General features: G+C 53.8%; 7 protein-coding genes, 1 long non-coding RNA gene and 1 other non-coding gene across 10 annotated transcripts; 4 read left to right on the top strand and 5 right to left on the bottom strand.

Annotated features, from left to right (window-relative positions):
* The first annotated feature begins 3,961 nt into the window (after positions 1-3,961).
* On the top strand, positions 3,962-8,685 carry NOXO1 (NADPH oxidase organizer 1). The gene is made up of 8 exons (XM_074886025.1): positions 3,962-4,130; positions 4,589-4,669; positions 4,782-4,857; positions 5,321-5,501; positions 5,766-5,959; positions 6,247-6,360; positions 6,626-6,743; positions 6,985-8,685. The coding sequence occupies exons 1-8, from the start codon at positions 4,065-4,067 to the stop codon at positions 7,637-7,639; spliced, it is 1,485 nt and encodes a 494-aa protein (XP_074742126.1). The 5' UTR covers positions 3,962-4,064; the 3' UTR covers positions 7,640-8,685.
* Positions 8,686-9,075: 390 nt separating this feature from the next.
* On the bottom strand, positions 9,076-19,739 carry TBL3 (transducin beta like 3). Its single transcript, XM_074886024.1, has 22 exons — positions 19,645-19,739; positions 19,437-19,488; positions 19,255-19,347; positions 18,941-18,988; positions 18,518-18,659; positions 17,908-17,992; positions 17,275-17,442; positions 16,871-16,946; positions 16,359-16,455; positions 15,794-15,990; positions 15,268-15,409; positions 14,743-14,801; positions 14,137-14,240; positions 13,084-13,234; positions 12,709-12,939; positions 11,873-11,943; positions 11,305-11,461; positions 10,848-10,906; positions 10,245-10,348; positions 9,940-10,011; positions 9,451-9,609; positions 9,076-9,310 (listed from the first exon to the last, which is right to left on the bottom strand). Exons 1-22 carry the CDS (start codon positions 19,686-19,688, stop codon positions 9,198-9,200), a joined length of 2,424 nt encoding a protein of 807 aa, XP_074742125.1. The 5' UTR covers positions 19,689-19,739; the 3' UTR covers positions 9,076-9,197.
* Positions 19,740-20,058: 319 nt separating this feature from the next.
* On the bottom strand, positions 20,059-20,933 carry LOC141950574 (uncharacterized). Its single transcript, XR_012631084.1, has 2 exons — positions 20,657-20,933; positions 20,059-20,263 (listed from the first exon to the last, which is right to left on the bottom strand). It is a non-coding gene; the product is annotated as an uncharacterized LOC141950574 (long non-coding RNA).
* LOC141951021 (small nucleolar RNA ACA64) lies at positions 20,342-20,466 on the bottom strand. Its single transcript, XR_012631243.1, has one exon. It is a non-coding gene; the product is annotated as a small nucleolar RNA ACA64 (small nucleolar RNA).
* Positions 20,934-21,038: 105 nt separating the features above from the next.
* Positions 21,039-24,020, top strand: RPS2 (ribosomal protein S2). Its single transcript, XM_074885583.1, has 7 exons — positions 21,039-21,226; positions 21,422-21,511; positions 21,937-22,044; positions 22,575-22,748; positions 22,832-22,991; positions 23,452-23,543; positions 23,897-24,020. The coding sequence occupies exons 1-7, from the start codon at positions 21,071-21,073 to the stop codon at positions 23,975-23,977; spliced, it is 861 nt and encodes a 286-aa protein (XP_074741684.1). The 5' UTR covers positions 21,039-21,070; the 3' UTR covers positions 23,978-24,020.
* A 455-nt stretch (positions 24,021-24,475) lies between these two features.
* NDUFB10 (NADH:ubiquinone oxidoreductase subunit B10) lies at positions 24,476-26,125 on the bottom strand. The gene is made up of 4 exons (XM_074885584.1): positions 25,909-26,125; positions 25,319-25,457; positions 24,811-24,950; positions 24,476-24,692 (listed from the first exon to the last, which is right to left on the bottom strand). Exons 1-4 carry the CDS (start codon positions 26,054-26,056, stop codon positions 24,586-24,588), a joined length of 534 nt encoding a protein of 177 aa, XP_074741685.1. The 5' UTR covers positions 26,057-26,125; the 3' UTR covers positions 24,476-24,585.
* Positions 26,126-26,585: 460 nt separating this feature from the next.
* RPL3L (ribosomal protein L3 like) lies at positions 26,586-35,157 on the top strand. The gene is made up of 10 exons (XM_074885582.1): positions 26,586-26,688; positions 27,551-27,743; positions 28,349-28,517; positions 29,391-29,526; positions 30,586-30,772; positions 31,324-31,484; positions 31,775-31,876; positions 32,596-32,691; positions 33,191-33,310; positions 35,041-35,157. Exons 1-10 carry the CDS (start codon positions 26,686-26,688, stop codon positions 35,095-35,097), a joined length of 1,224 nt encoding a protein of 407 aa, XP_074741683.1. The 5' UTR covers positions 26,586-26,685; the 3' UTR covers positions 35,098-35,157.
* A 516-nt stretch (positions 35,158-35,673) lies between these two features.
* LOC141950867 (testis-expressed protein 2-like) lies at positions 35,674-45,398 on the bottom strand. 2 transcript variants are annotated; one of them, XM_074886268.1, is made up of 13 exons: positions 45,264-45,398; positions 42,336-42,494; positions 40,037-40,956; positions 39,705-39,905; positions 39,312-39,615; positions 38,843-39,057; positions 38,476-38,622; positions 38,272-38,371; positions 37,978-38,110; positions 37,731-37,868; positions 37,294-37,506; positions 37,034-37,154; positions 35,674-36,291 (listed from the first exon to the last, which is right to left on the bottom strand). In XM_074886268.1, the coding sequence occupies exons 3-13, from the start codon at positions 40,937-40,939 to the stop codon at positions 36,166-36,168; spliced, it is 2,601 nt and encodes an 866-aa protein (XP_074742369.1). In that variant the 5' UTR covers positions 40,940-40,956; positions 42,336-42,494; positions 45,264-45,398; the 3' UTR covers positions 35,674-36,165. The 2 variants fall into 2 exon arrangements, 1 of the variants encoding a protein (XP_074742369.1); XR_012631195.1 differs by lacking the exon at positions 35,674-36,291 and having other exon boundaries at positions 37,978-38,066.
* Positions 45,399-45,958: 560 nt separating this feature from the next.
* Positions 45,959-48,622, top strand: MSRB1 (methionine sulfoxide reductase B1). The gene is made up of 4 exons (XM_074886389.1): positions 45,959-46,059; positions 46,621-46,763; positions 46,876-46,990; positions 47,447-48,622. Exons 1-4 carry the CDS (start codon positions 46,005-46,007, stop codon positions 47,476-47,478), a joined length of 345 nt encoding a protein of 114 aa, XP_074742490.1. The 5' UTR covers positions 45,959-46,004; the 3' UTR covers positions 47,479-48,622.
* Positions 48,623-52,482: the final 3,860 nt, after the last annotated feature.

Genomic DNA, 52,482 nt, shown 5'->3' on the forward strand with positions numbered 1-52,482 from the left:
GGAAATGAAATACCTTCTTCTGGATTAGATATTGCAAAATCTCTCATCCCAGCCTGTGTGAAAGTTCAATTGCTTCCTTTGTTTATGAGGTGAAGGATATTTTTGTGAACTGCAGTGTCTGATTTTTTTTTTTTTAAATAAGAGTCTGTTTATTTATTGGAAGTCTAAAACCTCTTTGAACTCTTAAAATCAGCTTTTAGCAGCTGGGCTTTTCATTAAAGGTGCTGATAGGTCATGTGTTATCGCAGGTGACCTTCAAGAACAGTAAAGGGCAGGTTTTGATCCTGAAGGTGATGGTGGGAAAAGATGAAGTTCTACCGGCGTCATTCCAGGCAAGGGCCCCCCTTGGCTGTGCCCGCGGCTCCTTTCCATATCTCTTTCTTGCAGCCATAGTATCTCAAGGTTGGTTTGAGGACTTTTTCTCTCTTTGCCTTTCCCTGGTGAATTTGCAAGAGGTCAGTGAGTCTGACCTCTAGCAATTCCTCGTGTTTTGGGCATAGAAGTGCCTGATTTAGAGTCCCACACATCTGCACCTGTGAGATGTACAGGTCACTAACCAGCCTGGACCTGGCTTCTGTACTTGGTAAAGGACGTTCATAGCATGGTTCCTCCTCTTTTTCATATGTGTGTGACAAGGCCATTGCTTGTTAGACTTGGCAAATGGCTGTGGTGGAGCTGGTGAAGCGCTGCCCTTGGCTGCCCCCGAGCACCCCCGCACTCAAATTCTACTTCCAGCTCTCATTGGACACAGTGAAGGATTGGTTCAGGCACTTTTCCCGCTTGCTCTACTCTGGTTAAACACACTGGATTAAGTTATTCCTCATCTGTACTGAAATGAAAACCAGACCCTCAGTGTTTATTTGTCACAGAGATTTTACACTCGCTGGAGGGAAGCTGGTCTTGTAATGGCAGTAGCGGCAGGGGCAGCCTGGGTGGCCAGGGGGACTCCCTGAAGCCACTGGATGACCTACCCTGTCCCTCAGACCCTGGGCTCTTTGGGGTGGGACTCTGGTGTGACTCCCCGTGACTATACCTCAGTCACTGTCTGTGACACAAACAGTATTTCATGTACCAGAGCAGCTGCTTCAGGGTGGCACTGATGTTCCTCGAGTGGTGGGAGGCAGAGCTCCACCTTTGCCAGGCGTGCTTGGAGCAGGCTGCAAAACAACTGCAGTTATTATGGAGGAAAACTTGTGTTTCTTCAGTCTTGTCAAAGCTGGACAGTCCGCTCCTATATATTACTTGCTAATTTATGATCTCTTTTGTACCTTGTAAAACGACCAAAGAAAAAAGTAACTGCTGTCCTCAAAAACTATATAAATGCTGATGATGAAATAGCAGCACCCAGCAATACTTCCCCAGTTTTACTTTTTCCGGGCAGACCACTCCTACCCTTCAGTTAATAATTACACATAAGGAGGTACCAATTTACAGCAGGACAACATGGAAATAGGAGAAGATGCAAAGTAAACTTGACAATGTCAGGAAGAGGGTGTTTTGATTTGGGTTTGTATAAGTGTTTGGTTTGGTTTTTTGTGAAGGTGGTGCAGTAACACTGCCAAGGAGCGCTTGTGCTGACCAGAGGCCATCTGGCACGGCCCTTCCTCCGGTTTCACAGATAGTGTCACTTCAGACTAGCATGACGTGACTCATTAACTCAATCTCTTGAGCAGTTTCTTGACATCAAACTTGTCAACAACATGGCAATGATACTGCAGAGCCCTGAACTGAGCTCTCTGGGATGACACCAGAAGCCTTGTTATCTCTGAGTAGTGCCTGGCTGTTCTCCCCACCTCTGCTCTGCATTGCAGTGACATTTGCTTCTGAAATACGCTTTCTCAGTAACTGATTATTGAGGTTTGAGTAGTTTTGCTCATACTTCGCTTTATCTGAGATCCCTGTCCCCAGCCAATCTTCCCCAGAACACGGACTCTCCAAACTGCACGATTGGCCCTTCACCCTCAGGTGACTTCCAAACCTCCACGTCATTTCACCTTCCTGTTGTAACATTTGATCATATGTTTTCCACGTCCCCCTTCTGCCTGAATTCCTTGAAAATGGTGAAATCTGGCAAAGCTTTTGGAGCTAGCGATTGCCAAAACCAAGGCTGTTTCCTACTCTCCTTGTCTTCACTGACACCTGACGAGCGACGCGCTGTCTGAACCTCTCCTGGCCGTCTCCTGTGTGTACAGACATTGCAGCTCCTCAAAGATCTTCATTGTCTTTGGCTTCTCCCATTCAGGGTAAATATGTTTAACCCTTTACGCTCTCAGAAATACATCGTGTTTCATGTTTGCTCTGAGACAGGAAACCAATCAAATGTGCTTTATCGAGAGTCTTGGTTCCAGCTGTTTCTGAGCGCCACGTAAGAGCCGTGTAACGGCGAGCTCGGCCCCGGCTGGGCAGCCGAGGAGAAGCCTGTGAGTGTGGGGATGATGACAGGGACTCAGAGAAGGGTTTTGCCACCTTGGAGACTGGCAGCTTCTAGATAAGCACAGTCATAAACGGAATAAACTCACTGGATGAATTGATTTTTTTTCTCTCTGTAAAAACCTCACCTTTTGAGCCAGGTAGATTTAACAGCACATGCCTGTGCTGGACCCTTTGTGATCTGTGGGATGGAGGGTCTGATTCCAGGGCTGTTGAGGGCAGTGAGCTGCTTTGCATCATCTTTCCTCAGGGCAGCTCCTGTCTGGCTTCACGAGCCAGGCAACGCCCTGGAGATGCCATTGAAGGGGTTTTCCCACCAAATCTGCGCACAGGACTGAAGTGCTGTCTGTATAACTTTCCCTTCCCAACAGAGGACAGATATCCAGCAGCAAAAGATCGAACAAAAACACCTCCTTTGTTCCCAGAAAGTGCCATCCTGCTGTGCAGGAGCAGCCTCACGTGCTCATGAAACTCAAACCAAGGCCCTGCTCACCGTATTTTCTGGCCATCCAGAAGGAATCTTGTTCGGCCTCCTATTCAGATTCTGGGGGGGGATTTGGGGAGATGAAAAGTCACCTGCAGCTGTTGCTGAGGGTTTTGAGACACCAGGTGTGACTGGAAAATGAAAGGGAAGGCAGTGCTGAACCTCTCAATTTGGGCTCCAATAATGATAATGATTCAATTTAGACTTCATCAAAGAAGAGGGGGAGGGAGGCTGGAGGAGGCGGTTTGATCACAGGGATGCCCTTCAGCCAAGTCATACCCTGAGGCATGCTGAAAGCAGTGGTTCAGTGAAAGGACGGGCTGGAATTACGGGTCCTGCAGTGCCTCCGGGCAGGGGGAGCTGGGCTACGGGAAGAGCTACCGGTCACCCTGGTGGGGTGTGGACACCTGGCTTGGTGCAGGACAGAGCACCCAGCACTTGCAACTGAGTCTCCATCATGTATTTACACTTGAGCAGCTTTGGGACTTTTTCAGTTACACCCCGTGAGATGGGTTAATCCTTTGTTCCAACAACATTGGCATCAGTGTCTCCCACTAATTTCTGAGAGCGTGCAAATATTGATAGAGCTACCAGAAACACATTTAAAGTGAAGCATCTTAGCAGGTGGGAAAAAGCAGTAAAGAGAATTGTACCAGCTAGCACACACACCAAGTGGTGCCTGATTTGTGCTTTACACCGAGCCACGTTAATCAGTTTTTGGGCCTGGTGTGAGCACAGCCCAAGCTCAAGCAACTCTGACAAGCACATGTGCTAAAGCCATAACGACATTGCGTCTGTCCCTGGAAATGCACTTCAGATCACAGGAGGTGTTGCTGCCCAGGTGGCCTCCCGGACACCCAGGGCTGCGTTATTCTAGGAAGGATGTGATAAGATAAGCTGCTTCTCCTCCCCGGGTCTCCAAACTACGCCCCTGCCATCTGCCCCTGGGTGTATTTGTATGCTAAAAGCAGGGGGGCAGGTAAAAGGCACGAGGTAGTTTGCAAAATTACGGAATTTCTGCCAGCGTCCCTGGGCGGAGGAGGAAGAGCGGAACGCCTGTGCCCTGCCTTCCACGCCAGCGTATTTAACCGGGGAGTCGTGCCCGGAGCTGCATCTCTGCCCCGGGAAGGGAGGAGCAGGCTGGTGGAAGATGAGCTGCAGCAGGTACCCGGTGGATGTGAAGGCTGTTGGCTTGATGCAATGCAGAAAGCAGAAGGTACCTGAATGGTTTTTTTGTTGGATTTTTTTTTTTTTCTCTTTAAATATTTACAAATCGGGAAACTAGAGGGCTTTTTGAGTTATTCTTACAGGGGTATGTTTGCTCATTTCTCTGCAGTGTTGGGATTAGAGCCTTGTGATCTAGGAGGGGGGTCTTGGACTTGTTTTTTAATGGGCTTAATATCATAAGAAAACAGTTATCTTGGATTCTGCTGTCTTTCTGTTCACAGTGTCATAAAAATCTTCCGTTTTTAATGATTACCCATTTGGGGCCCTAAAATTAAGGAAATATTTTTATAGGTCTAATATTTAATTTCATTTTTTTAATGTGACAGTTTTGCAGCCTGAAGCCAGAATTAAACCACAGATCCTGGAAAATGCTGATTGTTGAAAGCATCCAATACTAAACATTGTAATTAAAAAAAAATGCACTTCTTTTCTCTTTTATTTTTTCAGAACTACATGATATTTGTGTCTTGGTCAGATCAGAACAACATTCTCATCTACCGGACATTTGAAGACTTTAAGAGATTCCATGTAAGTGAGTATCCCCCTGAAAACATGATTCCTGTCCTGGGGTGGGGGAAGGAGCCCAGCTGCATGCCGGGGCTGCGAAGCACCACTGTTCTCTCCTCCTCCTCGCTTTTAGAAAGAGCTGAAGAGAAAATTCCCCATCGAGGGTGGCTCGCTCAGGAGATCTGACCGGACAATACCCAGGTTTAAAGGTAAAGAGAACAAATCTCTGACAGCCCAACAAACACGACAGCACTGTCAGGGACATTCATAACTGATGACAGACTTCAGTCCTTCCTCTGGAACAGACTAACAGCTCACTGCTGCTCATGGCCCGGTACTGCCGGGTTACATCAATGCGCTCGGGTCTCTTACTGACTTAAAATAACCCAGAAAGACTTTTTTAATAGAGAATTGCACTTGGTAAATTTATATTACACTTTAAATATTGGCCAAGAGCTCCTTGCAACATTTCAGTGTGAACAAAGATAAATTTTAGGTATTAAAAACTTGTATCAGGCACTATTAAATATGATAAGGAAGCAGAGGCAGCTGCTGTCTCGCTGGGGATGGGTGGCAGGTGAGGGCACCCTCCTGTTCAGGCTAAAGATGCTGCTCTCAGGGCATCCAGATCTGTTGTTGTCTTACACCAACTTCGCTCTTGTTATTTTAAAGATGCAAATGTGAAGCAGAGAAAGAGGGGGAAGCTGAACAGGTGCCTGGAGATACTGAAACTGCTGGAAACTTACTCCCAGGAGCTGCTGAAAATGGATGCTAAAATCTCCCAGGGTGAAGACGTGATTCAGTTTTTCAAGGCACAGACCCAAGACCTAGATCCCTCCTTTCCCGAAAACAGGTATGAAATCACATTTGTATTTTTTGTTTGTATGCATCTTCATGAAACAGAAATGTGACAGAATATGGGTAGAAGAGAAACAGCAGTTACATACCGGGGTGGCAGAGCAGGGAAGTTCTACTGAATGCTTTAATGCACGTTTATGCTGTTTCTGATGCCTAAGCTTTTCTTAGCCTACTGCATAGATGATTTTACCAAAATTAATACTAAACTCAACCTTCCACGGGAGTTTTCAGTAAACCAATATTAAACTTTACTTTTCAGTGTTGTGATAATGCCATCAGAAATTGGAGGGGAAAAGAAAAACCAGGCACAGCAGCAGCTCTCCTCTATTACACATCCCCAGGCGTCCCAGAGCTACAGGTGCATCGAGACCTTTGAAACCAAAGACACAAAGAACAAGACTTTCAAAGTGGCTAAGAAGGAAATTATTGAAGTGTTAATCAAGGACATGACTGGTATGTTTGATAGGGATTTTTTGGTTTCAGAGCGGGATGGTGTCAGGTTGATTCACGGCTTGGCAAATGCCAAGTCGGGAGCATCCCGGCTGCGGGTGGGTGTTTGTGTCTGCGCTGTGCTCACCCAGATTGACACGGGAGGAAGGAAAAAAGTATCAGCACGGCTCTGGGCAGGCTCTGCAGAATGTCCCTCCTGTTTCTTGTGGCAGAGCAGCCCCTCCCCAGGGATTATGGTTGTCTGTCTACTTGCAGGCTGTTAAAAACATTTTTTTGGCTGTTTGCTGCAGGATGGTGGCTAGTGGAAAATGCAGACAAGCAGATAGCCTGGTTCCCAGCCTCATATCTGGAAGAGATTGATGTCCACAAGGACATCCAGAGTGCCTTGAGCTCAGACAAGGAGGGTAAGTCTGCTTCTGGCTCCCTGAGACACCAGGTTCCTCCTTCAGGAAAAAAAAAAAGTTCTGCAAAACCCCTGCCACTTCGACCACGGTTTGGAGTCCCTGCCTGGAGCTCTGACCTTTCTGATCAGCTGTGGATCTCCTGGCAGATCCGTCACTCACAGGGGGGACACTTGCCCTGCAGCTCTCACTTGTCCCCAGGGCTGCAGAGCTGCTCTGTCCCATTTTATCCTCAAGGCAAAACCCGACGTGCCCCTTCTCTCCACAGGCAGCCTGTACTTTGTGGCGCAGGCCTACAAGTCGCAGAAGGCAGATGAGCTCTCGCTGAACAACGGCGTCGTCGTGGAGGTGGTCAGGAAATCCGACGACGGCTGGTGGCTGATCCGGTGAGGCGGCTTTTCCGAGGGGGCCAGTTCCCTGCTGCGGGTGCTTCCTGCCTGCTCAGTGCAGAGGGGTTCCCCTAAATTGACTGCCCTCACCTAGAGAGGGTTTTCCCCTTCCTCGTGTCCCGTGTACAGCACTGGGCTGAGTCCCTCCCTGCTTCCCCCAGGCGCTATGCTCCTTCCCCCATGCTCCAAGCTGGGAGAAGGGCTCGTTTCAGCGCCGCTTTCCCTCCGTCCCCCTCAGATACAACGGCCGGACTGGCTACATGCCCTCCATGTGCCTCCAGCCCTACAAGAACCCTCACCACAAGCTCCAGACCATCATAAGCTGCGGGCTCAACGTCTCCACCCCGAACCTCTGCTCCTCCCTGGTGGCTCCCCAGCCCCGGGCTGAGGCCGCAGCACAGCGCAGGGCACAGGTTTGCTCCTCCCTCGACCAGACTGAGGAGGACGTGAGCTCCTCGAGAAGCAGATCAAGGTCTCTGCCCAGGGCCAGCTCCACCCCGGACCTGGAGTCAGACAGCTTGTCCCTCAGCTCTGGGAGCAGCAGCGAGCGGGACGGCCGTCTCAGCTGGAAGCCCGATTTGTCAAGATCTCTGCCGGAAGTCGAGCAGGCCAGGAGCTCTCCCCTGGGCCATGCTGCGGCCACGCACAGCGTCAAGTCTCCCCGCCTCACCCACGAAGACAGGAATGATTCCGGCTTTGTGGAATCATCTACGGCTGATTTAAGTTACTCCCTCACTGAACCCGACTTGGCCGCTTGTGCCCCCAAGGTGCCCGTGCGTCCCTCGGCCCACGAGATCCTCCAGAAGTGCAGCACCGTCACGAAGCGAGCCGTGCAGCAGTCTTCCTCCCGGCCAGCACTCCAGGCTCTTCTTCCTCTCCCCAGCACGCACTAGTGCCCTCGGGGTGGGGAGGGGCACGGACCCAGCCCCAGGCCAGGCACCCTCCTCCCAGGAGCTGAGGGCTTGGGGCTGTTGCTTTCCAAGGACACGGTTAGATCCCAATGGATCCCACGTGCAAACGTGTCTTCTGTGGGCAACACCGACCCGTGCTGCGGCTTGCAGCCAGGAGGGGCTTTAGTGGAGTTAGTGGGAGAGGAGTTAGGGGTTTAACTTATCAGGGGAGTCACAGCAGCTCCTGGGTCAGTCAGAGGTCACTTCAGATTCAGTTAATTCTCCCTCAGGCAGGTGTTTATCCTGCAGTGCAGTATGTGAAAATTTCACAATCGTTCTTTGCATTATTCCCGAGGGGCTGCAGCTGCCCTCCATGGTGGAGAGAAACCGGGTCAGAGCAGGGGAGAGTCACCCCTGAAATGCAGAGCTACGATTGCTGGGATGGGATGGTGCAGCTGTGTGGATGTCATTTATCCAAACCCCCTATTTTATATATTTTTTTTTAAACTCTTTGATTTTTGGTGTGTATTTGGGGTTTTTTTGTTTGTTTGTTTTTTTGGTTTTTTTGTTTTTTTTTTAAAGGTTAGATCAACTTGGGTAGTGGAGAACCAGCCTTCAAATACAGGAATTGGCTGCATCTGCTGAACAAAAAACGTGTTGGCTGGAAACCTCAACTCTAACCGGTCCCTGCAGTGACGTCTGTGCAGGCACAAAAGCAAAACCAGTTGCAGTCCAGCTTCCCTCCCAACTGGGAAAGGGGGCCAGAGCCCATTTTTATGAACAAAACATTCTCCTTTCAAGGGGGTTTGATAGTTACTGAAACTCGCAGCAATTCTCATCCTAAACTCGTTTGCTAGAATTGAGTTAGAAAAATAGTTATAGGAAAACTTAAAGATGTATCTTATATAGATCGCTGCCTTTTAGTTATTCTCCCAGGTATCTGTTCATTTTTTTTTTTGAAACAAGCGATTTAACCAACTTGCATTTATGTTGTTCTAAGTTTTATACATCTCTGTCTCTAAAATAAAATACACATAAATACCTACAAAGACTGCTTGTTTTTCCACACTTCAAAAATTTGCTAGCTGGAGAATTAAAACTGCACTTATCTTCCTTCCCAGGTGCTAACACTGAGGGCAGGCACAGGGGAGAGACCTGCCTTGGCCCAGGCTGAGTTTTGCCCAAACAAATAAAATATTCAATGGCATCGATACACCCTGCCCGACTGGGCTGGGGGATACAACACAACATCGCCAGTTGTCTCTCTCAAACCCTGTAAAATCTTTAAATCCCCAGGTTCTGCCTTTTCTCCAAACTAAGTGCTGTTTAAGTGTCTGGGCCTGAAAATTCAGGGGGTGAAAATATAAAGGAAAACCACAGCTTGGCCAAAGAAATGACCCCTTCCTCTCATTAAGCCCCAAGGAGACTGAATGCTGGACTTGTTTTAGAAATTTAAACTTTAAAAATTTATTATAAAACAGGGGAATAGTCCAGTTGCCATACCTGGCGGGAAAGCAGTTCAGGCTCTCCCCTCTGGAAAGAGCAACGGGCAGGAGGAGGGTCACAGCGTCAGGTCTTCCTGCTGGGAGGCATCAGCCAGCCTCATGTTCTGCCACATGAAATCAATGAACATGGAGGCCTGGAGCAAGCGGCTCAGCCTCTGAAAATGCCGCTCTGCAAGGGGAGAAAGGCGACGGTTCACACTACGGGAGGGAAAGCTCAGAACCGGGCGCAAAAATCTCTCTTTTTAGACCAAGGCAAGCAGGGAATATTCAGGCCTCAGGCTCAGAGCCTGTCCCTGCAGCCTGACTCACCAGTGTAGGGCAGCAGCGACTCCACCGCGGATTTAATGCCCGAGTACTGCAGGAGGCTGTCCGGGGCTTCGTGCTTCAGCAGGGTTTCGATGACAGCCTGGGCCTCGTGGCAGTTCCGTGTGTTCGTATTCCACGTCACCAGGAACGTCAACACCGCCTCTACGGAGCGAGGAGAGGTGAACACGCCGCGTGGGATGGGCCGAGGCAACAAACATCTCTGCCCTACAGAGCGGCCCCGCTCCCGCCGGCCGTGCCCGAGGGGCCCAGAGGGGCAGAACAATGACGTGCTGAACAGTTTCCTGCACGGCCAGGCCCGGCCAAGCCACTCAGAGCTCAGAGCAGCTGCCAGCGTGCGCACGAGTAGCGCAGTGACAAAGCCTGGGGAGCTCAGCGGTAAACACTGCGTTAGGGACATTCCTCTCCATTTCAGTTGAGGAAACAAACCCCTGACCTGAACGGTTTTAGCACTTAAACCATGTTGCAACAAACCTTTCTGATCCTTCCGGAGCCGAGCAATGTTCTCTTCCAAGTGCTTTCTCCCGTCGGTTTCCTTGAGGATGGCTGCAGAAAGAGAAATGGAGAGTCTGTGTAGGAGTCCAGCCCCGCACTCGCGGGCTGAGCAGGGAGACCACCCTCTATTGGGGGTGACTGCACTGAGGAAAACAGGAGCCGTAAGAGAAAGGGAAAAGCGAGACTTTCAGACAATAATCTTTGTTATCTCTGTCTGCCTGGAGGAGATGTTCTGGAAAGCAGAAAGGGCAGAAAAACGCCTTCAGAGCACAGCACGGACTCACCTTTGACCACCATCAACACTGTGTGTGGACGATCCAGCGAGATTGCCAACCCTAAAGCTTTGAGGTATCTTTTTTCATGAAGCAGGTTCGAAAGCTCTTGCTCTCTGGAAAACAAATCAGGGTCAAGAGAGTGAGACAAATTATACAGTTGGCAGAAAAAAATGCTATACAGAAAGTAGCAGATTTGGCAATAATAGCACGCAGAGGTTTAACGCCAAGAAGTTAACACTGGTTGCCAACAAGTGCCTCAGTGCCCTCATTGTGCAGGTAATTACCCTGGCACGTTCACGGGCTCCCTGAACTATTCTGTGCTGGCTGGAGTGGGAGAAAGTGAAAGTAGGTTTCAGCGGTTTGACTTCGCTTATCTTGGCAGTGCCCAAACGTGAAACCAATCAATTGTCAAGCTGACAGTATTATAGGAAGGCTTTGCAGGAACTAAAGATAAACTACAAAGCAGAAGAGACTGCTGTGCCTTGACAGCCTCTAAATAGCTAAATGATGTAATTAATATTCGGATTAGGTGGAGCTGGACGGCTCTAGGTGTGGACAGTTCCACTGGACAGTTTGTCTTTCACAGCTCATCATTGCACAGGATCAACTTACTTCATAATCTGCTCCTCCTGTTTAGCTTGTGCCTCTTCCTCTTCAATTTCAGTGACATCCTATAAAAAAACCCTCAGAATATAACTTTGTCAAATCTTGCTTTAATACAGATGAATTTTTATTTAGCCATCAAGTGAGGAGGAGATCGGTTTCTGCAGCAAGATCTCTAGGTCAAGTAATTGAAGTGATAAATCCAGCAACTCGCAACTTCCCTCCAAACCACCCCGAGAACACCAGCACCGGGCAGGCTGCTGAGGCCCATCTGCTGTTCCTTTGACATCACCAACTGGGGAAATACAATACGGCCAAAACCCCCAAGATACACTTTACTGACCCAATTTCTAAGTGCAGAAAATGAGGAGGGCACGTCTCATGTTGGAATAGCGGGGAACAAGCCAGTGGGATCCTGAGTTCTCCACCTGCATCCTGAGGAAACAGAAGCAGACCCCGACCGTACCTTCCACAGCAAGATGCAGGAGTCGCTGGATGCTGTCACAATCATGTCATCTTGCTTGTTAGAGTGAAGACCCCAGATTTTATCTTCATGACCATCTAACGTTTTCACACACTCATTTGTTTTAATCGTCCAGAGTTTTACGAGACCATCAGAGCCGCTTTTGGGAGAGAAAGAAACGCAACAAAAAGAATCACTGCCTAGATCCATTCTCGCTCTGACCCTCCTCAAATATCAGATAAAATGGTCCCATTCTGATGCCTTTCAAACAGGAGAATGAACCAAAAATGTCCAGGCTGAGATGCACCCTTAGCTCTGCCTAACTAGAGTGTGTGTCACCAACCCAGCAGTGTCACAGCAGCTCAGGAGAATCCACAGCGTAGCAGGAGAGGAGGAAGATAAGTCAGGCCCTGCAGAAAGCCTGGCATAAACATGGCCTCTTCCTATCAGTCTTTCCCAAAACTAAACCCATTGCACAAGACTCTTCCCTCTTGCTGCTGCTATCAGCTAAGAGATCTCTCTTCTGATTACTTTTGGCATCTTCCTCTAGACTCCTGGTGTAGGCATTTACCTGCTGAGCAGTTGCATTCCTCGGCTTACAAAAATGATCTTCAGTACGGAGGCATCGTGACCTTCAAAGGTCTGGAAAACAGAAAGGAAGCTCAGAACTGTTTGAGTTGTTGCCTTTCAAGTGGATAACATTTACTCCCATACAGGTAGTTTCCAAATAGCGGCCTTCATCCTTGGGATTATTACAGCTGGTTAAAAGGGCAGCAGGAAATTATTTGTCCCCGCGCCATTTCTGCAGCCAAGCCACTTGCCCACCCTTGTTGGCCAAGGTTATATTGCGAATGGTGGGAACAGGGGGGCCAACTGCTCCGGCTGTGCCCCCAGAAGGCCGATTCCCCCGCCACTGCATGAAGCACCCGCTCAGGGGGGCGACACCGCCGGGCAGAACGTGGCACAGAGTCAGCAACTGCCTTCTCGTGGTCTTAGCGAGATCCCGCCAGACTGGAAAGATCATTCTACCAAGAGCGAGTCTGAGATTTCAACTTGTGTGCTTGAACTTGATGGGCACAGCTGGGTCAGGCAAAGCCAACCTTCTTTCAACAGCGTGAATGTGCTTTTCCCCTACGATCAACCACGTTGCTCATTGGTTTAGAGAGAAAAGAAAATCGCTTGAGCACTGGGCAGATGCTCATCCTGCAGCTTCGTGTGCAGCTCACAGATCCAAGATCCTGCAGAACAAGGCTAAACCTGGGGAGCTCAACCTTCAGCGTGGCCACGATGCTGCGTTTCAGCCACACTACTTAACACTTTTTTTTTTTTCCCTCTAAAGCAGCCCTAATCAACCCCCATAACGCGCAAGGGCTGTCTGGAGCAAGGGGCGCTCTGAGTTCTCGTTACCTTCAGACAACTGAAGTCCCGAAGAGCCCAAAGCTTCAGGGTCCCATCTGCGGAAGAGGTGGCCAAGACCTGATCCACGGGGGAGAACTGCACACACCAGATCCCGCGCTTATGGCCGGCAAAGACACCCAGCAAAGAGCAATCGGAACAGGCCCACAGCTTGGCCAGCCGGTCCTGCGAGCCGGTGGCAATCAGCTTGTCGTTGGGAGAAACTGCCACGCTGTTTATGTCCTAGAGAAGTCACACAAGTACAGAGAGCACCAGGCAGCGTCAGCCTTTGCTCTAGCTGTCAGACAGGTAATAAATGTAGGGTACAACACAGGAGAGAAAGATTTAAATACTAAAAGCATGTTCTAACATCAGGTGGAGCTTTACCTTGTCGTGACCCCTCTCAGTCACTTTTGCATGAAGGGCTTCCGGACTGGAGATCAAGGCTGCTTTTGCTTTGGAAGTGAGGGATTCCGGGATATTCCAGATCTTGATTGTGCAGTCCTGGCTGCTAGTTACTACGAAGCTTTCTTTCAGTCTGAAAGGAATAAAAATATCAAGTGTAAGGAAGCAAAACAGTGGTTTCCCCCACACAGAAAAAAGCCCTTTCCCTCCCCTACCAGGATCTACACGCATTCAATCAATCTGCTGGGATGTGAAACAGTGCTTTCATGTTTTTTCAAGCTGTCTTTCATTTTACTTAGGTCCCTGGGATAGCCTCCAGCAATTCACAGAATCATTCAGGTTGGAAAAGACCCTTGGGATCATTGAGTCCAACCCTCAGCCCTACTCTACAAAGTTCTCCCCTACACCACATCCCCCCACAGCTCATCTAAACGACCCTTAAACACACCCAGGGATGGTGACTCCACCCCCTCCCTGGGCAGCCTATTCCACTCTCTGACCACTCTTGCTGTGAAACATTTTTTCCTAATGTCCAGTCTGAACCTCCCCTGTTGCAGTTTAAACACTAGTTTCAGACACTAGGCAAGAGCACTGCTAGCTCCCTTCATTTACAAAGGTACACTGCAGCTCTTGAATGGGCAAGCTGAGCTTCCAGGCTGTTAGGCAGCACGAAGAAAGAAGAGCTGATAAACAGACACGCTATTCAAGCAAGCACCTTCACAGACACATTCCCTTCACTCCCCAGCCCTCCTCTCCACATCACTCAAGCTTTATCTGGCAACTTATCCAGCGGCTGCTCTTTAAGGAGTTAAACTGACAAAGAAATGCAAACTTTGCAACTTATGGATAGACAGATGTGCATCCAAAAAAAAAGTCATTCTTCCTTCAAACTCAGAGCACTGTGGTGGGCTGGGACCAAGCATGAGAAACAGCAGGGCTCAGAGGGAGGCACCCACCAGAACATTCACCCTGAGGATCAGCAAAGCAGCCGCAACTCACGCTGGCAAAGGGAAACCTTCCTCCGATTTTTATTACCTTGAGCAAGAGACTGCGCCTACCCCGTGAGCATGACCCAGTCCCTGGGCCACACAGAGCACCCTTCCATCTTTGTTCATCCGCCAGACTCGAAGGCTTTTGTCCTGTAATGGGAGAGGACAGAAACCGCTGGGATTTGCTGACAGGTGATCAGTTCCCCGTGCACTCCCCATGTCCACGAGCCTGACTCTTCACTTATTTTCAAGTTTGAACCTCTGCCTGCATTCGTCAGAGCGGGTGAGGGCAGACAAAGGCAAACCCAGTGCGCTGCAGCCTGGGAGGTTTATTTCTGGGTGCACCAGGGCAGTTGGCACCTTTTTTCCAACATGGTTTTTACACACAGCTCCCCATCAGTCTCATGCTAATGACCTCTCTGAACTCTAATGCACTTGGAGAATGAGACATCTCCTTTCAGGCTAATAAATCCCATTTCCCCAGGGACAACGTTAAAAAAGAATAGGGGAAGAACCTTATATTTGGGGGATGTTGCAGACAGAAATTCTGTCTGAACAAAATCCCTTTCTGGATCACCAAAAAGGAATACAACTCTGCCCATAAAGATCACTAGAAATGAAGAGTTTCATTAAAGGAAGAAAATGAACACACCTTAGCACAGCTGACAAACATCAGGCCTTTTCTGAAGACATCCAAAGCAAGAATTGTGTCTAAACAGAAGAAGAAAAACCAGCTGGATACAAAGTAATACTGAAATCAGACAACAGAAACGTGTGAATTAATCACTGACTGGGGGACAGGTTTGGGACACTCGGAACAAATCCACACTCACTACAGAGGGACAGGCTGCGCTCAGCTTTCATGCGAGTCCATCACTCGCAGCCACAAAACTGCACTCAGAGCTCACCCCCACGTACCCATGTCGTTAGCTCCTCTTTAATTCAATCTCACTGCTAGTGAAAGGGACCGAATTGGCAGACATGGAAAAAGAAAACTAGTATTTGCAAAATCAGGCCAGCTTAATATATCCTTTTTCCACACAACTCCAAAACCTGTTGGGATGCTGTTCCAGAGAGAACTCAAGGACTCCAGTCTCCACATAAGAGGGGTGAGAGAAGCTGGATAAAGAAATACTTGCAGATCTCCCACCCCCATGTCAGAGCTGACCACACACACCTGTGTGGCCGTAGAGGATCTGGCAGTGTGACGTGGCCAGTTCAAACACTTTCAGCTGAGGGCTGTTGGTGGCCACAACAATGTGAGAATCACCCGGCCCAAGGAACTTCACATCCAGAACTTCATCGTTGTAACCTGCAAGCTGAGGGTGGCAGAACAGAAACAGTTTAACAGGGACAAGTCAGCTGGTTAGAGAAGCACTGAATGGCCCTGGGCTCAGGGAGGCTGCATGACTGTTACTTTTAATTTAATACTGTGTGTAAAAATCTTTTTTTACACATAAGCTGGAGCACGGGAGGGATTGCTGGCTAGGCCTGTTCTGCTTTCTTTTTCCTAGGTTTGTCTCTGTGCAATATTTCTCCAAACAAGCCCATCAGTGAAATTGGCTTTCTGGCTTGTAATCAAGGAACAATTCTAGTATGGGCAGGAAGGAAGGGCACCCTGGACAAAGCTTTCACCAGAAGCAGAGCTGATCCTTAAGTAGTACGCATAAAGGAAGAGGAAAAGGGAGACTGAGGGTTGTTACCTGCTTCCTGAGCTGAAGAGTTTGAGCGTCATATAAAACAATGTTGTGTTCCACGGACACTGTGACAATCTCGTTTCTCTCAGGCACAAGCATGCACTGGGTGAGGCTGCGCTCGCTGGCCTCCTCCTTCAGCGTGAAGGGCATGGGCTGGGTGTACACACAAGCAGCTGTGGCAACTTCCCAAACTTTCAGGATGCCTAACAAAAATGATGAGATAAATTATCTGTCAGAGCCATGTTTCAGACAGTGATCGTGCAAAGAGTATAAAACAAACCCTGGCCTTGCCCACTGGAAAAAGCTACGCAGCCTTACGGCAGGACTGCGAAGACATCCAATCACAGTGGCACGAAGGGCCACAAAATCTTTCTTCTTCACTCCAAATCAAAACTTTACTGCAGTTTGAAAACATATAGAGTTAAAGCTCCACAGCATGCCTGATCAACCCTGCTCATCCACTGCTGTCGGAGGAACAACTCAGGAGAAGGCTCTGCCCTCCAGCCCTCTGTTCAGCCCGATAATTCTGCCACACACAGAACACACATCCCAGGAATGCAGCAACACTCACCTTTGCTGCCAGCTGTGACAAAGTGCAACCCTTGTTTCTTCACACCCAGCTGAGAGAAATCTCCTTTTTCAGGCAACAAGACAGCAGCTTCCACGCTCTGGAAGAGAGTTGGCCAACCACCAGCTGAGCACAAGGGACCGGAGTCCCATTTCAGCAACCAGAGCTGTGCAACAACTTGCTAGAGCTGACAGACACCCCCTCACGCTCCTCTGCCTCAGGCTGTGGGGCTGCCCAGGACAGGCAGGCAGATGCAGTGAGAGAACAGAGCTTTTACACGACTGCCTTTTCCTCTTCCTCCAGCACTGGAGGCACCAGTGGCAGATATTTCCTTAAACTGCCCAGACACAACCACACCAGGCAAGTAGAGAAAGAAAAGAAACAGCTCTGGAAAGCACAAGGGAGAGAAACTTGATTTCACAATATATAGGAACCTAAAGAGGGAGAAGTACTGTAGGACCATGACCTAGAAAACTACAAAGGATCTCAAAGGAATAAATGAAATGCAGCTTCACCTCATAGACAGGGACGGTTCGTTTACTTTCTCTGGTTTTCAGGTCCCACACCATGCAGATTTTATCACGGCCAGAACTGCAAGTTAAAAGAGCAGTTTCAGTGCTGAATCCATTCAACTCAGGCTCTGAGAACTCAAGCTGTGAGTGCAAATTTGGAATTGTAGGAGCTCAACATCCCTCTGAAGAGGCCCACGTGAAAGAAAGCACCAGCCTGCCATGTGGCAGCACAGCATATTGCCAGAAACAAGGGTGTTGACACCCTCAGTTACTCAGTTCTATGGTCAGGCAGAAACTGAACACTTGCAGGAGCCCTCCTCCTCACAGGAGGACCTTCCCAGACCCTACAGAAACACCCAGGCTCTGACAGGGTGAACGGGAAAGGCAAAGCCCCTGTAAGGTTTTACCTAATGAGTGTGTTTCCATCTGCAAACGCCAGCGAGGTGACAGCACTGAAGTGGCCATCCAGCATAGCAACACACTTGCTGGAATTCAGGTCCCAGATGCGGATTTTGTAGTCAATTGAGGAGGAGAAGAGTTGCAGCCGGGAGACGTCAGGGTGGAACTCAACAAGGCTAGACAGGAGGAGATGCATTTGAACAGGACAGGAATAAACTATCTGGTGTGCTGGCATTAGCCCAACATTTAAATAAATACACATTCTACGCAAGGAGTTTGACAGATCGGCAGGAATTTATAAGAGGACTTTCTTTACAGGATTTCATTCCTCTGCCACCCACCACAAAAATTTACAACTGATCTTTGCCACTCTTTCCACATTCTTGAAGTACAGGAGTTAGCAAGCACAGATATTCCATTTAGATCCCAACAAATTTCTTGACTAAACTATTTCCTCTCTGGGCTAAAGTCAGTCATAGTGCTGCTCCTTCACTAGACATCTGAAAAAGCAGGAGGCAGAAGAGCCCAGAACCTGCCCAGAATGGGCTTTTATACTGCATTAACTCAAGACGTTTCACATCAATCCCAGCATCCAAGCACCACACTAATGCCAACAACTGACAAATATGACTCATCCTTACTGTACAACTCCTGAAGATCCTTTTAGATTGTGTGTGCAGTACTGTTTGATCATATCCCAAATCTTAATGGTGCTGTCACAGCCACCTGGGAAAAGAAGGGCATATAAAAATGAACTACGGAGGAGACATGCAGGAGGTCCAACGTATCAGCAAGTGTAAAATTTCATGGCTTGCAAAGTCAGCAGAAAGAAAAATGAATCCAATAACAACCACCCGTGCACAGAGAAGTCCATGGAGCACCTTACACTTTCAGAGAGCTGGGCAAAACCTAACTGCTCACAGTCAAACCTGAAGTACAATTAAGCTATAGGTCATGCCTGACCTCCTCCATCTCTGAGAGTCCCTGTTCTACACCGGGATAACTACACCGCACTGCCTCACAGATGCCTGATGTTTATCAGCATTTTACTAAGCTTATTTTAGACAAAACATTGAAAGGATCCTGTGTTGTCTGTCAAAACGCCATTTCTATCTAAGTAAAACATCTTCTGATGACGTCTGAATTCAGGAGATCACTACCTCAGGCTGCGTCCAGGTGAGCCAAATGATTTAAAAGCAGACGGGCCACTCAGTACCATTCCCCTCGTGCGACACTGAAATAGGGCCGTACCTGTGGCTAACAATGTTGAAGTAGAGTCGAAGGCCATGCTAGCCACCGGCGCGATATGCACGGCTTTCCACGTGCGAACACACTTGTTCTCTCGCCAGTTCCACTGCTTCAGCAACAGCGCTCGGCTCCCTGTCACGAGGATCTATGCAAAAGCAAGAAGGAAAGCATGATGATTACTAATTATTTCTTTCAGCATCCACAGGCAAAGCACAGAAATGCCGGTTGCTATGACACTCTTGAAGCTCAGTCTCTCAGCATTCCTCTGTCTGACTCGAGCCCAGAAGGGGAGACAGATGGAAGTGCCTGAGATGACTCCGCAGAGATGTCTGGAAATGCAGAGCGCTTCCAGCAGCCTTCAGTGTCTGCTGGCTTTACCAGGAGGCCTGACAGAGCAGCACAGAAAACCACAAAGCAAACACGTACCTCATCATTGGGGCTGAGAACAAATGAACTGATATCCTCTTCATCGTCCTGTAAAAATGAAAAGAAACCCACAGTTGAACCACCCGTGGAGAGCTCTCAGAGCTCCCTCTTGACATGCTTCTGCTGACTCCGAGCGCATCCAGCAGCTTCCAGCTGCGCTCAGGGACAACACAAATAACATCCGTGCCCAGAACCATTCTCATTCTCCCCTCCACTTCTCACTCTTGGGAGCTTTAAGTCAACAGCTAGTGTAAAACGCCCCAAGAGCCCTGGAAAACCCTCATCTCCAGTCGGCGGAGGATGGATCTCCTCACCTGCTGGAGGCTGTGGAGGGCTCCTGTTTCTACATCGATGACATTCAGCTTGGTCCCACAGGGGCAAAACATGAACTTGCCATCTCGGTTTATCTGGAGAAAAGGGAATGGAAACCAGGAACGTTAAGGAACCGGTAGACGAGGTATTCCCAAACCTGACCCTCGCTGTCTCAGCACATTACCTGGACTCGCCCTCCTTTGTAGAAAGGTTCGATCTTCCTCGACACGACGTAGCTGGAAGGAAAAGGAGAGAAACGCGCAGATCGGCGGTTAAACAGAAACCGCGGCAGCCTGTTAGCTCCCGGCCGTGAAGCCCCCGGGCAGCGCCCGCCACACGCGCCCAGTCCCGGCCATCCCGCCGCCCGGGACCGCCCCCCGGCCGCTCCTCACTTGCTCTTGAAGCGGACGGGGCTGGCGGCAGCCGCCGCCTCCATGGCTGACCCCGCCGCGCTCCGCGTGCCGGCCGCTTCCGGCGCTCCCGGTTGCTACGGGTGAAGGACGCACCTCCGGCGCACGCCAGTGACGCACGGCGCCACGCTGCGGAGGGGACACCACCAGCGCCATCTTTGGTGAGGGCAGGAGGCGGCTCCACCCGATGGCGGGGAATACCCGGTATCCTCGTGCCAGAACGGGGAGGGAGCCGGGCCCGGAGCAGCCCCCGCACCGCTCCCCAGTGCTCCAAAGCGTCTTCCAGCGGGGCATTCCCAGCCCGCCTCAAGGAAGCGACTTCCCGGCCCCATCCACAGGGAAAAAGTGGGATTTTTAGATCACAGGAACAGCAAATAAGAGACTCGACGAACGAGCTTTCAAGTAATTAGTGTTTTATTGCATATAAAAATACATAACTGAATCTCTTCAAAGCGTTCCAGCTGTGCGTACGCCGGCAGCTCTGGCTCGGGAAGGCAGGACCAAGCTCCGCAGCCCGCGCAGATCAGCCCCAGGCCCAGCAGCACCGGTAGATCCGTCCACCCGGGGAGGCCGGGCACTGCCGGGCCGCGCTCGGCACCTGCTGGCAGAGGGAAAGATGTCTCTGAGGGAGAGCCGGTACCTCACCAGGCGTTAGTCCCCGGAACCTGCTCAGGACAGGGGCTATGGGAACACGGGTTTCATTCCCCACACCGTACCGTGGGCAATAAGCTTAATGTTCCCTATACTGTCGGCACAGTTATCTCACCGGGGGCCACAAGAGACCCCAAGTGATTTTCAGACTGCGCCTAGCGCCCGCAACTAACGCGAAGCGCCTTCCCAAGCCGCTCACCGAGGCCCTCCCCTCCGCACCCCACCCCACAGCGGCTCAGCCAGCACTAGAAAAAACACCCCAACATGCTTGTGGGTTTTTTTTTAAAAAAAAAAAAAAAGGACAAACTTAAGGAGCGCATAAAGCGAAAGACACAACACTCACCTCCCCGCGCTCGCCTCAGACTGAGCGCTACGCGCCTGCGCGACCCCTCGAGACTGAGCTCACACACATGCGCTAGTGTGGCGCATGCGCACGGCGGACAGCGGCGCTACCCGCCCCACACCCTGTATAAGTAAGCGGAAGGCGCGGCTCTGCCCGGCAGCGTATTCCTCATTCATGGCGCGGGGCCCGCGCCGCCGGGTGGTGCTCTCGCGAGATCTCGGCGTGGTATAAATAGCGAGCGGTGGGGCAGCGCGGCCTTCTCCGCTGAGAGAGCACGTAAGGGCGGCGGCACGGAGGGTGGGATGGCGGCGAGGCCTGGGCCCATCCGTGCCCATCGGGGCCGTATCGGCCGCCGCGCTGCCCTTTCCTGCCCTTACGGTATCCCGGCTAACGCGTCTTTCTCTGCTTTAGCAAATGGCGGACGACGCCGGTGCTGCGGGAGGTGCAGGAGCGGCCCGAGGGGGCTTCCGCGGCGGCTTCGGGACCGGGCTGCGGGGCCGCGGGCGCGGCCGCGGGAGGGGCCGAGGGAGAGGCCGTGGGGCTCGTGGAGGCAAGGCCGAAGATAAGGAAGTAAGTGGTTCCCGGGGCTGCGTGGGGCCGTCCCGGGTGGCGGGAACCACGGCGGAGCTGGGCTCTGCGGGAGCGGCTGAGCGAGGGGCTGTGCCAGCTGCCGTCCTGAAAGCTGGAGCAGAAGGCGAGCCGGTGCCCGTGGGGTGCTGGCAGCGGGTGCCGCCGGTGACCCTTTCCCACGGATTTCTCTTATAGTGGATTCCGGTCACTAAGCTTGGTCGCCTGGTTAAGGACATGAAGATCAAGTCTCTTGAGGAGATCTACCTCTTCTCACTTCCAATCAAGGTAAACTTCAGTGAACATTGAAGTGATGTGCAGCAGAATCTTCATCTGAACCGCAGAGTTCACAGGAATTGCTGACACTCAGGTTAAGTACTCGGGTTAAAATCGACAGAAGCTGAGGACCGGTGTGGTCACTTGCAGTGAAGGGTGGTGGGATTTGTCTGTTGCACTTCTGCCTTGTGAGGAGATGGCAGCACGTTGGTGAAGTATTTCTGTAATAGTTTTGCTCAGTGATGGAAAAAAAAGAAACTAACTTGTGACGTTGGACTACTTAGTAAGCTAGAATAAGTTTATGCCTGTAAAATTCAATGTAAGTGCCTGTTACTTAAAGTACACGTGCATAGGATTGTTGAATTGTAGGAGCCTTACTTGCGTGTTGTGTTTGTTTAAAAAGCGTGGCCTTGCGATGAAATTATGGATCCTTGCAGGAGTCAGAGATCATTGATTTCTTCCTGGGGTCTTCTCTGAAAGATGAAGTTCTGAAGATCATGCCTGTCCAGAAGCAGACTCGTGCTGGTCAGCGCACCAGGTTTAAGGTATTCTCTTGTTTTCTCATGTTGAAAAATGTGTGGTGGTTGCTGCTTTTTTGGTATCAGATTAATGAATTAGTTCAAATGCCTTTTTGTCCTGTAGTAGCTAGTGAATATTTTGGTGTGGAGATTACTGAGGTTTCAAAGTTATTTGAAACAGCCCTAGCACAAAATCCAGTTGCCTTTGTGCAGCGATGTTGACTTTTCAGGGGCTGTGGTGGAGGGAGAAGTCTTAGGCATAAAGAGGGAATTCTGTTTGGAAATTATCAAGACTTCTGAGCAGTATGAGGCTGTAGCAGGGAATCAGATCCCAGTTTTTCAACCTTAGCTGGTTTTTACCAGCTCTAAGGGGGAAAACAGGCTTCTTGAACCATGAGCTGTGTGAGTTTCAGCAGGTGTTGTTTTGATTTGTACTTGTGACTGTTCACTGCTGTTAAAGGATTTTGCCAGACTGTGGGTATCCCTGGTGAGAGACCCTGCTGGAGAGTGTTCCTGTGCAGCACAGCCGCCACTGAAAACTTTTCTTTCAACCTCAGGCTTTTGTTGCTATCGGGGACTACAACGGCCATGTTGGTCTTGGTGTTAAATGCTCAAAAGAAGTTGCCACTGCTATTCGTGGAGCGATTATTCTGGCTAAATTATCCATCGTGCCGGTACGACGAGGCTATTGGGGGAACAAGATTGGCAAGCCCCACACCGTGCCTTGCAAGGTGAGAGGGACTTGCTGGGCCTGGTTGGGGTGATGGTGCCGTGGCAGCTGTTTCAGGGGCTGTAACCTGTTGGTTTTGTGTAGGTCACCGGCCGCTGTGGGTCTGTCCTGGTGCGGCTGATCCCAGCGCCCCGTGGTACAGGGATCGTGTCTGCCCCTGTCCCCAAGAAGCTGCTGATGATGGCTGGTATTGATGACTGTTATACCTCGGCCAGGGGCTGCACTGCCACCCTCGGCAACTTTGGTAAGATCTAGGATTTTGTGCTGTACCTTAACAACACACATTGCCATTTTTGTCATCGATAGGGACGCAACATACCCATTTTCTATAGTATTTTAAAATTACGTCAAAGCTTGTAGTAGTCAAACAAGTGAAGACTTCTGCTGATACTTTTCACAATGCAGGTTAGTCCTGCTGTAGATGATCCTGAAGTTCTGTAAAAGTTAATTACAAGAAACTGTCTCTATACTTGCATAGATACTAAAAAAAAATCTCCCAATCTGCGCGATTGCACTTGTTTGAAGTAGTGTAATTGTCGTAAATGGAGAGAGAAAGAAACTTGAGTTTTGTGTGTACATCAGAGAGACCCTGCTATGGTCTCCCTGTTTCTTCCCTAAATTCTACATTTTTGGAGCTGCGTGGGCAGGTACTAGCGAGTGGGTTTCTGTAGCCGTGACGTGTGGTGTTTGACTTTTGTCCATAGCTAAAGCCACCTTTGATGCCATCTCCAAGACCTACAGTTACCTGACCCCTGACCTCTGGAAAGAGACTGTGTTCACCAAGTCTCCTTACCAGGTAACAATATTTCTGCAATTTGTCACCTAAATCTTATTATTTTTATGCTTTCAAGTTCAGATGAATCTGAAGAATTTGCAGTTTAATAATAGGAGAGCAGAGTTGCAGTCAGAGCTGACTGCCAGGTAGAGTGTGGGGTTTTTTTTCAGCATGCAGTTTTGAGTAATATTTGAAAATGGCATTTTGTGGACAAAGGAAATGGGAAAAGGAAAGCTTTGAAACATCAAGTAAAAATAAGTTGTATCTGAACTAACCTTGCCCCCACAATAGGCACCTTTTTGGAAGGGGATGCGGCGCTGAGACCCCTATGATAGTGGCTTAAGAAAAATAAATATTTTTTTTCTTTTTTGCAGGAGTTCACTGATCATCTGGCAAAGACCCACACCAGAGTCTCAGTGCAGAGAACCCAGGCAGCTGCTGTGGCAACGACTTAAGTGGGTTTTGTACAAGACAATAAAGTGATCAATGAACAAGAAACTGCGATTGGTTTGCTGGGATGGTTTATGCATTGGGCAGATGGACTAAATCTCTGCTTGGGGATTTGAGTAGGTTCGTGTCTGTGGGCCAGAGCCAAGACATCTGTTGAATGAAACAGTATATTACATTATACTGATCCTTGTTAATCATGTATTAATCCTAAATGGGGTCTAGAACCAGCTCTGAAGATTATGTGCTGTCCTACAGCACGTAATCTTTACCCCAACAGGGAATTCTCTGCCAGGGCTGGGCAGAGGCTGTTTCTGTTGATGTGGAGGTGGGGGAGAGCTCCAGAGGGGAAATCCCAGTTAGGGCGGGCACCCCAGGGTGCTGGAAGTTGGGGGCTGACCGTGGTTCAGAGGATGGTAACAATCAACTCGAAATCAAAGATGAATTCAGAGCTGGAAAAGGAAGAATTCCGTGTTTGCAGATCTCCTCAAAGAATTGAGTCTAGATTCTGGTTGTATGGCAGAGTCTGGCTGCACATTTATTGTAGAGGTCAACAGCATCAAAGATGCAGCATGCAGTATTTGATACAAGCACCATGGAGGGAGGGACTAACCATTTAGGTCTCCTGAGATGCATCTGCTTGTGCCTTCCTCTCCTCCATCATCCTGTGCTTCTGCTTCATCAGGCACGTTCTTGCATTTCCGTGGACACCAAGATCACCATCTAAAAAGAAAGTAAATGTCTGAAAAGTGCCTCTAAGCAGGTAAAAAGAAGCCTCTGTTCCACGTGAAGTCTGGGATGTGGCTTAAGAACCCCTCTCCCTGCATGCTGCAGTACTCACATCTGTCCTGGTAGGCTTTGGTGACCTGCAGCAGCTGCTCCGCCTCCTTGGCGCAGTTCTGGAACTGGTTGGGTCCTTCTCTCTGCTTGCACGCGCCCAGCCTTTCGCGGATTATCTCCACGATTTCCTGATCAACCATCCTGTGGGCAAGACCACGATGAATGCAAGCACAGCCAAGAGATGACAGAAAAGCTGAACAAAGGGGCAATGATACCTTGTGGAAGTTCAGCTCTGGGTTTTTACAGGGTCCTGGTCTGTCCTGCAGCAGTGCTGCAGGAACCAGGCAGTGCAGGAAGATGTGTCCTAATGCCACCCTGCTGCAGGGGGGACAGCAGGACTGTGAAACAGCTGTTCTGTAATGGAGTGGGCAGGAGGTGCTGCCTCAACACCCCAAACTCCACAAAAATGCTGTGAGTTTAAGCCAACTGCTGCAGTTCCCAGGGCTGGCTAACCAGAGCAGTGTGCTCTGCTGGGGCCTCACCTGGGGACAGCCCAGTGACAGCCATACCTGTCCCTCTTCCACTGTGCTTCGGCCTCAAAGAAGCAGAGGTAGTCATCCTCCAGACACTCGCTCAGGTCAGGCACGCGGCGAAACTTCTGGTGGTAATAGTAGAACTTGTTCTTGGCCTGCTGGCGCTCAATCCACTCTGCAGCAACAGCCCTGTGGTCAGACATCCCCAGCCCACAGCTAGCGAGCAGACCCTGTGTTTGTGTGTGGCTTGGTCCTCCCTGGCTCTGTGTGCCCATCAGTGTGTCTGTCCCTCTGCCTGAGCTGTGTCCATGCTGTGTTCTTGTCTGTGTCCCTGTGCTTGTGCCCTCGTGTGTCCCACATCTCTGTCCCAGTGTCCAACTGTGTACTTGTCTGTGTCCCACGTCCTTGTGTGTCCCACATCTCTGTCCCAGTGTCCATGTTGTGTCCCACATCCCCACCCCCGTGGCCGGGTCCTTGCCCCGTGTCCCTGTGTGCCCGTGTCCCCGAGTCCCCCGTGCCATGCAGGGCCCGACTCCCGCAACCGTCGCACACCGCGGAGCGGCGCTAGTGAGGGGGCCCGGCCGCCCCGGGACTGCGGCAGTGGGGAAGGCTCGGCCCACCGTTACCTCGGACGAAGGTGACGGGCGCGTCGATGACATAGTTGAAGACGGTCTCGATGAAACTGACCGGGTTGAGCACCGACGGGGTCTTCTCGGAGACGGGAGTGCGGGTCGGGGGCACCTTGTACGCCTCCCAGTCCCTGTCCTCCGGCATGGCGGCGGCGGCGGCGGGCCCGGCGGCAGGCGCGGACAAGATGGCGGCGCCCCACACAACCCCGGCGGCGGCGGGGGACGCTGGGGGTCAGAGGGCGCCGCTCTGCGCATGCTCCGACGCGCCCGGTGCATGCTGGGAGGTGTAGTCCGTGCCCGCCACCGCGGCCTCAGGCCCCGGCCTGGAGCGGCAGCAGAGCCCTCCCTCACCACCACAGCTGTGGCCTCGACCTCTTTCCCAGTCAGAATCGCAAAATCTTTCTTACCTGGGCTGATGGAGGGATTTTCAGTCTGTCTGTACCCAGAGCAGCTGGCTGCACCGAGTTGGGGGTGCCCGGCGTTGGCAGCTCTGGGTGCGCGGAGCCCCGTTAGGAAGCTATCCTAATTGCCACCGTTCACGTTCAAGTTGTTTAAGAGGGAGAGGTGTAAACTGAGACAGCGGCAACTGACCTTTATCACACCGCAACTGTTATGTCCAACCTGCCAGCTTGGCTGAGTATGAAATGAATATAGCAGCGGGTGAAGCTAGAAGCTAAATTTGTGTCTTCAGACTGATAACCATCTTAAGTATTAGACTGGGGAAGCACTTACCGACAGCCTCTTCCTGCTGCTGACCTGGGCTGAAGACATCCCATGGTTTGTAAAGCTCCGCACCGCTACCTTTCGATTGTGTACAGAGGGACCGTGAGCAGGGCTGGGTTACCGGTGATGTTAGTGCAGCTGAAACGGGGTTGAGCTCAACATAGCTCTGCTTGGGCTCAAAAATAAGCTTGGTGGAAAGTACAGCCAGGTGCTGGGACTGCTCTTAGCAAGGAGGGACTTGTAGTGGAGGTAGATCTAACCCTTCGCTGCTTGGGCTGACCCCCCCGTTCCCCTGCCTTGAAGCCAGTTGTGTGAGAACTTGTCCATATCTCTAAAGCACTGGTGCTTTCTCTCTGCCTGGCTCAGCATAACCTTGCGATTGGGGTTTATATATTTAGCTCTTCTAATCTGGTTTTCAAGGTGCATATTTAACCTGCACATGTTCTTATTACTGATTCCTTTGGGCATCCTTTCCCATTTCTTCTGATTGTTAGCTGTGCTTGTTTGGTGCTATTTACCTCAATGACACAAAGCCCATGAATTCTGAGCAGGCCCTTTTGGTGCTGCAGAATACAAAATAACTCGTTATAATTAACATCACAGAAGGGCAGACCTATTAAAGAATGTATTTCTCCTTCAAAGCCCTCAAGCAGAAGGAGGGAGATCATGTTCACATTTTGTTATTTAATCGCCATCATTTATCTAGAAACTTACTAAATTCTTCCACGCACGTGATGGAAGCTTGAACAAAATCCCATCCTGTTATCTTTTTTTCTCATATTGGAATTGAGGAAGAGCCCAGAATCCCTTCAGCATTCATTGATGTTACAAGGGAGATTTCCCGTTGTGCCTTGGGCCCTGGTGTCTTCTAAGACCTGAAAGTGAAGCCAATCTTTTTTGTTCTTCATCTTGGCAGTCCCACCGCAAGTTCTCCGCTCCCAGGCATGGCCACCTGGGCTTCCTCCCCCACAAGAGAAGCCGTCGCCACCGAGGAAAGGTGAAGACATGGCCTAAAGATGATCCCAGCAAACCAGTCCACCTGACAGCTTTCCTGGGCTACAAAGCTGGCATGACGCACACTGTGCGGGAGGTGCACAGGCCTGGGCTCAGTAAGGCTTGGCTGATGGAAGTGGGGAGCTGTATCCAGGAGGGAAATGAGGGAACACACTTGCTGGTGGGAAAGGCTGCTCCTGGGGACGGGTGGTGGAGCACGTAGCTTCCAGGCTATCTCCCATAATGCCGTCCAGATCTTGGGTGGCCAAAGGCCACCTCACAGCCAGCGTGAGCTGAGTCTGGGGGTTCCTGGGAAGTCCCCACACCAGTATGGTGACTGGGGGTTTATTGGATCCTGCTGGCAGAAGGACTCTGCAGCACAACTACCTAACAAACCCTGCACTTGGAGCATCTTGATGGGGAAGTTTATATAACGTTGCCTTCTGGGATGCCCACAGGATTGGAGCCAAACTCCAGGGCAAGAACCATCCCATGTTCTGCTTCCCCCAACCTGGGGATGATGGGTTAAAGTGTGCTGGGCCACAGGGTCGAACCTGTTCTGGGGATCAAATGTTGCATGGTCCTCCACCCAGGTGGGAGGTGGAAGGGCTGAGGCTGGCTGGGAGAGCAGAGTGTGACCTGCTCATGGGCCATGAATGGCTCCAGGGAATGACCTGATCCTAGACAATGCTGAGCGTCATTTCCCTTTGCTGTCTTGCAGAGATCTCCAAGAGGGAAGAGGTGGAGGCCGTCACCATCATTGAGACCCCGCCGATGGTGGTGGTGGGGGTCGTGGGGTACATAGAAACACCAAAGGGCTTGAGGAATTTCAAGACTGTTTTTGCTGAGCACATCAGCGATGAGTGCCGACGGCGCTTCTACAAGAACTGGTACGTGGCTCCGTGGCTGGGGAAGGTCACTGCATGTGAGGACTCCCTCGTAGATCTTCCCCATAGGCGATCCGTGGTGCCCAGCCCTTGCAAACAGCTCAGCTACTGGCAGCTGGCTCTGAGCTGGAGTGAAACTGGTATTTATTTAGTCATGCACAGAGATACTGCAAACAGCTTGATGCTGGGAATCAGCATATGCGTATGTAAATTTATTCTAATAGTTGAACTAAGTTAGCTCTCTCCACAATATCGTATGGCAGTGCGTGCTGCAGGTTTGTTTTCCTTTGTGGAGGTCGGGCCCCTCTACTCGCCGTTAAATTGTAATACATGAGCTGAGGCACCAAATGAAGGGAGTAGAATCAGATTTGTCAGGGGAAAAATTGATGCAGAATGTGATCCCTGGCCCTTGTAAACATCAACACCCCAAATCCCTCACCAGCAGAGAGGAAAATGGAAACATGAATTTCATAACTGTAGGAATCGTGTCTCCTGCAAAAGTGCCGTTGAGATCCACCCACCACATGCCTCTGATCCCTGTTGGAGCCTGTTTTCTCCACTTAGCTCTGATTTTGCGCTTGTATTTTGATGGCATTGAGCCAGTCAGTGGGAGACAACTGGATTCCTCAAGCAAAAAGGTTTGAATTACCAGCCCTTTTCACAGCTCATTATTCACTTTCCTCTTCCCACCTCAAAGCCCTGGGTGGTGACCCTGACAGTCTGCTGAGGTTCAGGTATCCACAGGTACTTTGCACCTCCGGGGAAGTGCCTGGCAAGGTGATCTGTCCCCCCCCCACTCCGTGTTATTTCAGGGCACAGCAAAGTGCAGAAGCACTGCACCATTCAGCTCTGTTGGATGTTAAACACTTGTTGTAGGCACAAGAGCAAGAAGAAGGCGTTCACCAAGTACTGCAAAAAATGGCAGGATGAGGATGGCAAGAGGCAGCTGGAGAAGGATTTTGCGGCGATGAAAAAGTACTGCAAGGTCATTCGTGTCATTGTGCACACGCAGGTCAGAACCTCACCCCGGGGGGGTGGGCAAGGGGGGCTCAGGGTCTTCCTCAGCTCAGGAGCGTGGTGAGGGCCTGGGATCATGGGGGTGTCTTAGTGGGGTCAGAGGAGGCTGAGCAGGCAGACACCAGTCAGAGGGTGTGGGACAGGGTGTGCAGGTGATGGGAGGTGCTGGCTGACCTTCCCAGCTACCTCCTGACACCAACCTTGTCCCTCTGAGGAGGCTCAGCAGAGCTCCTTGCTGGGGGTTTCAATGGGGGCTGTGGCTCAGGCACGCTGGGGAGCCCACACGGCCCGTGGAGAAGAGCGGACTGCGCAGAGCCTCAGCAGGTGGTGAGCCCTGTGTCAGCAAGGGACCTTAGGCCCCATGATCACCTCAAATTAGCAACTGGTGTCAAATGTTTTGGGCAAAAATAACCCACGGGCAGTTTTGCCAGATGCTGATTGCCAGGGCCCGTTTTCATGCTGATCCCTGGAGTTAACAGCTGTTTTGGAGTCTAGGGCAGAGCTAAGCTGGCTCAAGGCTTCACTTGTGGCTGGAACAGACCCTCAAAGTCCCACCGTGGCGATTTGGCAGGGACTTTGCCCAGGGAGCTGGGACTGGGAGAGCATAGAGGCACCTCTTGGTGGGATCTCAAAATAACTGCTCAATCTGGAAGCACAAGCAAAAGAGACTCTGGCTCGGAGCACAGAGCTGCATCCTGGCTGGTCGCAGCGTTCAGCCTTGGTGCTCTGGTGATGGGGTCCTCTGGGGAATTTACCATGGTTATTACTACTGTGCTTAACTCTTGGGGTAGGATGAGGCCAGCCCGTTCCTCCCTGGAGAGAGGGTGTGCATCAGCTCCTGCCTGGAATGGGAGCACTGGGAGATGGGGTGGCTGGGCTCAAGGACAAGGAGTTGGGTCTAAGAGATATGTAGACATGCTGACCCAGGTCGCTGGCTGTTACGAAAGGGGTTGACAGTGTGGTGAGGATGGGTGGTGAAGTGCTGGCCCTGCCCTCATGTTCATGCCTGGGAGGTGAGGAGCAACATTTTGCCCTAATGCACTGTCTAATGCAGATGAAGCTGCTCCCGCTGCGGCAGAAGAAGGCCCACGTGATGGAGATCCAGCTGAACGGCGGGACGGTGGCTGAGAAGGTTGACTGGGTTCGTGAGAGGCTGGAGAAGCAGGTTTCCGTGCACAATGTCTTCAGCCAGAACGAGATGATTGATGTCATTGGCGTGACCAAGGGGCATGGGATGAAAGGTAGAGAGCTGGGAGACCCTTGCCAGGGGCTCGGTTCTGTCCTTCTCATACGGCACTGCCCATAAGGTAGTGTTGGGGGAGGGAAGCGTTAGCCATGCTGAGAACCCACCAACTTATTGCACAGGGTGTAGCAAAGAGCCTCTGGACCTCAACCATGATGTGCAGTTCCATTGTAGCAGCGCTTGGTTTCCTTAATCTCAGTAAAGGCCGTGTTGTCTGCCGTGCCCAGAGTCCTCCCAGGAGGCTCAGAGGCACTGTGAGTACGTAAACCCACCGCACTTCTCACAAACCCGTGTGTGGAGGTGTGGGTGTTTCTGTGTGTGTGCGTGGATGTGCGCAGCGGGAACATATCACAGTCTGATCGGATCCATGGGAAGTGAGAACAGTTCTGTGCTCTGGCCTCTCACGGTGGTGACAGCTCTTGGGCTCCTTCCAACATGGTGTCTTCGGAGAACGGCAGGAGAATGATGAGACTCTCCCCTCCCCAGCACTCAGATACCAGCCCTGAATCTCCCCGCTGTTCTCACCGCCCTGTCCGGTCGCACTTCCAGGGGTGACGAGCCGTTGGCACACCAAGAAACTCCCCAGGAAAACACACAAGGGCTTGCGCAAAGTTGCCTGCATCGGAGCCTGGCACCCCGCCCGGGTTGGCTACTCCATTGCTCGGGCTGGCCAGAAGGGCTACCACCACCGCACGGAGCTCAACAAGAAGGTACGGCCCAGACGGGCTCCCTCGGAGCACCACTGCACCTTCCTGCCTGCCTTCCTCCCGTGCTGTCACCATCCTCCTTTGCATGGTGGCCCCGGTTCCCCCCAAGCTTCCCCGATGTTTCCCTGGAGACCTGCAGTGCTGCTGTTCTCTGTGTCTTTCCTGGTGCTTTTTTCCCTGCTCAGGGGGACACATCGCAGGAGACACATCTTGGTGAAAACTGCGTCGTCCCTGTGACATCGCTCAGTGAGGGGGCAGGAAAGTCGCCATCTCCGTTTCCTTTCTGTTCCTAGATTTACCGCGTTGGCCGTGGGATCCACGTGGAGGATGGCAAAGTGGTGAAGAACAACGCCTCGACGCACTACGATATCACCGAGAAGACCATTACGCCGCTGGTAAGGGCTGAGGAGGTAACAGGGCTGTGACTGGCCCTGGCTGCAGAAATCCGAGCCAGGGAAGTAATTCCTTGGCTGGAGACAGCTACATAGGAAATGATTTGAAGGAAGTTCACTGAAAGAAATACAGTTATTCCTTTCCTCATATTTTAGACTGGAAAACCATCTCTGTGAGGTGTTTTTTTAGGCCCACTGGTAAACCCAAACATTTAACTTTTAGTTGATAACTTGGGCAGGAAGGAAGTGAGGACTTTGTTTAAAAAGAAAAAGAAGTATAAATTACGTTAAAAATCTGATATTAAACAGATAAATATTTGTTACTTGGTTAAAAAATTCATTTTTGCTTATGAAAAACTGTTAGCTTGGGAGTCGAGCCAGCTCTGCTCTCTGTTCACCCACACCCTCCAGGGAAGGAAGCAGGATTGCTGGTTCCCCAGCTCTCACGGGGTGCTCCTGAGCTGGGATCATGCAGTCTGCGTGTCTGACATGCTCTGATGGTCCTGAGCAGGCAACCTGAAGGGTGCAGAGCGTTGTTACAGAATCACAGAATCATCTAGGTTAGAAAAGACCTTGAAGATCATCTAGTCCAACTATTAGCTTGTTAGCTGGAAGGACTGTCAGTCACTACCTTCTCCTTCCCTAGAAAATGCCACCCATGGATGTGTCTGCTCCCACCCAGCTCTCCTGCCTGCCAACCCTCTCTCTGCCTCTCCCCACAGGGTGGCTTTCCTCACTATGGGGAGGTCAACAACGACTTCCTCATGCTGAAAGGCTGCGTCGTGGGCCCAAAGAAGCGTGTGCTCACCCTCCGTAAGGTGAGAGCGCAGGCAGCGCTGGGGAGGGATGGTCTGTAGCTCTCCATGAACAGATTCACCATGTGGAGAATGCTGCTGCCTCCGGATGCTGGGCAGGGAGAGTGGTCGGGTCTGGACACTGCGTTGCAGAGGGACTGTGGCACGGGAGTGCGGTGCTCAGGGAGAGCATTCACAGTTAGATGGTTTGTGGCAGTGTGCAGTCGGCTGTGCTCTCGCTGGAGACAGAAGCTGCCAGCCTTTGAGGGCCGTGGGGTCCAGAAATGGAAACCTTGGCCCTAAGCAGATTGGGAGGAAATGAAATGCTCGTTTCAGAGCTGCTCTGCAATCCAAGGCATCACCTGCCACCTGAGCACCAGGGTGTTTCTCTGAGAAGGCAGATATTTGTGGAGATATTTGTCTCATGGAGGCACCTAGGATATTCCAGCCCTGCTTCCGTCACAGCAGATGTCCGGATTTTCTGGAACGATAAGCCTGATTCACTGTGACTCTTCTTTTGCAGTCCCTTCTGGTGCATACAAGCCGCCGGGCTCAGGAAGCCATTGAACTGAAATTCATTGATACTACTTCCAAGTTTGGCCATGGCTGCTTCCAGACAGCTCAGGAGAAGCGGGCTTTCATGGTGAGTTACGCTCTGCACCGGCGCCAGCTCCCAGGCCGTGCTCGCATCCGGGGCTAAAGCAACTCATCGACTCCAACCAAGCATCTGCTTCTTGATATAACAACAGCCAAATGAGTGATCGGGACTGTCTTGCATAAAAGACAGGCATGAATTCAATTCACACAGCAGATATTATGCTAAGGAAGAACATGATGGTTGTGTGAGTGATCCAAGACAACCCAACTAGCAAATAATCTACCATATGGCCAAGCAGTTTCCATTCACCACGGGATGTTTTAAACAAGCAGTTAACTTGGCAGGCACTGCGTTGGACATATGGTCCCTTTCACCCGTAATTGTGCACTTCTTTGATTTGTTTGAAATGATTTATAACTTGAATGTCCTTAAGAGGAAAAGACTGGGTCAAATTCAGACACAAATTTGTGATTCTTTTGTCAAGAAGCTTTCAAAAAGGCCAAGCGGTATATTTTTTTAAATCCAGGGCAAAAAAAAAAAAAAAAAATCCAAAACAAGCGGAGTTTCTTGAATAGTTTTGCAACCTACACCAGGCTGGTGCATAACTCTGAATGTGAAATTGAGGAAGCGTTAAGTAAGCCAGGCCTTCAGCTAGCAGAAATGAAAGAAACAACTGCCTGGATACCATGCAGACGTAAACCGTGTCTGGATCTGGCCTGTCAGCTAGAAATCCCATGTGAAACTAGCTAAGCCTCCTTAGCCCTGGGAAGGGGGATTGGCTATGCCGTGCCTTTGCAGAGCTCTTTAGAGGTTAAGCTGATTTCCTTTATCTCGGTGTTAGGAGCTTGTTCTGTGTTCTGCTCTTGCTGTCACTGCAAGTCCTGAGTAGCTGTGACGTGGATCTTAGTGACAGGAAGTGGTTTTACCTGGTTGCAGCTGTTTTCTTTCCCATTTTCTACAGTGGGGTGAGATTTTTCCCCCATGTATGCTGTGGTAAAACGACATTTAGCTGGAAGTGGAGGCACATCAGTAATTCTTGCCATCTGCCACCCTTAAGACTTACTTGGTCTGGGACAACCCCATTTCTTAGCTGGTGGAAAGCCCTCAGCTGGCTGATGAGAATCTGTGCTTTTGTGCCACTCCTCAGCCCAACTGCTGCTTCCCTCCACATCGCCCGACTGCAGGCCAGCCCACCTGGCTCAGAGCAGCTCACTCATTGCCACTCTCTCTGCTTTTGTGCCGTCTAGAGAAACAAACCCTTTGTGCGAGGGCAATGATGTTCCGCTCCTGATTGCTGCAGGGCTGGGGAAGCCCCAGGGGGGGCTGGTGGATGGTGGCACAGAGCTGCCAGCTGGGGAGCAGACATGTGGAGCAGCCTCAGAATCACAGAATCATTCAGGCTGGAAAAGACCCTTGGGATCATCGAGTCCAACCCTCAGCCCTACTCTACAAGTTCTCCCCTACACCACATCCCCCAACATCTCATCTAAACGACCCTTAAACACATCCAGGGATGGTGACTCCACCCCCTCCCTGGGCAGCCTATTCCACTCTCTGACCACTCTTTCTGTGAAAAGTTTTTTCCTAATGTCCAGTCTGAACCTCCCCTGTTGCAGTTTAAAGCCGTTCCCTCTTGTTCTGTCACTAATCACCTGTGAGAAGAGACCAGAAAGGGGCCAGAGCTGCATTTCTGCTCCCTGCTGCTCAGCTGCAGCTTTGTAGGCCAGGTTTGTCTGCCACTAACACTGAGACCTCTCCTCTCTGCTCTCTTCCAGGGCCCTCAGAAGAAACACTTGGTGAAAGGGAAGCCAAGCGTGCAGGAAGAGCCGTAAGCACTGAGATACGCAAGGCTACCTAACTGGGCACTTGCAATAAAGGGCTTTCAAGCCGTGCCTGCTGCCCGTTTTCCTTCTGGAGGGGTGTCTTGCCTGTGTTCAGCGCTGCCTGTGCACAGCAGCGTGTCCTCAGGGCTCCTCAGCAGGTGGGGATAGGACGAGTAGTGCTTGGGACTGGCCCATACGGACAGGGACTAACTGGGACAGACAACTGTCTGCTCTGTCCTCTGGATCCTCCCTTTCCTTTGCCCAGTGAATTTTTTCCCGCTGCCCGCATTCACCCAAACCAGGGTGAAGACTCCCCTTCCTCTCTTCCAGAGGAGAGCAGAGCAGGGACCAGCACTTCTGCCCCAGTTTCTACTGGGAATACAGGGCCTCCCCATTACCTGCCTCTGCCCGGTCTCGCTGCCCATCTCTCCCCTTGCTGCCTCTCACACTCGCACACCCAGGCCCTCCTTTTGCTGAGCTGAAGGTATGACCCGTGGACTTCTCTCTGCACAAAGCCCCACAATCCCAGCCAGCATCCTCCACAGATGTGAGAACTTGTGTACAATAAGTTGGCTGCTAGGTAAAGACTGGGCAGTGATGGATTTATTCAGATTTTGGCCTCATTTCCCACCCATGTTTTCCTTGCAGTCCAGCTGCCTGCGGGGAGGGTATGATGTATCTTGGAGCTGTGATGTCTTGGATCAGCAGTGACCACAACTCCCTTCAGTGCAGAACCGGCCTGGGCGTCCTGCACCCTCTTTGGGAACCAGACAGTGGAAAGCCCCGTTCAGAGCTGCCCCCTTGACCAGGAGTCCTGGGAACCTGGTAGGAGCTGCGTGAAGTTCTTGGGTCTCCAGCAAACCTCTTGCCCTGTGTCTGGTTCTGTTCTGAATGTGTGCTTGCAGTATTTAAGGAGGAGGCTCATCTGCCAAAGTGCTGAGGATGAGATGAACCGAGAAGCTCAGAGGCCCCAGCATAGCCCGGGGTGCAGTCAGTGGCCAGGCCCTGGCTGGCCCCGTGTCCCAGCGAGGTCCCTGAGCTCTGTGGGTGCCTCTGCCCTGGCCGTGGGGCTGCGGTTCAGAGCCTCTTCTCCCCCTTGGCTGGGGGGTCCCGGGACAGTCCCACAGTGGTTGGCTGAGGATCCAGGCCAGAGCGCATGATGGGAACGATGAGATCGTCCATGTTTGGCATCACCAAAATTTTCTGAAAAGAGGAATCCAGAGTAACGATAAGTGGTTTTGAATGCCACTACCTGACTGGTGACACATCGGCTGCAAAGTGGCCTTGGCAGGAGCCACACTCGAGTCGGTGACTCATGTGAAGAGAAGGTCTTAGGCTCCCACCCCCTCAGCAGCAGCTGACTGTGCCTGGCCCTGGAGGGTCACCAGCTCGGGGTATCTCAGGGTGGGGACAAGCAGAAGTTTTTCCTTGCCCTGCCCACCTGTATGGCTTCAGGGGTGATCATGGCAGAGGGCAGGGACCAGCACTTTGAAGCCGTTCAAATGGGCAGCGATTTGGGGGGATTTGGGTACTTAAATACCTGTGGGGAAATTTCTGCTCTTTGACCAGAGGTCTCCAAGCCTGAAAACAAACCAGTGGGTACCTTGTGATGGTAAATCTCCCAAACATCCTAAAACCAGAGTGGAGGGGTGAATTCAGCCCTTCTGGGGGGTGCCTGCCTGGGAGTTGCTGACACTCCTAATCCCCCCTGCTTGGGGCACATTCTGCGAGGAAACCGCTTTTCCTCAAGCACTCAAGTGCTCAGGGCACCAGCCCTTAGAGCTGGTTACTTTGGTTGTGTTTCTTGACTGTCCAAAGCTGGACAGACCCGATGTTGGCTCTTTGTAGAGATAACCCTGACCCCAACTGAGGTCTGACTATCCCCGACCGCAGCAATGCCCATACTTCAGCAGGGTTTGCTGAGCCCTTTAACAGACCAAGGCACCTGAAATTCATGCTGCAGCTTCTTCTCGATCCACTCGGTGACGTGGAGGAAGGTTACCTCCCGCTCGCCCAGCTTTGGGCGCACCTTCAGCTCCAGCTGAGGTGGGACTCGGAAGCTGTACCTGCGAGGGAAAGGAAAGAGGCAGAAGGCATCATGTCCCAAAGCCCCAGAGCTGGCTCCTTGGCTGAGCCACAGGGAGCAAGGGGAGCTGGAAGGGGGATGCGTGTGGGTTCCTGCATGGGAGGAAGAAGAGCTGGTACCAGACACGGTCCGTTGGTGGTGGGGGAATGTTCACGGCCAAGGTGCCTGCCAACTCCTGCACCTCCACCGTCAGCAGCAGCGGTGTGTTGGAAACCTCCTCGATCTTCTTTTTGATGAACTCGTTTTCAGTGGCTTTCTGGAAGTACTTGGACTTGGCGATCTTATCCACAAAGCGCAGGATCTTCCGGCTCGTGCTGTTGCTGCTGACGTGGCTAAAGCGAGGGGAGCCCCAGCTCAGCAGCGGGGTGACATCCAGAGCCGTGCTGCCTTTCGGCATCCCCCAGCTGTGTGCCACAGCCCCCCGCAGAGACCGGAGTCCCCTCTGAAGGGCTGCCATGATGTGCCTGTCTGTGCCTTCCCGAGGAAACTGGCCCCGAGCCCCCATGCTGGCATAGCCCCGTGTGTCCCCCAGCATCTCCCCAACAGCCCCTTTTACCCCTCGGCACCAGGCGGTGGGACCCGCTCCCCCGGGGCTCCCGTGGGCTCTGCGGTGGCGATGTCTTCCTCGTCGGAGGAGCCGGCGCTGGAAGACTCCGCATCGCTGTCTGCCAGCAGGATCAGCCGTGGCCTGGCCCTGTGAGCCCCAAGGAGCATCATGGGGGTGCCCTGGGGCCAGCACCCTCTCACCTCGCTGAGGCAAGAGGAGGAGGAGGATGAAACCCAGCCATGTACAGTCTCCTTACCCCTCTCCGCCTGCCTCTGCTGGGCTGCTCTCCTCTGCAGCGGTCTCCTTCCCCAGCTTGCAGAGGTTCATCTTCGTCTCCAGCGTCATCTGCAACGAGCCGCTGTAGGTGACCTCCATGTCCACCCAGAGCCCTGCCAGGGAGAGGGACGGGGCGAGCCCCTGTCAGCACCGCAGCGGCTGAGGGCTGCTCGTGTGCCTGCTGAAACCTTCCTGCTTCGGGGAGCGGGATGGCACCTTGGTTACAGTTGCTGTGGAGCCAGCCATGGGGTCTCTGCTGCTCTACAGGGCTCACCTCGGTCATTGATGGTGGGGTTGGAGGCACTGAGGACCGAGGGGATGGATGTGCCCATGTCCAGCTCTGTCAGGGTCAGCTCGTTCATGAAATAAGGGAGCTGATGGAGGGAAACCACACGGGGATGGTCACCGCAGCCTGGCACCCGCCGTGGGGCCTTGGAGACGGGGCTCCTCCGGGTGCTCTGCTGCTCCTGCCTCTCACCTTGATCTTGCTCAACTTCTTCTGGATCTTGCTGGACACTTGCTCGGCCCAGTATCGCTCCTGGAGGAAGTCCCAGAAGATGCGCCCCACCAGCGCGTTCATCCAGGCCATGCACCCCTCGCTGCGCCCGCCCGTGTCCTCGATGAGCTGCGGAGGGACAGAAGCCACAAGCCCCTGGAGCGAGGTGGCCCCAAGTGGTGGGACCCACTGGCCAGGGTCTCCCCTGCACCACGGCTTGGCTGCTCCAACCACCATGTGCTGGGAGGGAGAAGACGAACCCCAGGACTGGAAATGGCTCCATGCAGGGTCTGTCAGCCTCTGCTTAGCACTCGTGTCCCACTCCCAGTGCTGGGTTTGTCCCACTCACCTTTGGGGGCGTGGGGCTGCCCAGTGCTCCATGAGAGGGGCTCCGGTCCAGGCTGCCCCCGCCCTGCACTGGCACGAATCGGGCCATGTAGGTGCTGTAATCCAAGAAAATCTGTCGGATGCTTCCTGCCAGCTCCTTGGGTGGGACAGCGGAGGGGATGTCCTCGGTGCTCCCCCCACTGCTGCTGCCGCTGCTCTGCGGAGCCAGTCCCACGGCTGGGGACACAAGCGGGTCAGGATGGCACGAGAGGTGACACTCTGCCCGTCCCTGATGGCAGCGACCTGCCACCCACCCTATGCTAGCAAGGGGGATCCTCCAGGCTCTTCCTGCTGCTGCACATGCTCTGGGATCCTTCATGTCCCCCCATGCCCGCTGCTGCCTGCCGAGGGCTTGTCCTCCCGGCACAGGCGCAGCTCCCGCCCCAGATCGGTCCCAGCACAGAGCAGAGGCCACGGCAGCTGCTTCTCACCTGCCCTGGCTTCGCTGCGGCTGCTGCTGGGTGTCTGGCGGGAGGCTCGCACGAGGTGCTGGTACCACTCCTCCTTCTCCCTCCCCGTCCGCCCGAAGAGGTACAGGCACCTCTCCCTGCAATCCCCTGGGACGTCCTGCCCCGGTACTGGTGTCTTCTTTGTGCCTTCATCCCTCTGCAGCTCCACGTCATGCTCCTCGCTGCTCCTGCTCTCCACGTCTGCTGGGTCAGGGAGGAGGATGCAGATGGGGTATTTCTTGTTCCATGTCCGCTTTCGGGCCAGGCTGGGGGGACAGAGGAAGACCTGCAACACCGAGAGCGGTGGTGAGGCCGGGCCAGGGTGTGGGGTGTTGGGGGTGCCCACAGGAGGCTCCTTGGCACTGCCAGGCTCACCTTGGCATCAGTCAGGTCGTAGCAGCGGTGGCTGATGAAGACAGCATCGAGGATTTCCTCCTCGAAGGTGGCTCGGCGCGGGATGTTGCTCTTGGGGTAGGAGAGCTTGAGGGTGGCCCCATCCAGCACGGCGAGCACCGAGTGCGTGAGCGAGGGGTGGAAGAGCTCGGGGTCGTAGACATGCAGCTGGTTCATCCAGCCCTGGGTGGGGGAGAGGGAGCTGGCTGCTTCCTGCTGTGCTGTAGCCGGCACCCGCCACAGGCTCGGCCCCCCCTTGGTGCTGCACCTCCAACCGCCACCCCGCGTCCCATCCCGGGCCACCCTTCTCCTACCTGGAGGTGGTGGGTTTCCCGCAGCTCCCCCGGGAGCAGCTTGGGGCGCAGGCAGCCCTGCGGTCCCCGTGTCACCGGCGGAGGCTTCAGCACGAGGAGGAGGACGGCGAGGAAGCCCAGCACCAGCCCGCAGAGGAGCCCCAGGCAGAGGCCAGCAGCGTAGGGCGGCAGCGGCAGGACGAAGTAGCCATAGGCGAGGAGGGCGATGGAGGCGAGAGCTCTGCCCGGCACCGTGCCCCCCGGCCGTGCCGGCGGCGGCTCCTCGGGGGGTGGCAGCTGGGGTTCGACATCCCGCTGTGCCACCTCCACCACCTGGATCACGTCCCCGTAGGAGCAGATCTCGTAGCGGCAGTTCAGGGTGGGCTCCCAGGGGCTCCAGTCCCGCACCCGGCGTCCCCCAGCCCCGCGGCCCCCTGTCTGCCCGGGGCTGCCCCCTGTCTCCTGCCCCCCGGCACTCGCCTTTGCCCGGGGTATGGGGCCACTCTCCTCAGCCATAAGCCGGCTGAGCCGGTTGAGGGGCTCCTGCACGGCCTCCGACAGCCGCCTCTTGGTGTCCTCCAGCCTGGCCTCCCGCAGCCGGAGCAGGGCGGCGCGGCTCTCTGATGGGGAGATGCTGGGGGAGGACGGGGCCGTGCGGGACTTGGCTGGGCTCAGCCGGGGCTGAGGGGTCCGTGGGAGGTCAGCCAGGAGCATCCCCCCCGGCTGGGGTGACAGGGGAGGCTTTGTGTCCCCATCCACGGTGAAAACAAGCCCGCAGCCGTCCCGGCCGCTGCTGTCCTCCCTGGTGCCGGTGGGATGGGGTGTTAGGCCATCGGTGTCCCCGCGCTGAGGCGAGCCCGGGGATGGTGCCAGGGTTGGAGAGGCATCCGCCGCCACCGCAGCCTGGTCTGCCATCGCTCGCATCGCCGACAGCGCCCGTGCTGCCGAGGGAACAGGGGGAAGCAGCTCAGCTCGGTGCCACCTCAAGGCACAGCATGGCCCTGCCGCAGTCCTGCCTTCCCCATCGGCATTGCCGTGAGTCACCGAGCAGCAGTGAGGTGCCCCCGGGCTCGTGGGGCCACAGAGCTGCCAGCGGACAGGCGGCTTGTGGCTCTCCCTGTGCTTCCCAGCAGGGATGGGATGGAGAAGGCACATGAACTCAATGACAGCGTGTGGGGAACCGCTTCTATAATGAGGATAAACCTCAGCCAGGCCATTAGCAACGGGGCCTCTGAGAACCCGGAGCCGTGAGCCAGGTCTGCAGCAACACAAGGGGGGATTTTCCCACACCAGGACATTACGTTGGTCACAGCGGAGGCGCAGGGGGCTGTGAGGAGGGATGCAACGCCAGCGGGCAGGACTCTGACTCCTCTAAATGCTTTTTGCTTAACTGACAGTGGTTTGGCCTTTGCTTAACGCATTGCATGAACCTGAAATGAGGCAAGCTCGAGCCGTGGCCCCAGTTTAGCGTGAGGATGCTCTGGAGGCAGGGGGTTGGTAATCTCTGTTTTTACTGCAGGGACACAGAAGTTTTCCTAACAAGTTTCTGTAGCCCTGGGGGTGTTCCTGGCCATGGCAAAGTGTTGTCCCATCCCCAACAGCCACTGCGACCCCTCCATCGCTGCACTCCTCCCAAAGCAACGGGGCCAACCCCGCTCCCGAGCTGTTCCCCCTGTGTGATTTTGGGAGGGTGTTCGTAGGGTGCTCGAGCTCTGCCACCGCCCTCTTTCCCTGGCAGCACCCCCATGGCAGGAGCAGGGCCGCTGTACCAGGGGTGCCGGGGCTGAGCAGGACCCTGCTGCCGGCGGATGCTGCTCCCTGGGCGGCTTCACATCCAGCAGCCACGTCGCCCTGGATCTTCAAAGCACTTCACTGCCACAAATTAATTACAGGCTGTGCCGCAGCTGCCGCCAGTGCCGTTTATATAATCTCACGTTCCGTGGCTTTTGCTTTGCTTCTGATTTACAGGAGCCACTTGTTAACCCCAAATAATCTGTGGGTGATTATCCTGGTGATACCTAGCTCCCGGCAGGAACCCGGGCTGTGGGGCTGGCACCATCCAGCCCGTGGGCAGAGCTGCTGGCACTGCTGGCACCACCGGCACCCCCCGGCAGACGGAGTGGTCCGGGGCACCAGGCAAAGCACCAAAACAGCAAAATGGTGAGCGAGCAGAAGAAAATGAGCAGTAGAGCTGGGCCTGAGAAGGGACCTCATCCCTAACGCCCACTTAAGCCCCTCATCATCCATATTTCTCAGTGGCCTCATGCCACAGCCATCCCCAGTATCCCCACCGCCCTCGCCAGCCCTTGGCCATGCCTACCAGAAAGCCCCGGGGCTGGTCCTTGGCTGGTCCTGCTTGGCCACCGCTCCCTGTCCCCGCCGGGTTAGGGGGACCCTGTGCTGGGCAAGGGCTTGGCCCTCCGCTCCGCCGTGCCTGCTTCTTTGTTACCACTGCTCTGGTATTCGTGGGTTTTAAAAGCTAAAAAAAAAAAAAAAAAAAAATGAAGACGACTGTTTCCTGAGAGACCATTAGCACAGTGGAAGACGGAGATAATAATAGCCTGGGTTTGTATGGGAGTTCTCATCTGGCAGAGACGTCAAGTGCAGTGGGGGCTATAGATATGCTGCTGAAACGCAGCCACCCTTGGGGAGTGTGGGTGCCCAGGAGGGTGGGGAGCGCCGGGGATGGACCCTGCTGGGTGCCACAGCTGGGCCACCAGCACCCTGAGATGGAGGGTCCACCCGGAGCAGCCCCGGGGAAGGCTTTGCTGCTGACTCGGGCTTCAGACAGCAAATAGGGAGCCCAGAGGTGCCCCTGGAGCTGGCTCCTCAGTGCCAGCGCTAACCCACCGTCCCACCCAGAGCTCGTCCCCAGCCTGTGACCGAGGGGGCGTGCAGGGTAAGGGGAATATTTTTGCTTCTTTATAGGAGAAATTGAATATGAATGTCCTTGCAAGTATTTTCAGACGCTGGGGGTGGCTGGGTGGGCACAGCTGGGGGATTAGGGGACGTTCCCCACAGGCTCTGCACAGCACCTGCCTTGCGGGGTTCTGCGAGTGGTACCCAGAAGGGATCGGTGCTGTGCGGGATGTCCCTTTGGGGAGCGGAGCTTGGGACACCTGGCTGGGAAGGTGACATCTCTGCAGAGCCTCGAGAGCTGCGAGTGCCCCAGCTGGGCAGGGACACAAGATCCCTAAAGACTGCCGACCCCTTGCACTGCTCTTGGAAACAATGAAGCCATAAACATCAACGGCACATCAGGCACACCCCACTGTTAGCTCAATCCAGGGTGCAATACCTACAAACCACCTGGAAAGAGAAAGTTTCCCCATGCCGGGGGCTGCCCCACTCGCTCCCAGGTGGGCACTGCTTTTGCTGTAAAATCAGGGAGAGCTAATTGAAGAATTAATTTCCAGTAGCCCTCTCCAGTTAATTAGAGGTGCCGGTGGCTGGGGCGAAGCGCTGGCACTGCTGGCGGGGACGGTGGCACGGCTCTGCCTGGGCGCAGAGGCTTTCATCACCCAGCCAAACGAGCTGGAAATCCCCCATCTAATTATCTCCACAATATACCGCTACAGAAACCAAATTGCTGTGGTTATTAGCGCTCTAACTGGAGAGCTCTCTGCATTATCCTGTGATTAAGGAGCGTGGGGCTTTGAAGAAAGTCTCACTGCAACCTCAAGACATAACTTTGAGCAATGGGAGATGCCAGCTCCATCTTCTGCTCCCACTTCCACATCGCATCACTCCTTCTCAGGGGGTTTACTGGTGGATACTGGAGCAGATTTCATGCTGCTGCGGGACCGAGGAGCCATGCAGGCTTCGGCACCTCACGAACGGCTCCAGGGTGGCTGTGCCCACTGGGATGCTCAGAGCCAGCCAGCCTCAGCGCCCAGCAGCCACCTGGTCCCCCAGCGACCCGCTCCCAGATCCCCCCCCACCCTGTGCTGTCCCAGGGCTCGAGCTCAGCCCTGCCTCTGCTACAGACTTTGCTTCGCTCCCGCGTTTCAACCATCCCTGTCCTCTGTCCATCCTTCTGAGACCTTCGTGTCCCCCGTGGCGCGGCCCTGGCAGCTCTCGGGAGAGCTCTCAGCCCTGGTTTCACCCGGACGCGGTGCTGGGGAAGGACCCAACCACTTCACCTATTTTTTTCATTCCCGCAGGTACTGCTTCACCCCCTAAATTCTGGCCAGCAGCAGGCGTCCGGGTGGGCGATGCTGCTGAGGTGCAGGGTCCCAGCGGCGGATGGGGCTCCTGCCACTGGCTGAAAATCTGCACCCCAAAGGTGTACACGGCCCTTGAGTCTATCTGGAGCCCTTCCTGACACCCCACTTGTATAATCTCAGTGGATCATAAGGGAGATGCTTTCAAAACAGCACGTCACCCGTTCTCCATGCGGTGACACGGCGCGTCCTCGGCTCCCCCCGCCCCACGGTGCTGCAGTGAGAGCCCCTTCCCCCTTTTGCCCGGGCGCCTGCCATGAATCCCCAATCCCTGGGGCTGGAGCTGGGAGCTCAGCCTGCCCGAGATGAAAGCCTGACCTAATTCAAACCGGCAGCATCCAGCGGGCAGGAGCATCACCAGCGCTGGCCCCACGCCGGGGGTTTCAATGCCGGGCCCAGCCCTGGGGTGAGCTCCTGGCTGATGGACACGTCCATCGGCGCTGGGGAGCAGGGACCCATCCGAGGGCTTTGCTGCGGGCCGCAGGGCTCCGGCAGCAGGACCGGCTCCTCGGGACAGTCCCCGGCTTCTCTCCGAAGGGTGCCGGTGATTTTGCTCTTGCACCAAGGAAGGTGCGATTTCCATGAGAGCCCACTGAGTGAAAACTCAGCCAAGGGTCCTCAGAGAAAACGAGGGAAGAAGAGACTTGTGGTGCTTGTTTTTTGGGGGAAGGAAAAGGAAACCGCACGCAGCTCATCCCATCCTGGAGCCTGCCAAGGAGCCGGCTGCCTGCAGTTCACCTTCAAAGCCCTTACCTTGCCAGGCGCCGGCCTGCTGCCTCCTCCTTCTCCGGGAGCCCCCCTCCACGAGGGGACACAGCTCAGCCCCCCCCATCGTCTCCCCCCAGGGTCCCCACGGGCCACCCCCTGGCTCCTGGGGTGGTGGGACGGGTGGTCCCTGCTGAGCCTGCGCCCACACCCCATCCACCAGGACCCCGGGGGGTGCGTGGGGAGGGTGGGGGGAACCCTCGGTTTGTCCCAAGAGCTGCCCAACCTCCATCACCCACCGCGGGCAGCGCTGCCGGTACCTGCGCCAGGTCCCGGTGAGCCGGGGAAGGGTCGGTCCTGGTGTGGGAGAAGGACAAGCGGTCCCGGTGCTGCCGGGGAGACGGACTGGTCCCAGTGCTGGGGGAGAACTGGTGGTGGAGCCGGGGTGACGGTGACCGCAGGGTCAGTCCCGGTGCCGAGGGAGGAGCAGACCCTGTGCCGGGGTAAAAGAGCCGCTGCTGAAGGAGGCCGGCCGGTCCCGGTGCCAGGATCCAAGGACCGGTGTCGGTGCCGGGAGAGGAGGGCCGGTGCCGGTGCCGGTGCCGGGGGTGAGGAGCCGGTGCTGGAGGCGGAAGGTCCGTCCTGGACCCGCTGCCGGCTGTGGGTGACCGGTGCAGGGCCGGAGCTCGCCCCGCTCCAACCGGCGGTACCGGAGCATCCGCAGGACCGTGCCGGATCCCCGCTCCGCCCCGCTCCGCCCCGCGCCCCCCCACCCCCGCAGCCCGGCGGGGCCGCCCCCTCCTCCCTGTGGGGGGTGGCGGGGCCCAGACCGGGGTTTCCTACTCGCGGGGAGGAGCGGGGGGACACACCCCCCCCCCCCCACCTCCCCCCCCCCCCGCTCCCTGGGTACCGGGACCCCCCGCCCCGTCCCCGGTACCGCCTGCCCCGCAGCGCCCCCTGCCGGCCCCGGGGCGGTGCAGCGGCGGAGTAGGGGCGGGGCCGGGGCGGGGCCGAGGCGGGGCCGGGGCGGGCGGAACCGGGCCGGGGCGGTGGGGGCAGCCATGTCCTTCTGCTCCTTCCTCGGGGGCGAGGTGTTCAAGGATCACTTCCAGCCGGGTGAGCGGGGCTGGGGGGCGCGGGGGGGGTCTCTCCGTGGGGGGGTCTGGGTGATTCCCCCCCCCGTGGGGAGGGCACCCCCGAAAAGGCTGAATCCTCCCGGGTGAGTGGGTGGGTGGGTGGGAGGATCCTTCCTGCGGGGCATCCTCCACCCGTGGGGACCGGCTTGGGGGGATCCTCTCTGGGGTCCTTGTTGGGGGATCCCCGCGATTGGGTGTGGGGGGGGATCCTGCCTACAAAGGTGGGGCTGGGGGGGAGGGGATGTCCCTATAGGGGCCCCCTAGGGGGATCCTGTCCTGGGGGGTGTAGAGGAGCCTCTATAGGAGATGTGGCTCCTTTCCCACCTCCCAAAAGCTCCCACTCGCCTGCCCGGCCCGGGGGGGTCTGGCAGCAGCTGGCAGTGGCCCACGCGAGCAAAGATCAGCATGGGTGGGTGTTCCACGTCACCCTGCTGACGTGTCCCCACCGCTAACCCCCCTTCCTCCACCCCCCCCCCTGATCCCCAGCAATCGCTGGGCTGCCCTCCAGCACTGACCCCTCTTCTCCTGCTGCCCTCCCCAGGCATCTACGTCTGTGCCAAGTGTGGCCATGAGCTGTTCTCCAGCTGTGCCAAGTACGAGCACTCGTCCCCGTGGCCAGCCTTCACCAAGACCGTCCACGAGGACAGCGTGTCCAAGCGTGAGGAGCGGCCGGGGGCTTTAAAGGTTCCGATTCTGAAACTTTTGGGGTGTCGCAAAGCCCACGGGCTTTTTTCTTTGTGAGCCTGTCTGCTGAGACAGAGCGCTTGCTGTCGAACCCTCTCCTTGGCCTTTCTAGGTGTCTTGTGGCAAGTGTGGCAACGGGCTTGGCCACGAATTCCTCAATGATGGGCCGAAGAGGGGGCAGTCCCGCTTCTGAATATTCAGCAGCTCGCTGAAGTTCCTCCCAAAAGGTAAAGGCTGCAGCTTGGCAGCTGTGTCAGCCCACACAGTTATTTCTGGGGAAGCTGCTGATAGCCAGGCCACGCCATCTGCGATGGGCTACTCTCAGCGGGGCGTAGCTGGCCGTGCAGATAAGCCAAGGAGCCACTAAACAAATCTCACGTGCGTCAGTCTGAGATTCAGGGAGCTCTGAATATTGCAGCTGCCCTACGGGCAGGGAGCGGGTCTATGGGGAAGGGCAGGGCTTCTTGCCGTTGTGGTTGTCGTGCTGTTTACTTCCCCTGAGTCACAAAAAGGCTTTGGGAGGCCAAGTTCAGGGCAGCACACCGGCCACAACTTCCTGTCCCGCTCGTTGGGCTACGATGGTTGTGAGATGCTAGTTGCAGGTAGCAAAATAACCATATAAAAGGGGCTGGGGGTTCTGGAGCAAGAAACACAAGCCCTGATTTTTCCTCCCTTTCTTTTAGGCAAAGCAGAAAAGGACCTGAAGGAGAAGTAAGCGAGCTGCTCTACTTGGCACACTGTTTTTGGGCTGATGCTGCGTTCACACCTTGGGGTGCACCGTCCGGCCAAGGGGGCACCAGGAGCAAGACAAACCCCGAAGCAGCTCCCGGTTTCCCTGGGCCGGTTCCCTCTCAGGGCTGCTCCGATTCGGGATGCCGGGAGGAGCATGGGGGAGGCGAGGGGGGAATGGGGTGGCTGAAGCTCTGTGCTTGCTGAGTGGTGGGGGGTGTCACATAAGGGTGTTTCACATGAATTGGGGTGCTGCAAAGGCTACAGCTCTTCATTTTACCCACCCTTACCCCCTCCCCAACCGTCTGTTCTCCCCGGCATCCTCACCTCTGCCCCTAGCAGCTACTGCCGAGTCCCTTCGGCTTTGCCCATAAGCAGCCCGCGGGCGGGCGGTCCAGCCTCTTCTGAGCTCTGGGCTGGTTTTGCTCTTGGCTTCAACCGAGCCAGGACGCTCTCCAGATCGCAGTCAGGAGGGGCTGATTCTGCCCTGGCACCGCTGCAATCCAGAGTCACTCCGCTGGCATTTCCAGGGCGTAACTCTGGATTAGCTGAGGTCAGAGTCTGGGTTAATCCCTGGTGCTATTCTGGGCTGGGGTCATGGTATGAATTGCCCTATATAAACCCTTCCAGGGTGCTAGGGGAAGGATGATTTTATGATCCCACTAGACAGCATTCACGTATTTTACCCCTCTACCCATCTTGCACACATTAGAGACAGTTCTAGATTTCCCATGTCCTCTGGGCTTGATCTTGACTCAGCCTTACACCAGATTTATCACTGTGCTATAAACTCCAGTGGCACTAACGGTTCCTCCTTGCTCTACGCTGGTGCAAGGGAGGCCAGTGTCGGGCTCACAGGCTGCACTTTGCACAACTCAGGCTTTAGGAATCGTGTCTGCATTCCTTCTGTGCTCAGAAGGGCTGTGACACTGATTTCTTCTTAATTCAGCCTCCGATTTGTGGCCTTCCTCCCTGTCCTAGCACCAATCCTCCTCTTTGAAATCAATACACAAGGATTTTTGAAGGTGGCAAAATCTTTTGCTGACCCTGTGGGTCCAGCTCGTTACCTGGAGCTCACTGCTGGTCTTGTACCTCTTTCAATACTGAAAATAAAGCGCTGATTCACTGTGTTGGAGAAATAACCTCTTTTTTTTTTTTTTTTTTTTTTTAAAAAAGCACTGTTCATGGCACCCTGGTGCATCTGACCTGGGATTTTTTCCCTGCTCGGTTTGCCCAGTTTTGGATGGGGAGGCTGCGCCAGTGGTGGGGTGTGTGCGAGGCAAGTACAAATGCAGGTACAAATTCTGTGCCTCCAAAGACCCAGCCAGAAAGCTGAGAGCAGATTTCATCTGATGTGTCTGTCTCCAGCCATGAACCTGCATCCCTGGGTGCGGACACACGGTGTCTTGCATCCAGCGTGGTCTCACAACCCAAAGGGTTGGCCTGAGGTTGCTGTGTGTGGGTTTATCCTGTATCTGTTACTGTTACCCCAGGATTTGCCATGTGAAAGGGGGATGCTGGTGTATTGGAGGCCTTTGGGCCTTCCCAGGGTCAAAACTTTCACTGGGCAAGATTTCCTTTTCACTCCAGTTAGTGGTTTTGCCCAACTGAAGCTGGTTTTAGCTTGTTTCATAGTATGTCCCTGGTGCTGTCAGGATTTTCTGAGCAGAAGGGATCTGAGTTTTAGCAGTGTCTCAATAGTTTCCCCCCATGAAGCTGCCTGCACGTCTGGAAGCTACAACCCTTGTCTGCCCTGACAGGGTTGGATACCAGGTTCATGGAGACTGGAGACTTGAGCTGAGCTTTGCTGGACTCCAGTTCCCTCCTCCAAGAGGGTAAAGTCTGCTCTGGAGCACAGGAGCCAGCACCATGTCTCCCTCCTGCTGTGCCACTGGCCCGTGGCATTGCCCTCACCACCTTCCTCGTGCACAGGACGACCTTCGGCTCTAATTACTAATCAGGTTCCAGGCTGAAGGTTCAAGCTGCTTTTCGACTGATTAATCCCCTGTTCTCCTGCTTTGCCCTTGGCCTGGCGACCTCCATGTGAGCCTGGGAGGGCAGGAGCTGCCCCTTTGCTTCCCACCCTGGACCATCCATCCCTCCTGCCCCGCTGCCCCTCACCCGGCGCTGGGAGGGAAAGTATTTTTGGGGTGGTTTCCCCTGAGATGCTGCGGTGGAAGGAAACCTCCTTGGGAATGCCAGCAGCGAGGGGATGGCAGTAATTCCTCCCACTCGTGGGCTGTCCTACACCTGGGGGGACCCAGCCGTGATTCCATGCTGTGTTGCAGTTCGTGGACGCAGGCACGGGAGGGTGCAAGTGCTTTTCCTAACCCTTCCCCAGATGTTGCAGGGAGGGAAGGATGCTGCTGGGGTGGGCAGGGGATGCACTAGATCCACCCTTGCAGCAACGAGAAGGAAAATTACCCAGGATGGTTTAAATAAGGATGGCACTTTATCCCAGAAATCTTTCCGGAGCTGGGATTTTGGCAGGGGTGTTAAAGACCTGAGGCTGGAGTGACCTGGTGCTGAGGGTGCAGGATGTGACCCCGCAGGGGCTGATCCCATCCCTGCCGCTTCCCAGCTCTGCTGAGCACCCCCAGCCATCCCGGGCTCTGTAGGGTCCCTCGTCCTTCCCCGGACCACTGTGGGTGCTCAGGGTGGGAGACCGGCTCTGTGGCACCGGGCATCCCCATCGCCGCTGCGCTGCGGCCAGTCCTTCCCCTCTGCCATCCATCCTCATTTTATTATTACACTAATGACAATTCTGGCTTAATAAGAGGATTTTGCTTAGTTGGGCAAAAGTGGCCCCACATCAGCGACACGGGTTTAACGACAGAAATTGAATTACGTTACCAGGCCAACGCAAACTTCCTTGGTTGTTTAAAAAATCATTAATTTCCTCCGCCATAGCCTCCAGCTGACCTCCCTTTTTAATTTTTTAATTTTTTTATTCGCATGCCACAGAGAGGACCTGCCTCTTTGACCCTCCTCGGGATGGCTCCAGCGGACGGCAAAGCGGCCAGAGCACAGCGAGATTTAGATTAATTCTCCTAATAAAGACGACAAGCCCTATAGAAATTACGTTACGCAAGGAAAAAAGAAAATGACCTGGAGGCATTAGGAAGCTCTAATTACCGTTACTCCTTGGAGCCAGCGCTGCGGGAGGGGTGAGCCAGCTGGCCAGGCAGCCCTCTGCCTGCACCCGGCTGCTTTTACCTGAAATTTTCACTCGTATTTCAAGCAGGCTCGGTGGCCTCGCAGGGATGGCTCCTTCTTTTCTACTTGTGTTGGTTTATTTAATTTTACCCTTCGATCAACTGTTTTTCCCGCTCCAGCTGAGCCCAGAGGCTCCCCTGTGCTGGCAGGTCTGTGGACATGGTGGCACAGCAAGGGTGGGAGGCTGCATCTGGCTGTAAACATGCACCGAGCCCCCAGAGCAGCACTTTTGGGGCTTTACACATTGGTGCATCCCTTGGGGCAGGGTGCACAGCCTGATTTGGGGTGCTCTTGCACAGTCCGGTCCCATCAAATGGGTGCTTTCAGCCCCAGCCATGACCCTGAGCTGTGCCAGGGTCCCGTCCTGGTGATGGGCCCTGAAGCATCAGTTTGCTTAAAAAGGATTCTTTTAATTCCTTTTGGGGCACTAAGGGCCGAAGCTGGTTTTGTGTCAATTACAGAAAATAAAGTGATGGTAATTAAAAAACCGCTACACACCCCTGATTTCCCTGAGACGCGGGGGGCTGTCAAGGGCTGAGGTGCCTCCCCATCGCCTGGCTCAGCCCCTCCATCCCGGGGAGCATACCTGTCCCTCAGCACATCCAGCAACAGCTGGAGAAAATTAAAAGCTTATTCCACTTCATTCGCCGATAATAACTTCATCTCTCCCTATTTTGGGCTGCCTCCCACCCCCAGACGCCACTCGCTGGGCAATTGCTGACCTCGTTCCTGGGGTTTCTTTAATCCAGCTGAACCTCCCAAACCTATGAGGTGGGGAAATTTGTTTTTGGTTTGTGGTGTGTGTTAATTAGGGAGGTAATGACTGGAAACATTCGGAGCAAGTCTGAGCACGCCAGAAAAATGTTTAGCCCAAGGAAAATTTAAATTTTTTGTTTTTTCTTCCAGGCTGTTGAGATCTGACTTTTTAAGGCAATTAGTGAGGGTTTATTTGTTAATCAGTCATACTTGTATGCTTGCTTTGGGGTCTTATCTCATGCTCCCAAGCGCACATCGCTTCTAATCATGATCTTCATTTCTGATGTGGGAGATACCTGTCCCGGGCCGGCCGTGCATGCCGCGGTGCAGACACGGTCCTGCGCTCGGCTGTGCCAGGACACGGCGTGGGCTGACGTGGTGCTGCCCTTCACAGAATCACAGAATCATCATCTAGGTTGGAAAAGACCTTGTAGATCATCCAGTCCAACCATTAACCTTCCCATGCCCGAAGAGCCGTGTCCACCTCAGACTCCATCCCCAGCCCAAGCGCATCCCAAGTTTTCGGCGGTGGCTTCCCTGCATGGATCTTCCAGAGTCTGCCCAGGGTGGGACTTAATCACCCCCACCCAAAACCCCATCCCATGCTGTGTGTGCAGACAGAGCCGGTGCCAGGCGTGGGGATGCCCACAGCACTCCTGCCCTCCCCGCGTCCTGACATGGAGTTGGATGAACCATCCCCAAAAACACATCACCCCCCTGGCCCTGGGGAAAGATCCCACCAGGGAAAGCTGCTCCGGGCTGTGCCGGCATCAGTCCAGCCCTGAACCAGCATCAGTCTAGCCCTGCGTGCATCAGTCCAGCGCCGTGGCTGCTCCCGTGGCCGCCCCGAGGGGCCACAACCCAAAAACCCACCAGCGGTGGTGGGCGATGCCCGGCCGGGGCTCTCCTCTCTGCGATCCTCGTGGCACGTGTTTTTAAGCGATATGCTTTACTGTCTACGATAGTGATTTGTTGCTTGTAAAACCACTGTGATTAACTACAGTTTAGCCTCCTGGTT

Source organism: Strix uralensis, chromosome 16, assembly GCF_047716275.1.
Source record: "Strix uralensis isolate ZFMK-TIS-50842 chromosome 16, bStrUra1, whole genome shotgun sequence".
Lineage (NCBI taxonomy): Eukaryota > Metazoa > Chordata > Aves > Strigiformes > Strigidae > Strix > Strix uralensis.

Bases quoted from the DNA above. Each gene is read 5' to 3' on its own strand.
- NOXO1 (XM_074886025.1), top strand. From the start codon at position 4,065: ATGAGCTGCAGCAGGTACCCGGTGGATGTGAAGGCTGTTGGCTTGATG. The intron at 4,131-4,588 runs GTACCTGAATGG...TTATTTTTTCAG, and splicing joins TGCAATGCAGAAAGCAGAAG to AACTACATGATATTTGTGTC. The intron at 4,858-5,320 runs GTAAAGAGAACA...GTTATTTTAAAG, and splicing joins GACAATACCCAGGTTTAAAG to ATGCAAATGTGAAGCAGAGA.
- TBL3 (XM_074886024.1), bottom strand. From the start codon at position 19,688: ATGGAGGCGGCGGCTGCCGCCAGCCCCGTCCGCTTCAAGAGCAA. The intron at 16,947-17,274 runs GTAAAACCTTAC...TTTAACTTGCAG, and splicing joins GATGGAAACACACTCATTAG to TTCTGGCCGTGATAAAATCT. The intron at 9,311-9,450 runs GTGAGTCAGGCT...CTCCCCTTGCAG, and splicing joins GTCGCTGCTGCCCTACACTG to AGCGGCATTTTCAGAGGCTG.
- RPS2 (XM_074885583.1), top strand. From the start codon at position 21,071: ATGGCGGACGACGCCGGTGCTGCGGGAGGTGCAGGAGCGGCCCGAGGG. The intron at 21,512-21,936 runs GTAAACTTCAGT...GGATCCTTGCAG, and splicing joins TCTTCTCACTTCCAATCAAG to GAGTCAGAGATCATTGATTT. The intron at 22,992-23,451 runs GTAAGATCTAGG...TTTTGTCCATAG, and splicing joins TGCCACCCTCGGCAACTTTG to CTAAAGCCACCTTTGATGCC.
- NDUFB10 (XM_074885584.1), bottom strand. From the start codon at position 26,056: ATGCCGGAGGACAGGGACTGGGAGGCGTACAAGGTGCCCCCGACCCGC. The intron at 25,458-25,908 runs GTAACGGTGGGC...CTGTTGCTGCAG, and splicing joins GCCCGTCACCTTCGTCCGAG to AGTGGATTGAGCGCCAGCAG. The intron at 24,951-25,318 runs GTATGGCTGTCA...TCTTGCCCACAG, and splicing joins GCACAGTGGAAGAGGGACAG to GATGGTTGATCAGGAAATCG.
- RPL3L (XM_074885582.1), top strand. The intron at 29,527-30,585 runs GTCAGAACCTCA...TGTCTAATGCAG, and splicing joins GTGTCATTGTGCACACGCAG to ATGAAGCTGCTCCCGCTGCG. The intron at 30,773-31,323 runs GTAGAGAGCTGG...TCGCACTTCCAG, and splicing joins CAAGGGGCATGGGATGAAAG to GGGTGACGAGCCGTTGGCAC.
- LOC141950867 (XM_074886268.1), bottom strand. From the start codon at position 40,939: ATGCGAGCGATGGCAGACCAGGCTGCGGTGGCGGCGGATGCCTCTCCA. The intron at 38,623-38,842 runs GTGAGTGGGACA...GTCCCTCCGCAG, and splicing joins GCAGCCCCACGCCCCCAAAG to CTCATCGAGGACACGGGCGG. The intron at 36,292-37,033 runs GTGCCTTGGTCT...TCCTCTTTTCAG, and splicing joins AGCTGCAGCATGAATTTCAG to AAAATTTTGGTGATGCCAAA.